The sequence below is a fragment of the Brachyhypopomus gauderio genome, chromosome 3 (assembly GCF_052324685.1).
Source record: "Brachyhypopomus gauderio isolate BG-103 chromosome 3, BGAUD_0.2, whole genome shotgun sequence".
Classification (NCBI taxonomy): domain Eukaryota; kingdom Metazoa; phylum Chordata; class Actinopteri; order Gymnotiformes; family Hypopomidae; genus Brachyhypopomus; species Brachyhypopomus gauderio.
The window spans coordinates 9341288-9413376 of NC_135213.1; the positions used below are offsets into that span (position 1 = coordinate 9341288).

Genomic DNA, 72089 nt, shown 5'->3' on the forward strand with positions numbered 1-72089 from the left:
TTACTGGTTCTCCAGCATTTAGAAGTTTATCTGGGTTCAAGTCCCTAACCCATCATTGTGTAGTTGTTGTTGTAAACACGTGAACCACGTGGGTCTCTTTAAAGGTCCAACACCATATCAAGTCCAAAACATATCTATACACAACTAGGTTGTTCAAGTTTCCAGTTCGGTTCTCCTTTCAGTACAGTGATCATGAGGCCGTTGGGATGTAGCAGGTTCATTTCATACACCAAAAGCACTCATGAAACTGACCTACAGATGTACCAACTGTATCACTACGAGGAGCTGAGGAAGAAGCTACTTAACGTTCATACGTACTATCCCTCCCTGGGACTCAGGACAGGAAGCCGACCACATTTGATGCCTTAACTTTTGACGCTATATCTCAAGTCCCTTTATGAACTGGACAATTGGACACAACGTTTTGAGGTAAAATTAGAACCCTTAGGCAAACAGTGCATAGGGGCCACCTCTGGGAATGTACCTGCACACAAGGGTGAATATCAAAAGCTCTCTCGCTCTCTCTCTCTGTCACTGTCTCTCTGGCTCTCTCTCTCTCTCTCTCTGTCACTGTCTCTCTGGCTCTCTCTCTCTCTCTCTCTATATATATATACGTTACAGTTGTCTTCTAACCAAAAGAGGGCGCTGATGGACATTTGTAGAGAATATTCCCAGTTAAACAGAGCCCACATAAGTGGCTATTTTACATTTTTTATGCATTCCTTTTTCATTCGAATCTTTGCCTATACACTCCCATAATTATGTTTTAGAGTTTGTATGCTTTCTCCAGGAAGCCATGGGTCTATTTCTATGACACTCCCGTTCTATTTTCTAAATCATCATTTAAGCCATTTAATTGTTATGCATATTCTGTGCCCATTACCTCATGTGGTTGGTGGAATGGTGGTTGGTGGCTATTACTTTATGACTCATAATTGGATCAGACAAAACATTCCATTCATTAAGAGTGTTATTCCTGATCCCTGCTATATTACTGTAGAGATCTACTGTTCCTTGTGATGTTTGTGTAGAGTTTTAGTATTTTAACAACTGGTGTTTTGTTGAAAGAAAAAATACTTGGACAATGAGCAGTAAATCTGACACACCTGTTTACTCTTGGGTAAGGTTACCCACACATCAGAATGTTATACCTTATAATCTGCACTGTTTAGATTAGAAACCTACTTGAGAGATTACAAGGCCAAGTACAAACCTGTATAAACAAGTTGCCAATGTTTTGCATGTATGACCTAAACACACATTCTTGGAAAATAGTCCTTGGTGCCGTGTTAGGAGAGTGCTCAGATGACAGAGCACTGTAAAGGTTTGTAGTGTTCATGAAAAGGAAGAGTTTTAGTTCTATGAGTAGTTTTCACAATGATCTTTGATGATTTAATAAATTTGTAATGCTGATCATCTGGATAGCAAGCCATTGGTTGCTTTGATTTTCATTAGATGGTTGTATCTGTCTAAAGAAAAAACTATTTACCAGTCCATGGCTATGGCAACAGAGATCATTGGGTGGGTGACAAGCTGTGCTGCCAATTACATTTCCCTATGAACTCAGAACAATATTACCCACAATTCCAACCTACACTTTGTTTTTGGTAAAAAAATCCCTCCATGTTTTGTTTTTTAGTTTTTAATGGTTCTCACTTTGTATTTTCATTTTTATTTTTATTCTTGGGGGGATATTTTTTATTCTTGTGAAATATTTGCACACAATGGTTCAGTGTAATTCCTAGGTCTACGATATCTAGACAGATAACATATTTTACTAGATCTTACATTTTGCAGAAGCAAATGTTAAGTAAAGTAAAGGTTAAGTAAAGTAAATGATAAGCAAAGTAAAGGTTAGCGCGAAGTAGAGAAGATGGTTTAGGAATTGTAGCAGATGCTCAAGAGCTGGAAATGGGGAATGAAGTAAAATGCGCACAAGGCACAGTCAAAAAGATTATATATATATAATGTTGACTCCATAGAACACCCAAAGAACATATCTTATTACTTACATATCCTAAAACTTAAACAGGAATATTTTGTAGGTTCATCATGCTTCCATGGACAAATGGTCCATCAGTCATCTGTGCCTGTCCGTGTGTGCACTGCTGTCATTGAGAAGACCCATGCCACACCCCTGACCTGTGCTAACCTTGACCTGTGTGAGGAAGGGAAACGCAGGCTTCCTTCCTGAGAATGTTCACGGATGCTGAGACGCAGGGCCTGACGGACACAACTGTGTTTATAGAAAAACAGGGCTGTGTCACTGCATCTCCACCCATACTTCATCAAAACAATCGAAGATAAACGACGGAAGAGGAGAACATGGCATGTTTTGTGTGGTTTCTTCATGCTCACAGCACTTTTCCCACAATCCCCACACTGTTACCTTAGGACATTTTTTTCACTGTAACTCAGGAAACATGCAACAACTCTCTCAGTGTACATAAAATACAGCTTTGACTTCATCAAGAGAGACACAGAAGTGAACAAATTTGTGGTTTGTTTGAGCAACATCAGTTGAGTCCAAGAGGAGACAGGAAAGCAGCAGGACTTATTATGCTAGCAAATCAGTACATGCAGACACAGTATGATGGGTCGGTTGGTTGTTGTGTAACTAAAGCTTAGAAAGCGATCACTCAAACACGCCAGTCATCTGTCATAAATATCATGATCTGGGACAACATTCCACTCTGATGCTGTCACTTTGGCAATGTTAGTACAGGAACAGCACATCTACAATCCACTTTTATCAAATGTCAGTACTTTTTTTTCATAAAGACTATATACCTAACTTTTAGATGTGTTGTGCAAAGCTTTGTTGTCCAAGAAAAGACACAGCAGCAAAGCCGTACCTGCATAATCACAGATGTGCACATGCATGAGTTATTGTGGGTTTGTTTCCAGTATGTGAATGAAGATCAGATCACATTTTTGAAGTCATCCAGAAATCCAGATAACTGTCCTGCCTCCATGTGTTCGCAGCTCTTTGTGTTATGTGGTATCAGTAATTCACGGTGGAAATCTTACTGGAAACCAGAATGTTTTTGCTTTCACAGTATTATTCTCTGATAGGACTAGCTCCAAAACAGACAGGAGAGTAACACTCAGAAATTGGCCACAGAGCCAAGAACTACAGAACTGATCCGTAAACCACTGGACAAGTGGAGTCGTTTCCTCAGGGCAGTGTGTATTACTCATGGCAGTATATATTTGGCATGGGACACTTTCTCCTCACAGCTTCCTGAAGGGATGTACCAGTTTGGGATTGTTGGGGATTATTCTTGTAGCTAACATGATCACAGACACTGCCACTTTAAATCAAAACATCCAAACAGGAAACTCAGGAATGTAATAAGATATTTAAGGAAAATACAATAATAAAGTAATTTAGCATCTGTGATACAAATTTCATATTCCATTTGTTATGACCTATAGGAAAATAGGTCTCTGGCCCGGATAGAGAATTCTCGGCATTCAAAAAGCCAAACGGCACATTTTCAGTAATTGCTAATTATAATGTTGATGGTAGTTTGTCTCAGCATGCAGTGGGCATCCTGCCAACCAGAGTAACCTAACTCATTGATCTGGCCACGTGTAATCCTGTGATATCGGATGGTGGTGTTGAGAATGAAGCTCATGCTCGTCAGATGATCTATCATGGGTTTGTTTTCTCTTTATCCATAAATAAAGACATGGACACACACACGCACACATGCACACACACACACACACACACACACACACACACACACACACACACACACACACACACACACACACACACACACACACAGCGGTGAGGGCACTCAGTGAATTCTGGGCCCACCAGGCTGTGTCTGGTGGGTGTATTTATAATGGAAGCTGCCTAGCCTTGCATGCCAGGGATGGTTTGCGTATTAGCAGACGAGCTAGCAAAGGCCAGCTGAATTCCTGAAGCCCTCAACGTCTCACACACAAAGCTGCATGTTGTCCTGATGCTCCCTGTGTTCTTCAGTTCCTCCTGTTGTTGCACACAGGCGCACACACGCCCAGACAGTCACTCACTAAATCATAAAACATAACACGTTTCAGTTTGTGTCTAGTAACAGAAACCTATCTGAACAAAACCATCATCCCTTGTCATTATTCGCCCTTTTGGTTTTCAGTGTGAAGCATCAGTCAGCTATAGACAGGAACTTTCTGGAATACCCAAATGCTCGTTAGAAACAGCAAGTGGAAAGGATCCATATGAATCACAAGCTCAGAGCCAAAGACGGCATGTGCAGCCAAGACTTCCTTCTGCAGTATCATTTCACCAGGACAATAAAGCCACAGGCCTGGGCTCCGGTTTCTGCTCACTTCCCCTCCACTTACAGTACTGCTCAGCACTCTGAGCTGGATCTGCCCACGCCAGCATCTGCCCCCGCCAGCACAGTCTCACTGCTCTGCACCTTGGGCTGGATCTGCCCCCGCCAGCATCTGCCCCGCCAGCACAGTCTCACTGCTCTGCACCTTGGGCTGGATCTGCCCCCGCCAGTATCTGCCCCCGCCAGCACAGTCTCACTGCTCTGCACCTTGGGCTGGATCTGCCCCCACCAGTATCTGCCCCCGCCAGCACAGTCTCACTGCTCTGCACCTTGGGCTGGATCTGCCCACGCCAGCATCTGCCCCGCCAGCACAGTCTCACTGCTCTGCACCTTGGGCTGGATCTGCCCCCACCAGTATCTGCCCCCACCAGCAACTGCCCCAAAAAGTATCTGCCCCCACCAGCACAGTCTCACCGCTCTGCACTCAGGTCTCTGCTTCACACAGCGTCTGATCTTAACAAGGGAGCAGCAGCAGGTCCCTGTGACAGCCCAGCACCCAGAAGAAGAGCAGCAGAAGAAGAAACTAATGTATTTAGCTGCTTATGCTTTTAAACACAGAGACAAATTGAACATGCAGAACGCACATTTGTTTCATTAAATGATCAATTCCAAAGTTCAGGTTTAATTAATAATTTTTCTTTAGAATTATTTTATTTCACTTTCCATTATTATTGCTGGTGTTCAAAATTCATTATGCTACATTTGTGTTTGTATCTCCACAGATGTTGCAGGCTCACATTAATACAATACACTTTAACAAAATTGTTTTAAGGAAAAAAATTACTGATTGCAATGGATATTGTAATATGATCTTAATACTGGAGAAACGTAATGTTATAGCAACGGGAAGTAATTATTACAATAAAAAATAATTGTAAAAATTATTTTAATTACTTTTTAATGTCATTGCATGAAAAAACAAAGAAATCAGGCATTGTTAAAGCTAAAGAAGCAATTTATGATTCAACAAGCCGAATATCAAGTTTGTGTGTGTGTGTGTGTGTGTGTGTGTGTGTGTGTGTGTGTGTGTGTGTGTGTGTGGGTATTTGTGTGTGAGGAAGTGTCTGATTATCTCAACTGATATTGTGTGTGCACACATTTGTCTATATGTTTGTCTGAAGTGCCATTTGCTCTTGCTAGCATGACCCTGAACATTTTGCCATCCACTCTAGAATGTTCAGAATCCGGAATCACCAGGGAAACACATGCATGTGTGACATGTGTGACAATTGGTTCCATTCTGCACCAGGACATTAGGCACAGTCCAATAAGGGTGTGTATACACAGACAGACAGAACTTACATCTCTGGCCACCATCGTGAGTTCTAATTGGCTGTGTTCTGCTGAGGGGTGGGGCACAGTCCTGCCCGTGGTTTCCTATGAGAAGGGGACCACTTACACTATTTCTTTCCTTCCTATTCTTACTGACTTTCTCCAGTCAGAGGTCCATCTAGCCCTCTGCTGGGTCACAGGGCTGACCACAGGGTCACAGGGTCACAGGGTGACGGCATCTGGCAGACATTTGCTCAGGTTGCTGTTTGACCAAAGAAGGAAGCACTGTATCAAAGTCACATATGTCAGAGAGCCAAATCTAATGCCACAGGAAATGTTTGCTTGGCTTTATCTGGAGTTCACATTTCAGATTGTTTCTTGGCCTCTTACTGACTCACTGACTCTCTCACTCTCTCACTCTCTTTCTCACTCACTCTCTCTCTCACTTTGTATATTTTGGTCTAACTCACTCATTCTCTTTCTCTCTCTCTCTCTCTGTCTCTTTCCCTCTCTCTTTCTCACTCTGTATCTTTTGCTCTGATTCCCTCCTATTCTCCCTTGCTCTCTCTCTCTCTATCTCTCTTTCTCCCATGTCCCCCTCTCTAAGCTCCTTATCTCTCTAACACATTCTCTCTCACTCATTTTCATACAAAACCGCACTCAGTCCTGATGTAGGATGATGGTATTCCTGTAGGACGAGGAGCAGTTTGCCGGACAATGTCGTGACTCTTCGCAGTACAGCCCTGCAGGGAAGGGTGACGCTCTGCCCTCTTTGTGCTGCAGACAGTAGGCAGACACCATTAAAACACTCTAAACAGGGAACAGAGACCCACGCCATGACGAGCCTGGTGGATGGATTTCTTAGTAAATATGAACTGGCTAGTTCTATATCTATTCTGAAAACATAACTGGAATTCCCTGATTCATAAACATGGAGTATTCCATGTGTCTACCATCCACTACATACAAACAGCTTTTAGTCAACTCAGCAGACTGCTATATCCTGTTTACAGTTTTTATTTTATTGAAATTTTCATTCAATTTACCAAAAATGAATCTAAAAAAAAAAACAAAACATGGTAACTACTCATAATGGGACTTTACCTTCAAACACACACACATCATCAATCAAATGCACAGTGACTATGGCCCTTCAGCTAGATTTGAGAACAATCAGTTTTGAATCAGTTTCATGCAAGATGGTATTGAACTGTCCATGATTGCAGTATGCTGTCACTGAACTACTCATGGAAGTGAATATTGCAATGAACACTGATGTTCTTAAATATATAAGCAGTTAGGTTTAGGGTTGGCTTTTATTTAAACTGTAGTAGCATCACAGATATGTCCATCATATTCACTCACAGACATGTCCATCATACTCATCGCTCACAGACATGTTCATTGCATTCACTCACAGACATGTCCATCATACTCACTTACAGACATGTCCATTGTACTCAGTCAAGACATGTCCATCATACTCACTCACAGACAGGTCCATTGTACTCCTCATTCACAGACATGCAGGCCTACATTGTCCACAACAAAATGTGTAATAGCTGCAACACAGTGAGTAATAGCTGCAACATAGTGAGAAATAACTGCAATACATTGAGTAATAACCACAATACAGTGAGTAATAACCACAACACAGCGAGCATTAACTGCAACATAGTGAGTAATAATCATAGCACAGTGAGTAATTGCTGCAACACATTGAGTAATAATCACAACATAGTAATAACTGCAACACTGAGTAATAACCACAACACATTGAGTATTAGCTGCAACACAGTGAGTAATACCTGCAACACAGTGAGTAATAACCACAAAATAGTTAGTAATAACCACAAAACAGTGAATAATAACCACAACATAGTGAGTAATAGCTGCAACACAGTGGGTAATAGCTGCAAAACTGTAATAACTGCAACACAGTGCAGCTGTCAGTTCCAGGTCTCTGTGGTTCACTGTGGATATGAGAGAACACTTTACAGCACCACAGAGGGGCTCACCGAGTTGGGGGGGGGACCGGCCCATCTGCCCCAGGGGCAGTCTCCTCTCTGTTGGGAGACGTGAAGCACCGGCTGCTCTTGGGTGGGGGCATATGATATTACAGAGGTGCTAGCGAAACCATCATCACGGGTTCAGGGTAGCACAGTACTGTCATACTCTGGATAAGAGTGTCTGCTAAATGTGGTTGATGTAAATGTAATGTAAATGTAATGTGGTTCACCCTGGCATGATATTACAGCACATGGTACAGCAGCGTGTACTTTAACCGGCAGACATAAAACTACTCACTTCACACGTGACGCTCATATTACAGTTACACTCCCTCTCTTTCACTCTCTCACTCTCTCTCTCTCTATCTCTCTCTCCAGAAAGGAGTGCCTTTGTGGGAGGCCTGTTTTGGCTCTGCAACTTGGAAAAACACAAGAGTCTTGACAGCTAGAGTTTCACTGCATAAGCTGTACAGAGAAAATCAACTAAGAGAGAAAGAGAGAGAGAGAGAAAGAGAGAGAGAGAGAGAGAGAGAGAGAGAGAGATAGATAGACAGAGAGAGAGAAATACCCATAGATATATAGCTACATCCAGCTACAGAGAAAGAGAGAGAGAGAGAAAGAGAGAGAGAGAGAGAGAGAGAGAGAGAGAGAGAGAGAGAAATACCCATAGAGATATAGCTACAGTACATCCAGCTACAGAGAAAGAGAGAGAAAGACAGTAGTCTACAGAGAGAGAGAGAGAGACATAGAGAGAGGAAGACAGTAGTCTTTCTGCAAGAAAGCATGCATGCAAAAAATTTGAAGCCATGTATCTGTGGTCACACAGGACACCAGTGGGGTCCAAGCCTGGGTCAGCCTGCAGTGAGCAGTGTGGTATGACACCTCATGCACCACAGCATAATAAATCCCACTCTACCTTCACACACTGATTCCACCGAGCTGATTCCACCGAGCTGATTCCACCGAGCTGATTCCACCGAGCCATGATTGCTGGTGTAGAATTGACATTGCAAGACGTTTAGATTTCAACTCAGCATGGGCGTTTTTTCAGAATGTTCTGAGATGCAGAAACTGAATGCCTATATTTGTTCTAACACAGAATGTGTGCATGTCATCAGTGTCATCAAGGGTGAACTATTATTAGGGGTCCAAGCACCACAGGTGCTGAAACCTGCGTAAGTATTAGGGCATTTCTTCTTCTTCTTCTGATTCTCCCCTTAAGACTAATCACGCATAACAAAATGTAATGCACAGACGAAGTTGTATGCTCAACATTCTTCTTCCATATTAATCATTGGCTTTGCTTGAATTATAGTAAGATAAATACATTTTGATGTTTTTTTTTTTTTGCTCATTTGCATAGTGCACAAAACCTTTTTTAGTTCTAGTGTTTCACACAACCAGCATGAGACAGACAAGAGTCTGAACTTCAGTAAATGTGACCTGTGAAACAACACTTCAATGGCAGGGATGCATTTAATGCATTTACTTAAAGAGCATCAATCTTCAAGAAATTTAAGAAAATATTAGGGAATGTGATTTTGAGATAATAAATGAAAGCTGGCCTGTGAGGACCAATAGAGGCCGCTATCGCAAAAACTGCTTCTCACCAACCATTAGTATGATTAAGTCAAAACTTTGCTTGTTACACCTGTGGGCAGGCTTCTATCAAGACACTTGATGATGGTGATGAAAACTACTAAAACTTGACCGCTATTTGCCATAAAAATATCATTCAACTTTTGACAGGCTGAGCATTGGTCATTCAACATGAAGCTTGAATGGTGTGTACAGAGGGAGACTTTTACAAGCCTCCAAAATATTACAACATTTGGGCAAATGGAGTGCTATTGCTGGGCTTACTTAGAAATACAAGCATATACCTTTTAAATGATTACCTTACTGTGTTCAAATCACACACTCCACAGTGATTTTGCAGTTACAAGTAACTTTTCTGCAGTAGCCAATTGTTTACACAACACACTTTCCAAACTAGTCCAAGGATGTTCATGCAATACCATCAAAAGTGGTATTGAAATACTTCAGAGAATCTGAAACTAAATAATTATTAAAAATTGTTGACCTTTTGACCCTACGCAGTTACAACACATTGATCAGTACTAGTATGACTTTTCTGTTTGATTTAGCTGAAATTAGATCAGAACATGTCCAATATTAACCACATTTTGCAGATCTTAAAAATATGCAGAGGTCAAAGGTCAGGTTTGGATTTTTAAAAGTACAACCTTTCAGGCATTTGGATTCAGTTTGAATCATTGTTCAGAAGGTAGGAACTGGGTCCTCATCCTTATCAGTCAGTCAGTTCCTGTCTTTAGTTTCCTATAAAACAAGCATACTTTCCTCAAATTTATAAAGGGAATTTGTTATTTTAAAAGTTGAAGGAACAGCAGTTCCTTTGCAATGTGGCCCTATGTGATGCATAAAAATGTATGTTGTTGTTTTTATTATTATTTATTTATTTTTCAGACAAAATAAATACAAATCAAAGGTTGTCAGAGCAACACTCATAGCATTTGCAGTCATGTGGGAGAGCGTGTGAGTGGTATAGCATTCCTGTATTCTAAAAGAAGTGATCTACAGCATGGCCTCACCACACAAGAGCTGCTGTCCTCTCCTTAACTGTATATACACATAGCGTAGCTCGCATTCCCAGCTGTTGGTCCCCTGTCTGTCTGCTCTGAACTGAAGTGCTAAAGACCTCTGTGGTCAGTCGAATGCTCTAATCAGGCCCAACACCTGACAACATGGTCAATGTATGTCTATGTAATGAATGCCAATGTAACAGTGCTGTCAGATGGAAATATGTGTGTAGGATCCTGGACTCTCTTTTCAAGAATGAATTATTAAATGTTTGCAGAAACTTGGGTTATTGAAATGGGATCAAAGGTGAAGTTATTATTTCACCACCATTAGTACAAAATATCAGCTTAAATTGACTGGGTTACACCCATATCATTTCAGCCTGTGTATAGGGATGTTAATTATTTATTTCAGTCCACTCATTTGAAAAACTGGCCTGGGACCTGGGATAAAGAAGAGGCACACTGTTGTCTCTGTTTCCCTCAACGTCCCTCTTTGTCTTCTGGGAAGTGAAAAAAAAGAATGAAAGAGAACAGGATGGGTGTTGTGACAGACAGCGGTCTCCAGGACTCAGCCCTCACTCCTGCCCTCTGTCCTCTGTCTCAGAAAATGAGCAGCTCTGTTCTTCTGTCGAGAAATGTCATTTTGAAACAGCCGAGGAAGAACCATCTGGAAGCTTATCAGGAGAGTCTCGTCTGGGCCCGGCGAGCATTTCAGGACGGGAGGCTGAGGAGGAACAGGGTGTGAAGAACAGCAGGCATCATAAATGTCAGAGCTGGACACAGAGCACTTGTGACTGAGCTCTGGGTGAGGATGGTTCCAGATCTTCTGTCTTTTGGCCCTGGGTTCAACCAGAACTGAGGAATGTGGGGAAAAAGGGGGGGGGGTGGTTTAATACCAACATGCTTCACACAAAAGTGACTTTTCACTGACAATCAGCCCTAGTGTTCATGCTGAGTGGAAGCAGAACGGTTCCTGAGATCAGACTGTCGGCACGTTCACACAGCGGAGGCACAGGCTGTGCTCCACACCACAACGACTATTTATATGCCAGTGGACGGCAAGTGGCCAGGCGTTGTAAAGCATATTAATCCAGATTTATTTATGGAGTACCATAAACTAGTTTTATTTCAGTTGCCGTGAATAATGTCCAGTTGCATTCTGTAAAAATTCTGTTTTTCAAAAGCACATTTACAGCTGTTGCAATTGCAAAGTCAATTGAGGGAAAGCCATATTGTAATCTCTGAAGACTCTATGACCAGTTCTGTTGCACCCACAGCCTGGAGCAGGTCAGAACAGTCACTGGAGGTTCCAGTTTTTTTATGGACCATAATGTAAGCATGTAAGTGAGTCTTGGACCGTAAATGAATATAACGTGAACACCAGGCCACATGTCCTGCTCTCACCCAGTTCTCACTCCTGAGGGGCAGAGACAGAGTGCTGTAAGAGGGTGTGCCTGTAACTCGAGAGTGTGCTCATAAAATCATCTGACACCATAAGCACTGATTCCCTTGACCATTCAGAATACATGCTGAACCCTTTTGCACCTGTTCCTGGTTAGAGTGCGCTCATGTGAATGTATGATAGGTGGGTGCATGTAGATTTGTGAGTTTGTATTTAGCCTGTGTATGTGTGTACATGTGTATGTATACACCAGTGTATAACCTTATATAACCTACATATAACCTTCACATTCAAAAAGGACTGAATGTAGCAAACAGAGTTTGCATGCTAATTGGACACAAGAGGACACCCTGTGTGTGTTTGCTTTGGTCTAGGTCAGTACTGCATGTTGACATGGGAGCACACACAGTGCACCAACCTCTGATTCATCATGCAAGACTTCTCACCACGGCAACGGGTGACCACATGCTGGCACAGACTGACCAGGGCAGACCTCACAGCCCAGGAGTGGGTGGAGAAAACGCCTCCACCCTCAGCTCTGTAGCAAGGAGTTATGTGAGGGAGTTATGTGCTTTGGATCATCATTCACGCTCTTCATATGACCAGTACTCTCTCTCTCTGTCTCTCTCTTTCTCAATCCATACATCCATCCATCCATCCATCCATCCATCCATCCATCCATCCATCTTTATGGAGTAGAGATGAACATGAAATCCAAAGTAAAGTGAGTGGTAGAGAGCAGGAGAAACATTGGGTAAGACAGAGTAAGAGGAGAAGACAGAGTAAGACAGGGCACGTTGTTATGTGTCGCACTTTCCACACAGTGGCCATTCACTGGACATGTGTGTTCTTTACACAGACATTAGAGAAACATAAAGGTACCAAACACCTTTCCTTTCTTACTTATTTTATTAGTCATCATTTTTATTTATTAGAAACACCATGTTTATGTTCCTTTCCTCTTGACTTACACTGAAGCTATTTCACTGAGTCACACACCCACCAACACACACACACACACACACACACACACACACACACACACACACACACACACACACACACACACACACACTGTCCCTCTGCCAGAACCTCAGCCTGACTAAGGGTACAGCCATATGGGCTGTGCCCCCTCGGGTCATGCCCCCACAGGCCACGCCCCCACAGAACATGGATAACTGCTTTAGAATCATTAAATAAACCTTCTAAATTTGATTCCAAAAATCTACTATTTTAAATGTAAAAAAAATATTGAATTAATACAACAGGTATCATTAATATTCAATTAAACTGATACATATGACACAGTTAGAAAAGCATTATCAGTAAAACAAAAAAGAGAAACAAGCCTGTATTGTGGCGATTGTGTGTATCTAGCACTAGCCACTTACACAACATAGCACATCAGAAGCCTCATTTCATGGCGCTGATGTAATACTTGCTTCTGTTTTTAGACTTAAGTGTGTAACCTAATAGTAACATTTGTTTTGCTACATGTGAAACATGATATAATTTTACAGTGTCCTACAGCTTTGAACTCTATTCTGAGCATCTGTGCTTGAACATTCTCAATGTGTGTGTGTGTGTGTGTGTGTGTGAGAGAGAGAGAGAGAGAGAGAGAGAGAGAGAGAGAGAGAGAGAGAGAGAGAGAGAGAGAGAGAGAGAGAGAGAGAGAGAGAGAGAGAGAGAGAGAGAGACTCTGTTGGATGAGTCATTGTTTCCATAGCTTTTAATGGTGCTGAAGGAGATGAAAATGTTAAGTTACTCAACACAGTGCACTGCTGACTGAGAACAGCTTTCTGCAGTAACACTTAACTACCTACAGGGGATACTGCCATGAATTCCACTGCATATTTAAGTGAGTGAGCCAAAGGAAACCGTGAGTTTCCAACTTTGTATAATTTGCCCTTTGGTTAAAACATAAGATTTATGGATTTTAAAGATTTTAAAGCATTACATTTACTTCACATTTAATTCATATTTTTATTATAATTGTAAAATTATTGTTTAATAATAATTTTATTTGTTTATTATATTGTTTATTTTTATTTTAGTTTATATGGAATAACTACAAGAAAAGTTATGAGGAAACTTCTCATATTAACCTATCGGCCAATCATCAACCCTTTCATACTTCTAGCTGGGTATGTCAGGTCAGGGAAGCACTTAGCAGGGGCGTGTTGCCTCCCTGCAGGAGCGGAGCAGACTGCCATTAGCACCTGCCTGATTTCCAGAGGAGAATTGAGCCGGAGACGCGATGCTGCACTCATGGGGGAATCGTTGGAAATAAAGTCTCTGTCCACGTGAATGCTAGAACACATGCTCTCTGCTCTGGATCAGAGCTTTCGCAAGAACTGCGCCCTTTTCATAGCTGCACAGAAACTCTGGAAGCAGAGGAGAGATATGGCACAGGATATCCTGCATGTGTGGTAGGAAATACACCCAGCTCTGCTCAACCAGAAGGTTCAGAGGTCAAAGACAAATAGAAAGTGTATGATTGACCTATCTTACAAAATGTCAGTGCTCCTCCCAACAAAGGTCCAGTTATGCTTTTATCCTTTATTTCATATCCACTTCTCATGCTAATAGGAAAGACCCCATGCATGCCTACGTCTCAGTGTGGCAGCAGAGAATACTGAACCCACAATGCAGTGTGAAGGCCTGGACCCTTCTAATCCAGACGTCTGCTGACTGGGCTTGCTGGAGCGCTGCCTGGTTGTGGAGTGGTCAGCCGTACGGGGAGCGTGACCGGCCTGGCGACTAATGACCTGCCTCCCCCCACTCTGCCTTGGCTGGAATGTGATGACAGGCAGAGCAAACAGAGCCCTGTATTCAGACTGAAAGAGCCCGGGGCATTGGCTCACTCTCCCCTCCCAGACCCAACGCTGCCAGACAGGTGCTCTCCAGCGTCTCAGCACGGCCTCCTGTGCTCCTCTGTTAAGAAGAGCCAGAATCAGACTGTAGGTCTGGAAAATACTATGGACAGACACAGACAGGACCAATGACACACTGGACTGGCCTTTCCATACACCTCACCTGTAATACCTAACAAACCTAATACATGGTTAAGATATTTTCCATCTGTCTGGTGTGCAAGTACTTTGAACATGGTCTGTTACAACAAATGGCACATTAAATAAAACAAGTGAAAATTTTTGATAATATATGTTAGCTAAGAAATTGCTATTTGTTTTGAAAAATTAATCTTTCAGGCTGGATGATGGAATTATGTCACCCAATATGAGGTCACTCATTTTTTGTTCACATTTGCCATCAAAATTCCTTTATAATGATACACTAGTCACTATGATTATATATCACATTAGTGGGAATATAAGAAAGTGGAGAAAATGATTGTAAGTGATATTGCACTGTTCCATCATCCATTACTAATCACCTTACCTTTGCTGGGCCTTTCTTGCAAATGAAACATTGGCCTTCTGGAACAGGATGTGAGTTAGTAACCGCTAGTGCATCCTGTAGATGCCATTATAACTCACTTAACTGGCTGTTAGAGTCAAACAGCTGTTCTGGTCAGATCAGCAGTCAGTACAGTGATGCATATGAGCCAGACCTGTGTGTCTGGAAGAGCACACTCCCGTGATATCACTACTGCTGATTCCTGCTCTAAGACACATGAAACAGCTCACATGTGGATGGCCATCTCATGCACTCATACTCAGGTCCACCATGAGGTGACAGTGTCACTGTAACTGGGCTGTTTCTAAAAGCTCCTGTGCTAACACAACGCTCCAGGAATTCAGCTGTACACCCACTAAAAACCTGGGTGACCAACCCATCAGCACTATGGTTTCTACATACTGTAGTGTCTACACTATAATCTATACACACTGTAATCTCTACACTGTAATCTCCACACACTGTAATACCAACAACCGAGGTTCTGATGAAGGCTGCAGTAATTGAAATGTAGTAAATCAAAGTGTCCAGAGTTGCAATATAATCTTGAAAACATTTCACCACTTGCCCAAGGCCCGTTACCAGCTCAGCCGTGTGGGGATGCAGGCATTTCCAGACCTCACTCGGCTCAGGTGTGCTAGATCATAATAGGGTGTGATACGTGGTTCAGTCTGTTTTAAACTGAAAGTGGTAGAAGTTTGACATAGACACAGTTTTCCTAGAAACCTACATGACGTAAATAGGCATTGCTTGTTTTTTTAACCTTCTGTTCTTTATTATAATTCTTTTAAAGGGGGATAATAGGATTTTGTATTGTACATTTTGGTCAGATTTAATTGTACTCACTTCTGCATAAACCTAAATCACAGAATGTCATTATCAAGGACACTGCTGAAATGGTCTTGTACTTGTACCACAAGCTTCCTTTAGTTGCTATAGATATTGTCAAGGCGTCAAAAGTATTTTGCCAGGACCATGTCAAGTTTCTTCTGTTGTTTTGGATTCTTGCCAGTGGATTGATCTGGATGATGACCTATTGTCTTTTGTGCTTAAGATTGCAGACATATACACTGACATTGTGCAGTATAGATTCCTCCTACAGCTTCACTGCAAAACGTCTTTCATTTCCAAATGATCGGAGGGACGTTGTCCAGATCTAGCAGGTATAATGACATCCTGGCAACAAGCTCTATATGCAGTGAGTATATCAACAGAGGAGCCCAAGTCTCCATAGACTGCTTTATCTAGGAGGGACTCCTGATTCCTGCTCACATGTAGAGTGCTGTATTTCCACAGTTTGTGCACGTGTGACCTGGCTCACAGTGGGGGTACAGCTGCACATATTAATTATATAAATGTGGACATTAAGGCCAGAGGAGTGAATGTGTGGGCACCTACAGTACTCTGGAACACTGGATAATTATGCTCATTAAGAGAGTTATATTTAGATGCACATTTTTCTCACTTACAACTATATTAAGATCTTAGCAACACAAAGGTCATGTGGTGGAATGGCAGAGAGAACACATCCTGTCGTAACCATGCATCAGTCAGCCTGGATAAGGTCATCTGTCAAACTCCATATCTGTAATGGTAAAGAACATTTGGGCATTTTAAAGTGACACTGATATGCAGAATTTTACTACCCAGCCTACATATAAAGGTCTTGTACTGATTCTGCAGAGACAATCACCAAAATGTTCTTCAATTAGTTTTTTTCTATTTGTGATCAAAGTTGCTTAAAAATTGTAACATTCATAATGAAAATGCTATCTTATGCCCTGTTGAAAAGACCACACATTGAGGAATATATTTAGGTTTGTTAAAGTTTGGAATGTAACAGGCATGTGTTTGAATGACGCACGACGTGGCTGCATAACTGAGACATTCCTGGCCTGAATATGAGCTCCACTCTCACTGCTGGATCTGCAGGATGGCAGCAATCAGGCTGTAGCACATACACCTTACGCTTCCACTCACTAGATTATACACTCACCTCCAGTGATGTCAGTAACGCGTTACTTAGTAACGCGTTACTCTAATCTTACCACATTTTTCGGTAACGAGTAATATAACGCGCTACTATTTCCAGTCCAGTAATCAGATTAAAGTTACTTATCCAAATAACTGTGCGTTACTATTTATATTTTCCCTAGATAAAATATATAGTTTTGCTTTCTTCTTGGCTCAATTCTACTTTTGCGTCTGACCGTAGCGCTCGACTCTGCACGCTGCCCGCGACCCTGTGAGAGCGCGAGCACGTTTTACAAGTCATTCTTTGCTGTGTCCTCCCGTAACGATATGTGGTAGTATAAAGAAACACACCTCAAAAACAGGGGAAGGAACATTTACCTGATGAATTTTAATGTTGCTTTGTGTTCCACGTTTGAAAAGTGCTGGAATTTTGACTAACGTCGCCTACTTTAAAATGCTTGAAATTGTAATGGTATTTCGTTTCACAAGCTGTCTGACTGAACTGGGGTGGGTTTCCCGAAACGTTCGTAGCTTCATACGAGGTTACGAAGTACTTGGCGTTACGAACGTTTCGGGAAACCCACCCCAGTTCGCTTGTATTACGTTTACAAATAAATTTACAAATAATACCGCGCAGCTACACAAACGTAATGTCAGGAGATACTGTAGCGACTCCTACTCCTCACGGCGAGTCTTGCCCTTTAAGTGACACTGGGGGGCGGAGCCTGCGCGCGCCAGGGTTGCGTTATCAATAAAGTTTCCCTCCTCGGGATTTTTGGATTAAGCAGTTTCTGCCTCGGTTACCGAACCTGCTTCAATACATTGTTACTGTTAAAAATGCACTTCCAATAAAGTGAGTATTGGAAAAATTTATTTTGCTGCTGAATGTAACTACTAAAGTAACTTGTAATCTAACGTAGTTACTTTTAAAATCAAGTAATATGTAACGTAACTAAGTTACTTTTAAAAGGAGTAATCAGTAATCGGATTACTTTCTCAAGGTAACTTAGCCATCACTGCTCACCTCACCAAGAAACACATTTTGTTCTTAGTACATCTTAAAGTGAGGATTTGCCGATGTACAGAGCTGCATACCTAAACTGTGTTACAGAATCTCCATAGCAGGCTTTGATTTTTTTTTGCGATGGGTTTAACGGTCTTCCATAGCAGGGGGTGAGAGTATGGCCCAGCGATTTAACAGTTCAGTTACTCCTCTGGTCAAGTGTGTTGACAGCCTTTACCAGAAATGAATGAGCACAGAAACATAAAGAATTAATGAATACAGATTCCATTACAGACAGCCGGTGTTGGTGGGTGGAGCAGGTATCCATCACTCTATTCTCTAGTCTGTACGTTTGAGCCAAACACCACCATTCAGTTTATTTGGACCTTAATACCTCCACATAAATCATCAAAAGAGTTAGAATAAAAGAGGAATATTTAATGGATAATTAATATTAATAACAGTAATACTTTATTGTTTATTTTGTGTCCTCGGTGGTTTGATACAGCCTGTGTAGGGAAGCCTGGCTATATGCTGGCCGGCAGCTGGAGGGTGTTGTGTTCTCTGTGGAGATGAAGAGTGAGTTAAGGGGAAAGGTAAACATGACACCCTTCCTCATCCTCTCCACATCTCCTTCCAATCTGCTTCCCCTGAGCTGAAACAATGTTTGGATAGTAAACAGTGTATGTCCTCTGTCTGCATAAATTTACCCTTAGCTGTACACCCTTAGCTACAGGCCGCATCGATTAGAGCTCACTCTAACACACGCCAGCACACGGTACACTCGGGGTCCAATGAAACGAAGGGTTAAACAATCAGTATGCTGTTCTAAACAAAGGCCATGCTCCTAAGCCTTCTCTTCTGTGCTGGATTATTGGCTAAACTCTGCAGACGGTGCCATGGCCCAACATCTCAAAGATCTTTGGGGATTTCAGATGGCTTTCTTTTTCCCTAACAGGCTGAACAGATTCAGCTCTGCAGGCAAGAGTGCTATAGATACTGCATTACTGGGAGGCTGGGGTCTGGCCCCTCACAAACGTGTGGTATGTTGTGAAACGCCCCAACCAGCTGAGGGCCGTAAGGCTGCTACAGATATAGACAGCACTAAGGTTTCACTCACAGTCTGGGCTGAAGTCTGTAGCAATGTTGCTGGCCTCTGCCTCCAGCGGGACACTAGATAGTAGATGGATAGTCAAGACTTTAAGTAGGACAATTATGAAAGTCAAATAAAGTGTGTGTGTGTGTGTGTGTGTGTGTGTGTGTGTGTGTGTGTGTGTGTGTGTGTGTGTGTGCGTGTGTGTATCAGGACACATTTTAAGACACTGATTGTGACGTGGCTTCAATTTGAGCTTGCCTTATTGGAAGCCAGTGGTAGGATTGTTACATCACCTGCTATGATTGGCCAGTTTAGCCTCTCCAAAGCATTGATCCAACCTGTAAGATCAGCTCTCTCTGCTCATTTGCATGACAGCCATTCAGCACAGTTTAGTAAATGGGCAGGAAATGAAAGTCCAGATGTCTGACAGAGACACACCTCTCGTCCAAAACACCACCTGTCCCACCTGTGACAGCAGCACTTGTTCCCCTCTCCTGGGAGGTTAGTTTGTTAATTAATGCCACACAGCAGCAGAAGGGTTATTACACCTGAATGTCGTGACATCTCCTCAGCCCTGAGGTGAACAGAACCCAGTTGGGTCTTTTTCTCCGTTCCTAATCAGCGTGAACAATACCAGTCTGCACTGCTTGTAAGAAGACCTGTGACTGAGATGTGTTATAGTTCCCGTGGTAGTTCTCTTCCTGTGGGATAAATGATTGATAAGGACTCGGTTACCCAGCTGTAGCCCTATCGTCCAGGGGGAAAGATCACCCACCTGACTTACTGATTCATGGCTCAGATTTCTCTCCACTAGGGACATGATTATCTAACACCAGCAACAGTCACCACAGCAACTAATATTGTGTCATGGCATGTTGTCTGAATGCTATTTTAATAGAGTGGAGATGAACTGATTTGTCCACATATGGTTCAATAAGTCATCTGGTCCTGCCAACATAATCTCACTGTTACACACTTACACGACCCCATTCATAAAAAAATCTGAATGGATAATATTGCTAATATTGGGTATCATGTTTTGTAATGTTATGTGTTGTCAACAATATCTCATTCACTTGTATTAAGTAGTATGAGTTTTGCGTGAACTCACACTGGTTTTAGCTTGGTCTACACATGGTCTACACGTTCTTGGAGCTCACTAAGAGGTTTTACTTGAATTAACAAAATATAAGACCCTTGAGAGAGTCTACAGCCCACTTCCTGTTCCAGGCCATGTTATGGTGAAGTTATGTTCCTTTGACTCCATGCAAGTCGGTCTCTGGTAGGGAAAGGCACAAGCTGGAGCCAGTATGCTAGATCAGACCATAACAAAGACCATTGTTTTAGCGGGGACTTTAACGACATCTTGGACTTATCGGAAACAGTTGCTCAAGAACAAGCGCTAACAGAGGCATGACTGTCTGTGTTCCTGCACTCAGTTAAAGACGGATATATACCGTAATATGTGATGAAAATAACTGTTTATACTTTTATGAGACATCAGAATATGAATCTACCCAGCAGTATGCAGACAGACGGAGACGATATTCAGTATATGTAGGAAACAGGGTGTTTGCTCCTATATAACTGCTTCCTTAGCACATTCCTGAACACTGGCACAGTGTTCTGAACAGTCTGAGTGCTACCAGATAAAACTGTTTGAGAGAAATACATATATGCAGAAGTGAGACCCTTAACTGCACACTAGAAAACAAAGCACACACACACACACACACACACACACACACACACACACACACACACACACACACACACACACACACACACACACACACACACACACACGCACACATTCTTTAAACTCCTTTGTCCAGCAAAGCTTCCTGTTCACACCCCTATAACACACATCTGAAATATGTGTGTTATCAATCACGAGGAGAAACATCCTTCCACTTTCACAGAGTCTGGACTTTCTCAGAGTCTGGATTGAAGTAGCATCGTTAAAAGTGGATCTGATATATTCTTGTACTTAGAGACAGATTGTAAACATTCAAGTGCATTGGAAATATCTTGCTATTATAGCAAGACATCATGAAGCCAAAAGAATAATCAAGGCTGTCTAACAACAACAGGGGTGTCCACTGTGATAACAGTGTGTGATGTCTGTTATAAAGCTGTGATAAAAGTGTGTGATGTCTGTTATAAAGCTGTGATAACAGTGTGTGATGTCTGTTATAAAGCTGTGATAAAAGTGTGTGATGTCTGTTATAAAGCTGTGATAACAGTGTGTGATGTCTGTTATAAAGCTGTGATAAAAGTGTGTGATGTCTGTTATAAAGCTGTGATAACAGTGTGCGATGTCTGTTATAAAGCTGTGATAAAAGTGTGTGATGTCGGTTATAAAGCTGTGATAACTGTGTGCCGCTTCAATTCACTTGCGTGCCTCAGTTGCCTGTAGCCTCAGCTCTCTTTTGTTGTCATGGGCGATTAATTTGGCATGGCTGGATTGAGTGACAGTTAGCTGAATGGCTGTAGGTGAGTGGAAGTCAAAAGAGATTCATACAGCCACACACCAGGGGGTCCAGGGGCCCACACATGATGCTCTCCTGTGTCAGCACATCAAATACCTTGGAGATCGAACCTACAAACTAAATATGAATCACCAGTAAGAGCACACATGGGGAGAAATACTAAATAGTATTAAACAAACAGTTACTAGATGTTCTGTTTTTAACTGTTGTACTAAAATGAACTTCTTTGTGTTTAGAGAGATCTCCTATTCACTGAAACAGCTCCCCCCCCACCCCCTGCACTACTGCTGGTCTCCCATGGCGACTGCCGTAAGGAAACACTTGGGTAATTTGGGTTAACTCTTTCTTCAGCCTTTGACTGACAACACAAAGTGTCTAGGACTCTCCTGGTTGAGGTAAGCCCTTTAATAATGCACAAAGGCTCTTACTTCAGGCTGACAGAGATGTGTCTGTACACAACAACCTCAGGTGCTCATGGACACAAGACTCAGACTGGTAAGGCTCTCTCTCCCACTGCTGTGCCTTTTGGTCACTATGCTAACTAACTAACTATGCTGGCCTTTTGGTTTCTGTGATGATTTTTATTGCTGTAAGTAAAGACACACAACAGTAAAAATATGTGTTTTTTATTTTAATATTGCCTATTGCTTTGGGTTTAAATTTTTCCAAAACACTACACTTAAACACATGTAAGACACTGCCCTTAGGGGGAAAAGAACACTGGAAAACCTTAAATATTCTATAATATTTAGCAACTAGAATATTACAAATTACAGTTCAAAGCAATGCTGTAAGAAAACCTGACCTACATCTACTTTGTTACTTTGTTGAAATCAATTTTACACTTTGGTATCAATTCATTCTAGAATTTTTGATTTCTTACCATTTTGACAGTTACTGTAGACATTGCTTTATGGTGCATTTCACAGGAATGCTGTAAAGTACCTTTGACATATGGAACTGATCGGATCCACACAGACGGCCACGTACATACGGCCCAAGCCCAGTAACTTCCTCCCAGCTATCTCCACAACGGCGTCTAGTTACAGAAACTTCCAGCCTGCCCTGATCACCACTCAGAATGCCAACATGCCCTGGAGGACAAACACCTATTACAGGAGTGGAAGTGTTATACCCTCAATCATTTCCACCTCACAAAGGGACAACCTGGAACTGATTCGAGCCAAAACTATGTTCTACCCGTCCAACAGAACAGCTCTCAGCACCCGCTACATGCCAGAGGATTGGCACAAGTCCAACCAGAACAATTTCCGTGAGTCCGAGTCATCCTGGAACAGTGCGGAGAGGTTGCGCAGAGACACGATCCGGTTGATCCAGGACCGGGAGCAGCTGACTCGCAGGACGCAGGAGAACACCAGCAAGAACCTGGGAGAGAGGCTCAATGACATCAGCTTCTGGAGGTCGGAGCTGCACCATGAGATTGACAACATGGTCACGGAGATCGCAGCACTGACTGAGGTGAAGAGGAGGCTGGAGAGAGCCCTGGCCGAGACCGAGGGGCCCCTTCAGGTGAGGAGCGTGTGCACTCGGGCCCTGGGAAGTATGAGGAACATTCAAGGGTAATGATTTCCCCTCCTGGAGATGTATGCATCACCCTACATGTAATAGATTTTCCACTGTAGTTTTTGTGTACAATATTTAGGGCTCTGTACAGTTCCACACAAGAGAATCCCTTAGCAGATACAGAACACACTCAAATGTGTCAGTTAGGTCTTTCTTGTTTTTAATGTATCACTAGGTAACCATGAAAGTAGCTAGGACAGGACAGGCTGAAGTGGTGATTCATCAATGTCACCATGTCACAGTGATCTGCCTAAAGCTTCAGTAACCAAACTGTGTTAATGAAGAGGCATCATATGGCACCCTGCCTTCTTAGGGACCTCCAGGTAACACACCTGAGAGTAAGATGTCCTTAATGTAGATAAGGCCAGCAAGCAGGTCTATCTCAGAGAAGGAGAGCTGTGAGCACGTTCTCTTCCCGAGCATATCTGACTCAGGTAACGGCAACAGCTTGTTGGTTAGCTGGTGAGTTGAACAAACTCAAAGTAAGACCAAGACAGGATTACACTGACCCTTCAGTATACTGATGGTGTTGGGTCTACATTGGTGTGGGTTTCACACTGGTGTTGTGGAGTCTGGTGTTAGGTTCACATTGTGATTGTGGAGACTTATGTTGGGTTGACATTGGTGTTGGTTTGACATTGTTATTATGAGTCAAGGATTTAAAGCTTGTAAAGCAATGAGTAGCACTCAGTAGTGCTTTATTTGCAGGTGTCTCAAGAATGTTTGTTTCATCGAGAGAAGAGGATGGGTATTGATCTGGTACATGATGGTGTAGAGAAAGACCTGATTAAGGTAGGACTTTCTTCAGTCAAGCGAATACTCAGGCAATTTAGTAAGTTCAGAATAAATCAAATCACTACAGTGCTCGTAGTTCATGGTGAGGTTCACTGAGATAAAACTAAACCACTGCTTTACCTCAGCAGTCATTATGATGTTCATCTCCACCTTTAGGAGGTGGAGGTGATAAAGTCATGTCAGGAGAGAATGAGGAGGAACCTGGACAGAGCCATCACGCAGCTGGCGTGAGTTATGGAGACCTAACCCTGGTTGGCCATGGTCTTTACCTTAAATCACAAAGACAAATGAAGATAGAGCAATGATGTAGGTGTGTGTGTGTGTGTGTGTGTGTGTGTGTGTGTGTGTGTGTGTGTGTGTGTGTGTGTGTGCATGTGCATGTGCATGTGCATTTTCTTAGGTCAAATCGAGCAGCACAGCATGAGCTGGAAAGAGATTTGAGTGACAAGGTGACAGCACAGCGCATTGATGACAAATGTCATCAGATACGAAACACAACAGATGGCATTGGCTACTACCGAGGCATAGAACGCCTGGAGCCCTCGTAAGTGCACACTCCCCCTTCACCGTGCACGCTCCCCCTCCACCGTGCACACTCCCCCTCCACCATGCACGCTCCCCCTCCACCGTGCACACTCCCCCTCCACCGTGCACACTCCCCCTCCACCATGCACGCTCCCCCCTTCCACTGTGCACACTCCCCCTCCACCGTGCACGCTCCCCCCTCCACTGTGCACACTCCCCCTCCACCGTGCATGCTCCTCTGTCCACTGTGCATGCTCTCCCATCCCCCTTTCTTTGCCATGGCATTGTGCAGTTTATAGTGATTTTTACTAGCTGCTATTTTATGGACTATGTATTTTGTACTGTGTACAGCGGACTGTACACTATAAGCAATGCAGTGTACAATACCCAATACAGTGACAGATACTCACATTGCACTTTAATTAATTTCTGTTTTTATGAGAGCAGCCTGAGTTTGCCTGATTCTTGGTCAAAGTTCACCGACAACAACATCCTGCACTCTCAGAGCGAGCGCATGGCATCACACAAGCTCCGTGATGAGATCGAGGTGTTGCTCAACTCCACCTCCAACGAGATGTGGAACCAGTTCAACACCGTCAACGTCGCCTTCACCCACCGCGTTTCTGAAACATCTGAGGCTAAAAACGGCCTGCAGACTCACTTGGCTAAGGTGAATGGCAGACGTCTAGGGTCTGTGCTTACCTTTCTGTTTGGCCTTATGTAAACAAGAAAACCATGATAAAAGACCCTCTAAGCCACCATGTGGTTGCCAGTCTGCAACCAGAGCTTTCAGTGGGAAATGTGGTTTATTCAAAAATCAACCACGTTACCGTCTGTTAGTGTAGAGTGTTTTTGAGAATGCTTTGTGGTTTCATGCAGCATAATCTGTGAAATGCCTGCGTCTGTGTTGTTTGCACTGCTGCTTAGCAGAACTTTAATCAAAGCATATCAATCTGAGATCTGTTAATGCAAACCAGCTGCTACAAACGTTTGGCCTTTCTGGTATCTGGTACAGCATACCTTTATGGTTAACATTACTGTGTTGAATAAAGAATACATCTTATCTAAAGTTAATGCTAAGAGAGAGACAAGCCCTTTGAATGCGTGCATTTATTGAGCTTTCTCCTTTCTCAAGATTCTCCAACCTGAAGATTCCTCACTTCCATTCGTGCCTGGATCAGTGTGTTAAACTCAGATACCATAACCGTACTGTAGGCACAGGGTTTCATAAAGGGCCGATGGAATTTCTGCTAACTGCATGTGCAGAAACATCCGTCAGTGGACAGACCGATTGTGCCATGCGTCTGTGATAAGTCCTCTGACTGGAGGACAGTACACGCCAGGCACTATGGTACAGAAGGTTAACTGAAGGCTATACTGGACCTCTATCTGGAACTGCACAGGGTTACGCTATTGATCAATCAAATCCAAGGCACAATGTACCAATAAAGTATTATTCCTCTGCTCTGAGCAATGGTGATAGGACAGAATGTGATTACATCAAATGCACAAAAGGAAGCAAACATAAGCTATATTAAGCAAATACAGCAGGTAAAATTAATGTCTCTTTAGGAGACATTTTTATCTACTATAAATCCCATAACAAATGGGTTTCATAAAACACATTTAAATGCCTTGAAATAAACCATAGATTTTAGTGCAGAAGTATTCAAATCACAGTCCTCGAGGTCTGTGTGCATGATACTAGACAGTTCTCCTCTTCCTTTCTCTCAGGACTCCTGGTGGTCAACCACTTCCATGTTTATGAAATCTAGAACTTGGATTTGATATCAAAATTGGAATGCCCTTGTTTTTACATACTTACATCTCAAAATGAGCAACATCTCCAGAACATATTTTCTGTCTCTTGCAGACCCTTCAAGAGATCTTCCAGACTGAGATGCTGATTGAAGCCCTGAAGAAGGCACTTAGAGATAAGGAGAACCCTCTTAAAGTGGCCCAAACGCGTCTGGAGGAGAGAACTCGCCGACCCAACGTAGAACTGTGCAGAGATAATCCCCATCACAGGTGAAGCCCTGGAGACCCTGAGACCGCTGCAACATTACGCAAAATGCTAATTTTTTCACCAACATTTAAATTCACTACTACTGAGCAATGGACATGTCCTTGTGATTGTATCTTTTCTAACCTTACCCCATCATCCATCTCATTGTCTTTCTTTCTTTTACTGTCAGGTTGGTGATTGAGGTGAGAGAGATCGAAGATACAATTCACAAGTTGAGAGAGAGGCTCATGGAGGCGGAGAATACCCTGCAGAACTTGGTGAAGACCAAAGTTGCTCTGGAGCACGATATCTCGGTCAAGGCCAACTCCTTGTTTCTGGATCAAGAGCGGTGCATGAGCATGAGGAAGAGTTTTCCCAGCAGCCCACGTCTGGTGGGGTACACCTAGAGCCAGGGTCTCCTCACACACTAATCCCCACCACCATCTTAACCTAAAAAACCTAAATGTCACTAATGTTAATGTTGTTAATGAAAACTGAAAACGAGTACGGGTTGTTAGAATGATTAGGAATCGGGTGAAGTATTTCTTTATGGGAAATTAAATCAATTCTAATATTTGGCTTCAGCTTTAACCAGTGTGAATAAAACCAAATGTAACTGGCAGTTGTAAAATTTTCCAATGACAGCTGGATGTTAGCTTTGTTAATCTATTATAAAACTCCTGACTGGTGCTAGTCCTGAGTGTTTGTCCTAAGTGTATGTCCTGAGTCTTTGTCCTGAGGCTTTGCACTGGTGTGACATTAGGAGTCAGACTATGTGTGTAATAAAAGTTATTTAACTTAAGATAGAATTAAACAAGAAAGCTTCATACTGTGCTGTTGGGAGAGTGATGGGAACATGTGTGACTGAGAGATGTCCTCTCTCTTCTTACTGCAATCACATCTGGGTCTCTAAACGTTTGCACAATATCCACTGTAAGCTTTCTACTGGTTCATTATGCTGTAGTAGAGACAATACTTACATTAACTGGTTGCAGCTCTTTGGAGACTGGACATACAGAGATTGATGAAGATATAGATATTGATTCTGATCATAAAGGTTTGGGATTTGACCATAAAGGTTTGGGAGTAACTTATGAGAGATTAAGTGGTTGCTTCCCTTGGTCACATCAAAGAGTTAAATTTCCAAACACATTTTTATTGTTCTCTGCTTATCTGTCAGTAACATCACAATGACTTACAAAAGAGTTGTAAAAATAGCTTCAGGTTACCCATAAACCCCCACACCTCCGACTTCTAAAATCATACTCCTCTTTTTCCACCAGTGAAGGAAACAGATCGAAACTCTCTGACTGACTTCACTTTATTGCCACTTTCCATCAAAGGCAATTCGATGTTATGATCACAAATGGAGAAGAGACAGAACACTGAAAGCACCAGGGGAGGAGGGGCTAGGCCACAGGGGAGGAGGGGCTAGGCCACAGAGAAGGAGGGGCTAGCTCATAGGAGCCAGTCAGACAGAGCTGTGGTTTCCACTGGTCTGGTTTTGATGTCTGCTCACTGATCTGCTCTGAGGACTGGGAGTACTGACTCTGTCTCTCATATTGTCTGTCTTTCTATCATACAGTCTCTGTCTGTCTAGCATCCTTTCTGTCTCTATCTCATGCTGTCTGTCTCTCATACTGTCTCTGTCTATGTTATATACTGTCTTTCTCTACAAACGATCTTTCTAAACATCACAATGTGTGTGATGCTGACCTGTTAGAGACACTGCAGCTGGGTATTCTCTGGGTGTTTCAGTGAATCACACTGTTCACATGATCCAGCAAGTGTAAATCATTTGGTTAAACAAAATGCACAGCAGTTTTTAATTGTATTTTAAATATACCAGCAAGCATGTCTGCTCCACCCACCTCCCTCCACCCGCCGCCTCACTCTGCTCAGCGTTACTTGTGGTAAGTCTCTCATCACCTCATGATTACGCATGTTAAGTGGAACAGGCTAAGACCCCGCCCACCCAGTGTCAACATGGCTGGTCAAGGCCCCGCCCACCCAGTGTCAACATGGCTGGTCAAGGCCCCGCCCACCCAGTGTCAACATGGCTGGTCAAGGCCCTGTGCTTCACACTCTGGTGTCGACCTCCCCAGTGCAACACACGATGCCGTGGACGTGAATAGCTGACCTTCGTCCTCTTCTCTCGACCCCCGTGCCCTGAGAAGCCGTTCTGGAATCCCGGACCGAGGTCCATGCATATCCGCGAGTTATTTATAACAGTCACGGCCGCCTGCCTTCATTCTGACACGAGCTAAATCGCACGAGTCTGTCAGTCAGCTTTGAACAGGGGCAGAGGGGAAGACTGCAGAAGTGCCACAAAATAACACAAAATAAAAATAATCCCCAATAAACACTGATGAGATGTATTTTTATTCCCAGAGTCTAAAATATATTCATATCTACTGATATCTGGAGAGACCGTGGACCGTGGAACAGTCACCTATCCTTTTAGTTTTTAAACACCAAAACAGCATACAGTGTGATCTGGAACCCACTTATTGTGAGTTTAAATACTAGCCTACACAGCAAATCCCAGGGTTGTGCATATATGTGGAGATCACTCCTAAGGCCTTTATTACCTCTGTGAGATCTGTGTGATATGGCAACAGCAACTGAGTGTTCAGCACAGGATCAGCAGCACTGGATAGGGAGAGAAAGAGAGAGAGGGAGTGAGGGAGAAAAGGAGAGAGAGGGAGAGAGGGAGTGAGGGAGAGGGAGAGAGAGGGAGTGAGGGAGAGGGAGTGGGGGAGAAAAGGAGAGAGAGGGAGAGAGAGGGAGTGAAGAGAGGGAGTGAGGGAGAAAAGGAGAGAGAGGGAGAGGGAGAGAGAGGGAGAGAGGGAGTGAGAGGGAGTGGAGAGAGGGAGAGAGGGAGAAAAGGAGAGAGAGGGAGTGGGGAGAGGGAGAGGGAGAGAAAGAGAGAGAGGAGAGGGAGAGGGAGAGTGGGGAGAGAGGGAGAAAAGGAGAGAGAGGGAGTGGGGAGAGGGAGAGTGGGGAGAGAGGGAGAAAAGGAGAGAGAGGGAGTGGGGAGAGGGAGAGGGAGAGAGGGAGTGAGAGGGAGTGGAGAGAGGGAGAGAAGGAGAGAGAGGGAGGGGGAGAGGGAGAGGGGGAGAGAGTAGGAGATGGGAAATGATGGAGAGAGAGAGGGAGAGGGAGGGAGAAAGAGGGAGGGGAGAGAGAGGGAGTGAGAGTGAGAGGGGAAGTGACAGAGAGAGGGAAGGAGTGAAGAAGTGGATAATCACAGCAGCTACATTACCATGGTAATGCCAGGCTAACCCTCAGAGGTCAACAAATTTTAAGCGTGTCCATTAAAGACTGACCCCTGACTGCAGGACAGAAACAAGTGAGCCACACCACTCCATTTCTGACACTCAACTGTTCAGGTTTGACCCTGTAAACAGCAACAGGGAGGCTCTTGAAAATCCAATGATATCTGAGGCAACCTCAGCAATACCTAATAGAACAGCTGGGCATAACAACACACCATTTAGCTAATCAAATGCATTCGCACATGCACACAGCCACACACATTTGATCTTATGACTTTTTACCATGTGTAGTTTTCCTAATGCATCTACAGATAACTGAATATTTCATTGATTGAACCATTGATTCTTTGAACAGCTCTGGATTGAGTGTTTTGGAACAGGAACAGTCAGATGCTGGAGCTAATATGGAAGCTCTTCTCTAGAGCGCAGCAGCAGGTAAGAGCTTGGGTTACCTGTTCTGATCTGATTCCTCATCCAGAGCTGAGGAACCAGAGGAACCTTTCCTTGTGCCAGATAGAAAACCAACTGAACTACCAAAGCATGGCAGTGTCTCTCAACACACCAAGGTGTCTTCTCAAGACGAGAACAAAGAACGCAACTAAACAGTGAGATCAGAGGGTCAGAGGATGGCCACTACTACAGTGAACAAACATGTCGACAAACGTCTAGACAAGCGTGTACACAAGTGCATGTCACAACAGCAGACTGGGACAGGATCTTCACTCTTGTACAAAATCCAACATAATCAGATAAACCCCTTCAGGGTTCTTCTAGATCCTTGAGCGCCCAGTTTCCCCACAGTTGGGATTAACAGAAGAAAAGAAAGCGTGGTTTGGTGTGTCAGAGGAGCAGCACAGAATATAATGGTCTAAGATTTTTATGTGTCTGAGTCAGCTACTGTTGTCATAAAATTATTTTCATGCCCAGAGTCAGACTAATAGAAACATGAAATCCAGAGTGCAGTTCATTTGAGGATAAGCTCTTATACCTCTGTCACTCCCCTCTCTCTCCTTCTCTCTCTCCCTCTCTCTTTCTCTCTCCTTCTCTCTCTCCCTCTCTCCTTCTCTCCCTCTCTCCCTCTCTATCTCTCTCCATCTCTTGCCCCCTCCTCTCCCTGTCTGTTTCTCTCTCTCTCTCTCTCTCTCTCTCTCTCTCTCTCTCTCTCTCTCTCTCTCTCTCTCTCTTTCACACTGAATCATGTTGTCGGATGATTCAGGGATTTTTCTCTACTTCTGTGTTTATTTTGGTTGTGTCTCCAGGGAAACCACAGGAAGTATGATGTACTTCTCCAGAAGAAGAACTAGGTACAGCCCAGTATGGCAAAATGCTACTATAGTAGGAATGTTTTAAATTAAGGTTGACACCAATCTAACTCCCTCCCTGATGCTAAAGAGGCCTGGTGTTGTGGCAAGGGTTGTTCTGGTGTGCTGCCTATGACTGTGTGTACTCTCAGCATAATGGAACTGTGCTGACAGGTGTCAGGACACACAGAGATGCAGCAGGATAAAGCAGCGGGACAAACACAAGCCCATGCAGGTACGCCACCTTTAAACAGCTCTGTGGGGACCCGTGTTGACTCCCAAACCTCAGAAAGAACACAGCCCAACTCTGGGTGCTTGTATGAGTTTTATCCTTGATAACCTTTGAAAATAGTGCTTCTGTCTGACATAATGCATTGTAGGTTATACAGTTGATCAGTGCGCATCGTTTGGGAAAAAAAAAAACATGTGACCTTTTGACTGTGCAAACATAAGACTATGATCAGGCTAAACTGATATCCACAGGAATCAGCAGGAGGAATCCCCAGCCCAGGAGTGAACCACACCTATGTGGATACAGGTGATTCATTAACAGACTTGTAATTGGACCACAAGTAATTTTTTTATATCACAGTGGTCGACCACCTTTCGTGACACATTAAGACATTTTTGAAGGTCATAGAAGGATATGAAATCCATTTGAACTTTGTGGAAGCCAAGTGAGAAGCACACAGCACACCCTTTTCTTACTTTTCCACAAGACCTACAACATGGCAGATATTGTCATTTTAGAAGAAGCTTCCCCAGGCCAGTGTCAGGGTTCATCGGTGAGCTGCTTCTGCACAGCCCCAATCAATCTCCAAAGATGATGTGAATTCTGAATCGTCCACCACCAGACTTTTTTGTATGGATGAAACTGATAAACTCTTTAACTTCCTGTGATGACCAGCAACCATTCAATGTCACCAGATGATAACCAAACTGGTTAAACAGTTCTCTCCCTCTCCCTAGTTTAGATAACATATGCATATGTCACTGAAAGGAAACTGTGGTTTACTGGTTTTCATGATGAAGAAAAAGCATTCTATTGAGCTTGTCACTGCCCAATTGAATTTGTCCTGAATATGTCTAATAGGTGCAGAACTTGATGCCCCATTCTGAGGGAGTAGAACCTGCCGAGGCTGTAGAACCAGCTCCATGGCCACCCACAACGGCTGCTTGAGAACCAGGAACCAGCATGCTAGATGCTCAGAGGGTTAAGTGGGGCTTTGGATTGCATGCAGTAATATGGAAAACGCCTAACGTGTTCTGGTTCAGGAGGACACGCTGCTTCTGAATGAGATTCGGGTGGTGCTCCTGATGTCTTCCTGAACGCCAGGGCTTTGTCACGGTCACTTCAGCATGGTGACCTGTCCGTTCTTAGCCAACAGGTTGGGGTGTTAAGCAGTTCTGCTGAGGGTGTGTAGTTTCAATCTGAACATGCTATTGTGATTTACAGGACTGAAGGGGGTGCAAGAGAAGGTAGACCATTGTCATTTTCCGTTCTTTTCGTGGATACCAAAACAAACCAGACTTGATACACTAATGTGAGTGAGTATAACACACACACACACACACACACACACACACACACACACACACACACACAAACAAGAGCTCTCAGACTGCTAGATTGCCCACTGGCCTCTCCTCTAACACAGGCATATATGGCGTTGCTATGGCAGCAGTAGTCCTGCTCTACCCCCTGTCCTAAACCAAATAGCTGTGCTTGCTGTGACTGGACACACGCCACATGTCTTCGCTGGGTTAACAGCTTTATTAGTGAGCATGATTATCTCAAATGCGTTTTAGTGCAAACTGTTTTGTAGTTGCATGATTTGATCATTTACTGATATAATTTAATTTTAGGCTCATGGTCCAGGAATGTGGGGAACGCTAAGACTCTTCCACATGTGTGTGAAGATCCACAGGGCCACGACCCGGCCCGGCCCGAATAGGGCCAGCCCAGTGCATGGTCTCGTTTGCTCTAGCTCATGGGATCTTGCTCACAAAGAGCTTAATAATTTGCTGATGACATAAAGAGTGTGACTGAAACACTAAAAACACTGTGATGTGAATGTGTGGATGTGCACTGGAAGGGGACCCTGACCTGACCCTGACCCTGACCTTGACCCTGACCTGACCCTGGAGACTCCTCAATGCAGTGTGCTCTTCAGGAAACATGGACAGCATCTGGTTTGCTGTTTTTATTGTTGTAAATGTGCTTCAGGCAACAGTTACTACTCTCAGCCTACCCCCCATACACACAGAGAGACCTAACTGTCAATGGACACACACACACACACACACACACACACACACACACACACACACACACACACACACACACGCACACAGACAGAGACCTGCTGTTCCCTGTGGGCGCACACACACACACACACACACACACACACACACACACACACACACACACACACACACACTTGCTGCTCAATGCACACACAGACCTGACCCTCCATGCACAGCACAGGACACAGTCCATGTTAATAATATTTATTGCAAGCATATGTCCAATTGTCTATTAGTAAATATCACCTTGGTTTGGAAATGAGTTCTTCACAATATGCACTGCTTTTTCATCTTGCTTTATGATAATGTGAGTCTGTGCCTGTAAAATTAATATTTTAGCACTGAGTACTCTTAGGCATTTCAAGGTAGCCTGTACTCTTACTGACTGTGATTTATGGTAATGTCCAAGACCTTCCACATAAACACTGTGCCATTACGAAGACATGCAGAGATGCCAGTGGTCAGTAAGTGATGGTCCAGTGTGCACTGAGCATGCTTTACTTTGCAAAAATATCTTACTTAAGAATTTGTGGATTTATAATTTAGAATGTGCAGAGTTCTGCAGCTGCTAGAGCGTAACGTATATGGGAACAAACGTGTTTGAATTTGTGTAGAATTGAGAATCATTATTATGTGAACCAATGACATGTGCAGCATCTTCCAGCTCTGTGTCATTCCCACGTCCTGTTTGCAACTAACCAATGGGCTCCAATCACCTACACTACAGAGTAAACAGTGACTCTTGCATCATGAGTCTGGGAGGTGTGGCCATCCACCTGATTGTGTCCTGGGCTCATTAGAATATTTGTTTTGTTTTGAAAAGCCTACTGTATAGTACAAAATGACTCTATAAATCACAGATCATTCAGGACTCGCTTACTTGTACAAGGTATGTGAATAACAGCCATAGTGTATCTTGAGTCAAATCAGTAAAGCTTGACTATGTTCTTCAGGAAAAAAACTGTTGATAGATGTTTGCAATAGACCAAAGGTCCTGGCACTCCTATCTGCTGTAGAAATGTCTTTTCTGGATCTTACATGCTCTCTCTCTCTCTCTCTCTCTCTCTCTCTCTTTCTCCCTCTCCCTCTCTCTCCATTATTGTATATATCTCTTCTTATTGACTTCCTTATTCCTTAAACAAAGACATCAAGGCTCAGTCTTCCTAGCAGAGGAGTTCTGCACATTCCAGAAGAATCTCTCAGTCAGAATCATGGACACACACACCACTATACCACACACACGAATGCACACATCATGAGTCACTGGTATTTGAGGGATGCCCTCCCATCAAATCATATTTGTATGTCTCATTCCCTAGACAACCACGGCATTAAAAGCTTTGTTAAGAGACCCGAGGTCTGGATCAAGGAACGAACCTCTATTTACCACTGTGTAATATGTGAATATGTTATTATTATGGTTATGACGTTTTCTACACGTGTCATATTCGTTCGTGATCACGAACAAAAAGTTTTTTTTCCATGGTAGACTCAAAACAGGCCTAACAATTCCATTATCTTCATATAAAATGTATTCCAAATTAAATAAAGGGGAACAGATAAAATTCCTCATCTGTAATTGTTTCCGTTTTGGTAACCATGAGAACCAGCTCCGTTCCATGACAGAGTGCGCAAACACGAAGGCTCGTGACTAATACCCAGCGGTTTTCCTGCGCTATTACGCACCGCGCGTCTCGTGGATATATCGGGAACCTCGCCGTGAGTGCGGGGCGCGCCCTGACGTAGCGGCGCTAAAAGGGCGTTGTCCCTCCATAACGGAACTCTTTAAAACTGCAGCGCTACATTTTAAACCATTCTAGTCTCTGCCTGTCGGACTTGGGAGTACGCTGTAACCTGTTGTGGGTGCTGCTGCCGCTGCGTTTGCAAGGTTTCATCAGTTTTTCGGGAATTACTTTAACTTCGCCTCCAGTAAGTTGAACTTTTATTGCGATTTGATGCTTCAAATATATCTGGATTTGAACAGAACTCAAATCCCACTGAAGACAGTTATTCGCAGGGAATGTGTGTCGCGTGTTTACGCATCCACACCACGCCTTTCTGATAGTAAAATGAAATGTAATTCCTGGTTTTAGTAAGGTTTAATAGACTAATGACATTAGAGGCTTGTACGGTACAGACATGCGGTCGAGATTCGTACGCACACTGCAACACGTCTCTGATAAAAACAAGGAGTGGAAGTTTACTTTTCCCTTATCTATCAATAAAGATATACATATCATATTCGTAATAGACACGGGGTTTGTTTAGCTTCAGAACAAAAGTGAAAACAAAACACACATATCATTTTGTAAATATGTAAATATATATATATTTTGTATATATATATAACGTGGGTATTTCAGCCAGTGGTAAAGACAAGAGGGGCGTTGTGTGTGGAGCAGGTACGACACACCCAGCCCGCCTCTGTCAACCCAGTGCGTGAACGCAGCAGGCCAAACGAAGTTGTTAGTAAATACTCTGTGGTTATACTTTTACAGACCCTCGAGAAAACATGCTGATTCTTCTTTGTGGAATCGTTTTTCTGCATGTCGCGGTCCTAGCACTACTCTTCGTGTCAACTATTGTCAGTGTGAGTATTTTTTTAACTATATGATTAAATGTTTTAGATATGTTTTTAGTATTGGGACACGTTTCTAATGATGGTGTTTTAAATTGAAAAGACATAAGTGCGCAGCGATCCACAGCGTGTTGTAAAACACTATAATGTATTTTCGTGTTTGCACAGGCTTGGACCGTTAGCCCCACGAGTAGCTCGGACCTTTGGTATAACTGCTCCACAACCAATGGGGCGTACAGCTGCCAGCCCGGTAGCACCGGAGGTAAGACACTTCTTACTGACGTCTCTATCATCGTGGTACTGCTGCGTTGCATCTTGAAAATTATTATGCACGGATGTTTTATTCACGACATTTCACAAAACCGATTGGCATGGGTTGCATGGCCTTACAGAAACCTCAATGGTTATAAGGTACGGTTGGTTTAGAGCTTGAGCCGGTGTAATTCCGACAAAGCCTGTCTGTTACCACGTCCTGTGGTAGGCGTGCCCCGTGCGCGCCCATGTTTCTATACTGCCATCTAGGGGTGCGAATGCAGCGGTGCGATTTGAGTGGAAGGCGATCCCAACGTCGGCGACTCGTCTCTCCAGTATAAATAGTCGCCGATCCATGGCCGAGCTCAGAACCCTTGTTTGGGAGTGGAAGTCGCAGGCTCGAACGATGGCACTGGGGTGCAGGGTGGGGCATGACACAAATATTTAAAGCAGCTCAAATATAGTCAGCCGTGTGTGCGTGTGCGTGCGTTTATGTGCGTGTGTGTGGTGTAAGAGATCCTAATTCTACACCGTAGTGAACATAGCTGAGCATCACACCCACAGATCATATTTAGATAGCATCATTGGTAAGATGATTTACAACAACAACAACAAAAAAAGACGACACATGGGTAGTCACTAGTACACACACACACACACACACACACACACACACACACACACACACACACACACACACACACACACACACACACACACACACACACACAAGTGATATACAAGAAAGTGATATTAATGACGGTGGTTACAAGTGCAGAATTATCATTCTTAATGTAGTCATTTAGGCTCTTAATTTATCTCATTAAAATCATGTCATAGAACATATTTCCAAATGCAGTCACCAGTAAAATCAGGTCATATTAGAAGATCTAAACCTCCAAAAGCATGTGACTCTGCACACAAGCAGTGCTAGTGTCTGCTAATGTCGTTCTGCTTGAGGATTTGTGCACATTGTAGGGAAGTGGACACACTTTCCTGGCTGTCTTGGCATGATTTAATTGCTTCAGTATGAGCAAGGTTTTTCACTATGTGTGTGTGTGTGTGTGTTGATGTTATTGGTAATGAGGCAGAATCAGAATTTTTATAGTTGTGTGTGTGTGTGTGTGTTTGGTAATGAGGTAGAACCACCTTACACTGTGCTGTGTTTTGTGTGTGTGTGAGGGGGGGGCAGTATTGTTTGGTCATGACACCAAGCCAGAACTTTCCTGGCTCACTGGTCCCATGGGCAGGAGAAAACTGGTCCTCACAGGTCACATGACCAGATCACATGACCAGGTCACGTGGAGCCTTTTAAAGGCATAAGCACATAAATCCTCTAAGTGCATTAACTTCCTTCATTAGGAATTCCGGTATCAACATTGTTAATTCAGTGATAAGTGGGCCTCTGATAGGATTTCCACTGCCATGTTTCATGGAGTGCCCTTGTATCACTGCAGCACTTTAAATGGTGCATTTAATAGTTTTATTTACTTGGCGTGGTTTGTGAATGATGACCAGCAGCTGGTAGCCAAGCTCAAACTCAATCTCAAGTGTTTAAGGAATCTACCACAGGCACACACTGCTATGTAAGGGTTAGGGTTAGGGTTAGGGGTATAGTTAGGGTTAGGTAACCACTATTTGCCCTCTGGGATCTCTCTCTCTCTCTAATATAATATACTATATATTAGTATGCCTAGAGTATATATATATATATATTCATTATATGACTGTATGATGAATATTGTAGTTACATTTTAACAGTGGTGGTATAATATAAAATGTCACCAAAATGTTTCCAATAAACTTCTATTATTAACCCAGTAAAAATAGTGAAAGATTAAGCCAAATGATTATAATTAATCAGATTTTCCCCCCATCTTTTAAATTTTTAGTTCCTACAAAATTCTGAGAGTTTCGGCTGTGTATTTTATACAAAGGTTTGAGATTAGTGTCATAAATATTTAAATAAATGTTGTTATTGTGCTACATTACTCTAGTGCTCCTCTGACTCCAATGGGCGCAGCAGGGGGCTCTCACTCAGCAGGGGGCTTTGTTGCTTGTGCACTGTGTCCCAGTATCTAACTAGAAAGTAAACCATTTGGCATTAGCACAGGTGATGGAGACTTGGTGTCCAAAAAGAAAGTACACAACATTTCAAGGAGAGAGAGAGAGAGAGAGAGAGAGAGAGAGAGAGAGAGAGAGAGAGAGAGAGAGAGAGAGAGAGAGAGAGAGAGAGAGAGAGAGAGATGAAACCTGAGGCTACATGAATTACCCTTAGACAATAAATAGACATGCTGGAAGGACTTAAAACACTCACACCACCACAGAATTGGACGGATTCGTACTATGTTTCCTTGGGTGGAGAGCAAACACATTGACACTTTGGTTCTCATCAAGAAACCTGGGAGGACATTTTGGAAGTGCCTTATCTAAAAAATAAACATTTTATCCATCATGTGCATGATCTACCTTAATGGGTGTTCTTACACATGTTTTCCTTAATCCTAAAATTAAGCACTATGGAATTTTATAGTTCTGAATTTAACCCAGGCTGAAACTGCTGATGTGAGCAGAACGTTTGTAATAGTTTACATGTTTGAGGCTAACATGAAACAGCCTCAAATATTACTGTTACTAATTAATGTGAAAGTTGTGAACGGCAGCTATCTTAGCTCTGTTGAGGCCCAAAACAGACTCGATAAGACTGTTGGGAGTGTACCGTAAATGTCTGTCTAAGGTCAGTATGCTAACTTTCCCAGCCACTGCCATAGAACCTTGTATTGAGGTCAGATTGTTTAGCTATTGTCTCCGTTCTCTCGTCTCATCTAGTCTCGTCTCATCTTGGCTCGTCTTCATCCGGTGACTCAGTCATAAGGTGTAATGTCAAAACAAAAATGCATTTCAGGAATCCAGGAAACGCTAATGAAAATCTGTTTCCACACCCAGGCCAAGCACTTGGTGTAAACTGCACTGTGCGTCTAAGGCAGGATACTTTACAACAAGAACTGGCTAAACACACAGCTCTTAAAACCATCAAGCACAGGTAGCAGGAAGAGGCCTTGTTTACATTCCTCTGGCTGAAGGACGAGCAGAGAATCGATACTTGAAGAAGCGCTCCGCTCTGCTGCTAAGTGTCGGGAGTGTTTTAGAACAGGATGCTCCCCCCCACCAGAGTGCCCTAATGGGTCTGGGCAGACTCGCTGGCTTCGGACTCCTTCATGTGTAGTAAACATGTCTCTAGCATGTCCATTGAATTTTTTAACAGATGCTTTTTCTGGATTTATTATTTTAATCTCAAGGTCACCTTATTGGATACATGTCACATTCTTTAAATATAATTTTTAAACAGTAACAGTAACATACTCAAACATAGTAGGCTACTGTGGCATGTAGTATAATGTTAGTCTCTGTATTCTTAATCTCTTTCATGCCACAAACATCTCTAAAGCTGTACAACACTCAGGCTCCATTTTGCGGGGGTTTGCTGCTATGACTGAATGCCCTAACAGTTCACATCTCTCTGTCTGCAGTGTGGATTCAAGCGGTCCAGGCGGTTATGATCCTGTCAATCATCTTCAGCTTCCTGTCCCTCATCCTGTTTTTCTGCCAGCTCTTCACCCTGCAGAAAGGAGGCCGTTTCTTCCTCACCGGAGCCTTCCAGATCTTTGCCAGTGAGTGCTGTGTGTGTGTGTATGTGTGTGTGTGTGTGTGTGTGTGTGTGTGTGTGTGTGTGTGTGTGTGTGTGTGTGTGTGTGTGTGTGTGTGTGTGTGTGTGTGTGTGTGGGCTTGTTTGATGGCTGGGCTGTTGGCAGCTAGTCTAGTGTTGTTGCCCTGCCTGCAGTCAGCAGTTCTGGAGAGGCAGACGAGGGAGCAGACACTGCCACCTCTGACTAGCAGGGCGTCACGACTGAGGCCTGTATCACATCATGGCACAGTGCAGTGAGGAGGCGGGGTTTTCTCTGACAGTAGCATCACTGCACTGTGAAGAGGGGAGGCAGGGTGTAATCCGACTGTAACATGTGCTATTCAGCCTTTGTAACCTTTGTCAATTATGAAACAAAATCATTGTCTTTGTGTCAGATGTGACGTGGTAAGTCATCGTGAAGATGAGTCATGTCTGCTTCCTACTCAGGCCTCTTAGTTCTCATTTCTCTGCATCTATGGAAACACTGTGCCGCTTTTGCCCAATCAGAGGTCAGACCCTGTACCCACTTGTTCATCTGCACCTTACGGCTTCAAAACTTCTATAACATTCAGCTGAATTACAGACAAAGCTCCTGAAGCAATGTCTTCAGATTAAAGAAAACTATGTATAGATGTATAACTAGTCAAGGTGATCAGTTGCCAATGCTGTACTTACTTCAGCTATAACAGCAAGTGTCTGGAGATTAAGATCATATGAATCAGAACAGGAAGAATATGTAGTTGTTTTTTGGACATAAAAAACACAGCGTGAAAAAAAAAACACACAGCGTCACTGTTTGGGAGCGTTACGTGTTCTGGGAACAATACGGTGTGTGCTTGGCCTTGGGGAAGGCGTGCTGGAGGCCCTCATGATGGCGGTCATTAACAGGCTCTGAATGCCTGTCGGAGGTGGCCGGGCGCCGGGGAGCCTCTGGCATTGCCAGGTGCCCACCAGCTTGGCACCGGAAACAGAGCCCCTGACACAAGCTGAAATGTCACGGCAGGCCGGTGGGGGGGCGGCTCATGTGCCGCCCGACAGAGAACAATGTCCAAAAGTGCCTCGTCACGCCAGGACCTGCGGGTCAGCGACACATGCTGTTGGAACAGGTCGCTAGGATCACGGCTCTCTGGGATCAGATGGGGATGTTTTGGAAAGTTCAGTGTCAGCAGGTGGATGCTGGGACAGGATGAGGTGGGGGGGGGGGGTGCGGGTGAATTTATTCCTTCACGACTAACAGGAATTCTGTACCAATATATTCCAGTTCAGCCTTTAAAGTGAAACTTACAGGGATAACTGCAAACTAGATTGTCATATAATTACAGACACCAACATCTGTGTTGTGTTATTTGAAAGAGATTGTTTGGGTTAAATGTAGAGCTTTAAGGTATGTGTTTCACATACGATCAGCCTGTCCAGTTGACACGACGGATGTGCAAGCCTGAATGGGAAATTAGCAAATTGCTTCTGTTTGATTTTGTTTGTACACAGAAAGGCTGCATCTTTTTCCAAAGACAAAAAAGACAAGGAAAAGACTAAGAAGAAGAATCTGGCACTGATTTCCCCACTAAACTGATATTAGATATGGCGTCTGGTAAAAACTGATAGGAGTGCAGTATTGCCTAGTGGTGAGAAATGAAGGCCGGTGTTACGGATCAGACAGTTGAATTAGATCAGTGTTACGGATTAGACTGATGAATCATACCAATGTTACAGATCCGACAGATGAATCTTTGGCTTTCCCCTCATCTTTGCAGGTCTGTTCGTGATGAGTGGTGCCATCATCTATACGGTGATGAGTCCTGAGTGGGTTCACCCGAGCGAGTCTTTCGGTTTCACCTACATCCTGGCTTGGGTGGCGTTTCCTGTGGCGCTCATCAGCGGGCTAATCTATGTGATCTTGAGGAAACGGGAATGAAGTGGCGCCCCCTACCTGCTACCGTCAGAAGTCTAAGCTCTGAAGCTAAAATCCCACAGTGCAGCCACAGACAAGTTTAAACCGCCGATATCTTCCCTGCAGGGTGTTTTACAAAATCACAACCCTGAAAAGACATATAACAACGAATACTGTCATAATCTGAAGATGTATATAGTATCTATGGTTTAAAACCTATTTATAACACTTTTTACATATATGTACATAGTATTGTTCTGTTTGTTGACAAAGAACCTCTTAAGAGCTTTTTGTTTTGAGCTAATTAAGTGCCTAATAAGTGGGTTTGTCAGAGGTGAGTACATCATAGACCATATTGTGTGTACATGTTACTTTCCTTATACTGCCAAAAAGTAGCTATAAAGAGTTTAAAAGTATTTTAACCACAAAGCATGTATTAAGAATAGTAATAAGAAGAATGAGTGTCCTGAATAGAGATGCTTTAGTAGCGTAGAGAAGAGATTATGGGCTCTTACAGACTTATGCTTAGGTAAACAGAGTGGTTGGCTGTTTTCTGCTTCTAAGTGGATATTAATTTCATTTCTTTGTTTTTTCTTTTTATAATTATTTTTATTCATCAAAATGGTGCTATGTATTTACCATTCCTTTAGCCATTTAGCCTCGAAATGACTGTCCAGGAGGGACAGTTCTGTGCATCTGTCGATTAGCTTCTGTACATACAATACTTACCAAAAAGAGTCTCATTTTATAATAAAGATGTGTTTTAAATAAGAGATGACTTGGTTATTAGCTTAACAATCGGTTTTGAAGGACATTAAATAGGCGAGAGTTAGGCGATGTTTTATTGGGGGTTCTGAGGCTAATTTATTCACAATAGGATTTCTAGCTCATAATGCATTTGGTCAGTTTACTCTCTGATGGTTGTGTGGTCAATAAAGGAGCTGTGTGGGAGATGAGCGACCTCTACTGGCTCAGGTACTGTATCAGTCAGGCAGGCTTTAGTTTCCCAGCTGGCAGCAGGGTGGCATCACCTGGCCTATATGCTCACATGGATACCCCTGGCATTGTGTGTACTACATTAACCTGGGAGGAGTGTTTGAAAGTGCTGTCTTAAGCAGCTTAACCAACAGCACATACTGCAGTTCATAACAATCTCTGTGAAGTCTGTTGACTTACTAGAATGGTAGTGGCGGTGTGAATAGGCGAACAAACGCTGATTATATGTTCGTGGAAGTACAAACAAAAATCCACAAGTTTTGCATTTGTTGCAAAGTTCTGTTGATACTTGAAATGTGACGTGCTAACAATGTCTTGTGTCCTGAAATGCATCGTATCCACCTTGGAAGATTACAGCAGTGTTGTATAGGATATCATGTGGGTGTTTACCGCTACACTAGGTGTGATCAGGTGTGAATACAAAGGTCATTATCAGTGTAGACTATTGGCAAGGAGAACCAGACTGCAACAATACACACTAAAGAACTACAGTAAGTGATTATTAACAGAATGTGCTGCCTGACATCATGGTTAATATGTAACTAAAATGTTTGTGCATGTCTTAAACAATATTCTAATCAACATTAAGTGAGGATTGCAAATACATGATTGAAGACCAGGTATTTGTCCATTAAGAATCTTTAGGAATATTGATTGATTTAATCAGATTGTTTAGTAAAGATTTAATCTGTGTGTAAAGCACTTTGTAAGTCACTCTGGATAAGAGTGTCTGCTAAATGGCCTAAATGTAAATGTAAATCTGATTGTTTAGGAAAGATGAACAGCATATTCAAGCATCAAATACCTGGTCTACGTTTGTGCACATTTGGTCAGTGTTATTTCAATTTGCTTATATGTACTGATTTAAATTTTTAAAATAAATTTGACCTCCACACTTGCCAGACTTTCTGAATCAATGCATTTAAATATTATAGGTAGCCTAAGCAAAAAGAAAAACTTGAGTATTGTAAGCTTGTGCTGTAAGTGATAATTACTTCGTGGTGTTCCTTCCCAGATAGCCCACAGGAAGGAACTGTTCAGATGGTCAGAGGAGGAACCAAGCCCTCTTATGATGGCCAGTTTAGAAAATGTCTCTCTGTGTAACTCTGTTCATATGAATGCCACTGCTTGTGTATTTATTAAAATCTATTAAAGATTCTCTGGTTGTCAGAATCTTGTCTGTCTCAGCCTCTGCGTCGGAGCCAAGGTGGGGCAGATGGAAAATGAACAATGAGGTTTATGTTACTGTCTGAAGCTAGAAAACACCAGACTTAAAACACAAGTGTTGGTATCTTGAATCTAGATTAGGATGGTGCAGGAACACGTGTGGTGAATAATGGAATGGCACCATCTCGTGGTCAAATCCCAGTAGTACAATCTTCTGAAAAGGTTTTACAGTGTGTGAAACATGGCCCCTTGTGGTGAACATTTTCACATACTGACATGCAGTTAAGCGGAGACGTTCACGTTTAACATTTCTGTTTTAAAATCAAACAAAATAAATGAACAAACAAGAACATCAGGGAGAGAGGAATTAATGAATAATATACGGAACAAATTCAAATAAAAGACAAAGTGAAATTTTGCCCTTGTTTAGTCAGTAATATAATGTATCGATGAGCTTCTTATTTCAATAAACAGACACATTTACATTTAGATCAAACAAAAGAGAAAGAACAAATAAAAGTGCATAAGCCAATAAGGACAGGGAGGGTGAAAGCATTTATCTTATTAGTCTATTTCACAAAAGCCAGAGAAAAGAGCTTGTTTTAATATCACACTCCATTTCATCCTATTTAAGTGTTTATCACATCATTAGCTATAGACACATTAGTCTTAATCGAAGAGCACTGTTTGTGCCCAGTGAGGTCTTCCACAGCAGTTTGTGTATGTGTGTGTGTGTGTTGAGAGAGAGAGAGAGAGAGAGAGAGAGAGAGAGAGAGAGAGAGAGAGAGAGAGAGAGAGAGAGAGAAAGAGAGAGAAAGAGAGAGAGAGAATTTGTGCGTTCTTTGCCAAATATTTGCAATTCAAACATTATCTGAAAACAAGATCTGAGCTTCAGGTTTAACCATGTCTGGGTGACACACACACACACACACACACACACACAGACACACACACACACACACACACACATACACACACATACACACTCATGCAAATGTTTGAGTTAAACATATTAGTGGTGAATATTTCAGGATATCTGGGTGGAGGTGAACCCAATGGGGAGTATCTCTGTGAACCAGACAAACGACTCGTATTCACGCCCCTTATCTGATAATAGGGGTAATTAATGAATGTGACCTTTCTGATCCTCAAAACTGGAGTCTGTCTAGGGAGTTTGATGTGACCCTCCCCTCCCCAAACTTGATCTGTTAATAGCCTCCAAAAGCCTCTGAATATGTACATGAATGAACACACACACACACACACACACACGCACACACACACACACACACACACTCGTGCGCGCACACACACACACAAGCACGCACGCACGCACGCACGCACGCACGCACGCACACACGCACGCACACACGCACGCACGCACACACACACACACATTGAAGCATGTGTACCCAACACAAACTAGACTAGTTAGCTAGAGGAACTAAACTAAAACTGACATGACTTATGGAATTGCAGATCATGAATCACCATTAAATTTTTAAAAATAAAGATTAATGATTTTTAATTGAGGGTCAAATACTTCTGTCCCCTCTTTGTGGGTGATTACAAACCACAGCTAACCTTTCCTGTTAAAGAGAACCTATAAAGCCAAGAGTTTGCTGATGAGAGAGCTGAGGGGCCTCCTTCCCCAGAGAGAGATCACCTCATCTAGGCTCATGTGGAATCACCCTTCATCAACTGGATCACCGTAAACGTCAGCCAATCAGAGGGTCAGAAAAAAACGCAGATTTCATCACGGCTATACGTTTGTCCATACAAGATGTCAAATATGAGCTGGTGACAGGGAATGTGTTCACTCACCCAGCACCACACAGCCTGGTCCGAATTGTTCTCATCTTCAGGGTCAAGGACAAGACTAGAGAATAATTACATTATTACCTCCCCCCCAAACACACACTTTACTTCTCGCCCCTTTAATTTGATCCCATGCAATGTCATTATCAACACCCCCCTCCCTATTCTCATGAGTCTTTGGGGAGACAATATTCTTTAATTTCTGCAACACAATGGGTGAAGACACAGGCAGAAGGTTCATGTTAATCTATCAGTCCCCTTCAGAAGGTCCACGTTAATCTATCAGTCCCCCTTCAGAAGGTCCACTTTAATCTATCAGTCCCCCTTCAGCGGGTGTGAGCTGCTGTCTGACGGGCCTTGCGGTGCTCCAGGACTCAGACACAACACACAATTTAGCCTCATGAAATGCAAATAGACTTTTTTAAGTGGGGGGTGGGGGGGGGGGGTCTTTTTATAGAGACCAACCACCATCTGCTTGCTATCACCCACACTGGGCTTCCTTGGGTTGGAGAAATTTGTAGCTTTAATAATTTTGCTCTTAATTAAAAAAGGAACACGAGGGACAGCACGAAAGAAGAAGGGGCTCAATGTGCATCTGGCATAGATTAAAGAGAGCATTCAATAATCTGATCCCCTATACACACACACACAGGCACGCACACACACACATACGCATGCACCTACACACACACATGCAAAATGTAAACATTTATGAGACATAAAAAATGTATGTTTACAAGGGCACAAATAACCCAGTGTACAAATGACTTTAGAAGTACACCATACACATGGATATGTATTTATAAACATGAGCCTCCACACATATGCTGGAATATGCTAGGAATGAAGCAGATTTATCATCAGGTTCACATATCACAGGAAGTGATTCGAGCTCCCTGTTACCCCCTGGGCTTGCTGCTCACATAAATCCCAGTGAAAGGGTGTGCTTGTTTCAGTGCTGATCTAGGGCTCACACGCCCACTGAACCCCAGAAACAGGCCTACTCTCGGGGTCGCCCCAGGGGTGCTGTGTCCAGGGTCACAGCTGACCTGCTGGTTTTACTCCCCGCTCCCGTTCGATGGCGGGTACAGCCGCCCCATTCTTCACAGGGACAAAACGTCCATTGGCCGTGCAGGACCGGGTCCAGCGGAGCAGCAGGACGGCAAGGTCAAGGTCAAGGTCATGGCGAGCATGAGATCTGGGCACTCTGGGACCTGCCCTTCTGCTCAGCAGCACGTCCATCATGCTGTCCACCCAGAGGAAACACTACGGCCAGACACCCTCGCACACTGAATTAAACTCCTTCATTTAGTCATCACATGCAACCATCTTAATGCATGTGAAAGGGCCTTTTGGTCCACCAGTACAAAGATGTGGGAGATGAGGAGAGCAGGCACGGAGGCTTGTTTTTGTTTTGGTCTATTTTGTGCTATTTTGCTTTGTTTTGTTCCATTTTGTGTTATGTTTTGTTCTATTTTGATCCTACAGTGAATTCCAATGAAGAAAGGTTTGGTTCTTATTTTAGTCTACCATAGTGCTTAGATTCTGCCATCATAGATCATAGTCCAGAAAGACAGAAAAAAGCTTTGTAGATTTGTTTAAAATGGGTGTCAAAGACAACACTTTGTTCTGTGACTATGTTTCAAATATCATATATTCTCTCTGTGTAGCCCAAAGATCTGAACTTCACCCTCTCTTCTTTTTGAATACACTACCATGGAGCCTCAACTTCTGTAGCTGTGCAGATGATAAACATTTGTACATTTCCAAATAATACCAATGCTCTTGATTGGCTAATCAACAATACATTTTAGCATGCACATAAATTGGATGTATGATTAAATTTAAATTAATTAATTAGTAAACAAATAAAAGTGAATGCTAAAACAGATTAAGTATTAAATGGCCTGTCTCCTTAGGTTACGTCTGATTTTAGGAGCCTGATCTAAGTTTTACATCATATCCTGCCATTAAGGTAGCTTTGTGCCATATGCTCTATGATGGTATGAAGTTTCTTCTGTTTTCTCTTGCCTGGCCAATTTCAGTGAACCATCCATCCCAACAAACATGTAAGCACATCTCAGACTGATCATGCTACTGAAATTCTCAATAGTTTGATTACGGAGTATAGGATTTCTTGAATTCTTGTCTATCAAAAAAATCGTACTTGGGTACCCAGTGCATATTATGATTATTAAAGGTCACAGATTAAGAAAGATTAAAGCATCTGAGCAATATGGAGGAGAAAAATGACACACATACACACACACGCACGCACACACGCACACACACAATGTGGTTTTGACATGGAAGAATGGGAGAACTGCACATAAAAGTAAAGCAACATAACCCCTCTTCATGTGCGTCGGGCTGTCGATGGCGTTGGCCATCCTGTGGCCCCTCCTGTGGCCCGTCCTGTGGCCCGTCCTATGGCCCGTCCTGTGGCCCCTCCTGTGGCCCGTCCTGTGGCCCGTCCTGTGGCCATACAACATGTCTCTCTGAGGTGTAAAGGATGCCTGGCTGCTCTGATACAACACTGGGCACATGTCGTACATGCTGGTTAATGTACACCACCACTGGCCCCTATGGAGTTACAGCACAGCCAGCTTTAAGAAGGGCGGGAGAGCCCCGTCACCCTGCTATATGGAATGACCCGCAGTGCAGTATCAGGGATAACCGAGTAACCCACAGAAGGGTTAAACATACTTAGGTTTGACTTTTTTAATGACTTGAAAACCGATTCCAAAGATATCTGAGTAAACAAAAACCGACTGAATGAAAACTACAGTAAACATTACTCTAAACATTACTAAAACTACAGTAAACATTACTCCTGCACAACTGCTGGCCACACGCCCATGCCAGTGATCCACCACCATTCCTTTGTGTGTGCATTTGGACTTTGGGCCAGATTTGAGTAGTTTCAAAATATTGGATCTGTTAATCATGTAATGCAACCAATTATAGTAATTCACTCATCATTTTCAAATAGACATCCATCTCCTAGTAAGATCTGAAAGCTCTGACTGAATATATCTGAAACACTAGTGTTGACACAATACTAAACAAGACAAAACATTACTAAAACGTATATTCTCAAACAATTCAACACCAAAATGATACAATACCAAAAATTACCAAATAATACATTACTAAATAATACAGAACCAAATGATGCGATACTAAACAAAAACAGTACATTACCAAATGATATATTATCAAACAATACAGTACCAAACAGCACAATGCCACGCAATACAAAATCAAACAATACAATACCAAACAAAACAATCTAATACAAAACTAAACAATACAATAACAAACTAAACAATACAACACTAAATAATACAACACTAAATAATACAATAACAAACTAAACAATGCAACACTAAATATAAATAATACAACACTAAACAATACAATAACTATCTAAAGTTTCAAGGCCAAGTGTCCTTGCCACACACAGTATGGCTGGTTGATTTATTCACAGCGTTAAAGCCATTTGTGCACATAATTATATGATCATTTTCATTTGAACAACGCAGCTAAGTATTGTGCAAAGAAAAATGACCACAGTGAATTCGGCTGGAGCAAGAAACAGAGAGGCAGAGGAGAGAGGGAAGTGGAATCTGGAGGTTAATGAAAATATGATTAGTAAACCTAATTATCTGGGCTTTGCTTCAGCTCTTGGATGCCCCTGGAAAAAGCCAATCACCATCAATCTCCACGCCACGAGGCATGCGCACAGCTACAGAGACAAATGCTTCAATCTGGCCACAAAGTCGTCACTGGCCCATTCTCACCATGCTGGTGCAAATCAGACTGCTGCCTCCACAGTGCAATGGATTATGTGTGGAAAGAAACCAGTTTGCACTGGTAAAAACACACACATTTTTTATTTGTGATTTTTTATATACACATACATGCACCACACTGTATATCATTCATAGACAAAGAAGAAAGAATCAGAAAACACAGCACTTTGCACTGTACACACACTTACGTTTAAGGTAGAAAGCACTGAATTCAGATTAATTGAACACATGCACACGCACACGCACACACACACACACACACACACACACACACACACACACACACTCTCTCTCTCTCTCTCTCTCTCTCTCTCTCTCTCTCTCTCTCTCTCTCTCTCTCTCCCCAACCTCTTCACCCCAGCGTCTGGATAGTGTTCACACCGTAGGCCCCTGCACCATCTCCTGCTCCGTATCGGGGGCTTTTAAGAGTTACTACTTCTTTTTGCCCTTTAAAACCACCTTCTTCTTCTTTACCTCCTCTAACAGCCCGCAGCCATATGGTAAACATATTCCTGTGCCTCGTTGCCTTTTATGGCTCTTGCTGAAAGAATAGAAGGGGTTGTGTCAGGTTCAGGAGGGTAAACGATACAGTTGGCCATTAAAGAGCCTTTATTTCTATTAGAGTGGTCCGCACAGTGCCCAGGGACCCCTCAAACACTGCCGTCTAATTATAAAACACTAACAGGAGCCACCACAGGCACGTCCCCGAATCCACACCGAGGCACCTGGGAATGGCCTGGGCACGTGGAATGCCCACAGAACGACGTTTACACTAACCCAACGCCAGCCTTCGTGTTTACCAGGAGGGCCGCAATGTTGAGCTGATTGTTTTAATATTTGAAAACGTTTTGAAGTGTCTGTGCATATGTCATGCAGGAATGCCTGCATCTTCTCAGTGTAAACACTGAAAACGGTGGATATGGAAAGGGATGTGAATTGGATACAGATGTAAAATGCAGTGTGAACGGACTTCAGATGCAGTACCTGCATAGTACTTACTTCTTTTTTAGTACTCACGTTTTGCTTCAGTACAAAATTGGAGAAACCTTTCAGAGCTGCACAGCAGGGAGTGGGTGTGACATTAAAATATCATTAGATCATCAGCACACAGGACTCAGGCTCAGACTTTTCATTAGAATCATTATTTGTGGTCTGTTCATTCATCTCTTCATCTCCTGTTATTAAATGACCAGGCTATCAGTTGTCTTCTTCTCTTGCCATAAACAGCATGTGTTTGCTCCTCTGTTTGTGCCATTAATTTGTTCATGATGAAAGAGGGAGGTGGAGTTGAGACCAGAGAGGGAGGTGGGGAGGGAGGTGGAGTTGAGACCAGAGAGGGAGGTGGGGAGGGAGGTGGAGTTGAGACCAGAGAGGGAGGTGGGGAGGGAGGTGGAGTTGAGACCAGAGAGGGAGGTGGGGAGGGAGGTGGAGTTGAGACCAGAGAGGGAGGTGGGGAGGGAGGTGGAGTTGAGACCAGAGAGGGAGGTGGGGAGGGAGGTGGGGTTGAGACCAGAGAGGGAGGTGGGGAGGGAGGTGGGGTTGAGACCAGAGAGGGAGGTGGGGAGGGAGGTGGAGTTGAGACCAGAGAGGGAGGTGGGGAGGGAGGTGGGGTTGAGACCAGAGAGGGAGGTGGGGAGGGAGGTGGGGTTGAGACCAGAGAGGGAGGTGGGGAGGGAGGTGGGTTCAGCCACAGCCTCTTCAACATGGAATCCATCCTCTGCCTCTACTTCTCTCTCCTGCTTTATGGTGGGCTGTAAGTCACAGGACCAGAGCCTCCCACACCACACTGCTGACCCGCATCTGGACGACAGCTGGGGTCATGACAGGTCGCCCCTACGGGTCCCACAGCTGCTCCCCCTGCCCCGGAAAAACCCACACGGGACACGGGAGACACACGCGGGATAAAAGACAGGAGACACGCGGGATAAAAGAGGAACATGTGGAGGAAGAACATGAGAGGAGATCAAGGGCCAATAAACACGTTCAGAAATGGAAAGTAGAACGTAGCAAATTGAGCATTTTAAACAGTGAAATTCTAGTAAGCTATTTGAGTAAAAAAAAAATGGTACCATGAATGTAACCATTGCTTGGCTTCAGGTAATAAGGTCTGGAAGTGTTGGGTGTAACTTCACACCCTCCTTTAGAAACTAGAGGTAACTGATGCATATCTTAAGACATCTGCAGCTGATCTGTAGTTTAACGTTTTTAATATCTCCTTTGAGAGAATCTGAGATGAGACATCACACCACTTCAACCAAGGCACAGATCACAGGACGAAACACCCAAGTAACATGTCATGAGACAGTGAGAGAGACGTGGACGCCAGGTGTCCTTTCAGACATGGCCACTTTGTGAAATCTCCACTCCCAGAGCCCCAAGGCCCCTTGAATCTGTGCACAGGAAAGAGCTGATCACCAAAGGAAGTAAACAACAGCATGGCACCACAGGGAAGTGATTAGATGCAGAGGAGACAGGGGAATGGTAGGAGAGGACGTAATCAGGAGACTGCCATGTTTGACCAGGATCCATGACTGAGGGCCAGGGGGGCGGGGATGACTTGGAGATGAAGGAGAAGTAATTGATAACAGATCCCAGAAGTCTCAGGTGCAGTTGGGATGCAGTAGGATGCTCCATGCCCAGATAATTGCATTGCACAGAGGGAGACACAGGGGCTTGGCACTCACAGCCAGAGGCATGGGCTCCAGGAGGGCTTGTAATTAGACTGGTAAATCTGCCTTAATGACAAGAGGGTACAAAGACCACTTCAAATAATAAAATGAAGCAATATGTCAAAATCATTGGGAATAAATACGCCAAAGTAGATTTCTGATTTTGTGAGTACAGTATTTATGAAGGTGGAAGCAACTGATCATTACATTACGCCTGTATTAAGAAGTAAGCATGTGTTCATGCACACACACACACACACACACACATTAATTACTTTACCACAATTATTTACCACAATTGCAACCATTTTTTGCATGACCAAGACATTTGCTATCTGTACAGTGTCTGTTGCTGCAGAGTTAGAACAACTTTTAAAAGTTGGTTGGCAAGGTTCTGAGACTAAGATAATGTTTGAATTAATTGGATTGATACATTTAAACCATGATACCAACACAGCGATGGTGAGGCTACAGCTTCACTGCTGGACTCTGACAGCGGAAGACTCTTCAGTGACCCGATCATTCCAGGAAGAATCAATCCCATCTGGTGAATGTGTAACTGAACATATTGAACCGCACTCAGAACACTGAATAAGACTGAGGGGCTGACCCATTGTCTGAAATGGCTCTACAATGAGGCTAATTACCATTCAAACAATCAAGTAAGACAATTGTAAGATCTATTGATTGGTCATTGATCAGATGTTTGGTGTGAAACCGACTATGCACAGCCTCAGAACTATGTTAATATGGAAACACATTACCATAAGTGCTTGGGTGGTATTAATGATGGTTATCTGTTTGGTATGTTTCTGATTTAATGCTTGTCCTTTAAGGTGTAAATATGGCTTTTGAAGTGAATGACTCTCCAGAGTCCAGTAAGCAAGCATTTAAGAAAACAATACAAAAGGAACTAAACAGGAATTGATAAAACTACATTAAGGAAAAGCATGAGTCTCTGTGATATCAACAAGAAAATCACACACACACACACACACACACACACACACACACACACACACACACACACACACACACACACACACACACACACACACACACACACACACACACACATACACACACACACTCCAGCTGGCTTGCAGGTAGTCATGGTGACTGACTGATGGCCAATACCGCGTCCTCTTTCACTGGTCTCTGGGACTGTGACGGCCCTGCTCAGCCATTAAAAGGGCTCGAGGGCCAAGCAGACAAGCCCTCGCGATCCCCACTCCTCCCTCCACATACCTCTTTATATGCTAATGCGCTTGCTTATGAAGTTTCCTCTCTGACTGATTTGTAACAGCTTGCTGGATGGATGGGAGGGGGGGGCTTTGTTCTGGACTTGTGTCCCTGTAGGATCCCTGCAGGGTCCCTGTGCTGAGCTGGAGGCGGCTCGCATCAGGCAGGTGGACTGTAGGCTCGTTTGAGCTCTTACAGTCTTTCACTGTGTGCTACAGGCCAGCTGCTTCCTCATCCTGCAGAAGTGTCATGACCCCAAGATAACGACCATCAAGAAATTAGCCCTCCCTCTAATTACAGTCACTTTCTCTGCATGTCTTGTCTGAGGAGGACGGTGAGACCTGCTAGGTGCACGTCCTTCTGCCAAAGTGTTGGTCGTTAATGCCAAATGGTCTTGCTTCATTGCTGAAGGGATTCTATAATTTTTGTGTTTAGTTGGTAGTGTTGCAGGCACTTGGATACATTCTTGAAAGTAACAACAGATTTATGAGTGGGAGGGAGCATCTGTCCCACTCAGGACTTCTTTGTGATAGGAATTCACAGAATGCCAAAAAAGGTCTGCTTCAATTTGCATCTTTAGACAGACTCTGCTGAGTCAGTTTCTAGCCAACCTTCATTTGAACCATATGACAAAGTCTCAGAATGAAGAAAACCTTTCAGGCTGTAGACGGCTGGCTGTGAGAGCTGCAGACATTTCTGGTATCATCTCGTGCTTCTTGAACAGAGAAACGAATCCTTTAGCACCAAGTGTCCTCACACAAGTGCGTGCCATTTTTAGCAGCAATTCAACAATGAGCCCAAATCCTCTTCTAAAGTTCCATCAAGTCATTCATTAACTCAGTAGACACTTGTAAGAGAACTTTGTCTTGGAGGCTATGAGAAGGAGCAGCGGGCCTAGAGAAAAGAGGGGTGGCCTATTCATCTCAAAAGAAGGCTTCAGAAGGGCAGAATTGCCTTCATATGTTGAGTAAATCCTCCTTCCATTGACAGTCCATTCTTTGGGCTTTGGACCTAGTGTGAAGGCAATGTGGGCTTTCAGTGAAGTGGCCACAGTGGGGTGTAGGGAACCCAGAGACAATGAAGCTAGGTATCAGCAGGGGCAGAGACAGGCCGAGCCCTGCACTGGGAAAATTACAAGCACAGACAATGTAATGAGGGGTTGATTGGGGCTAATGGGCCTATTCTTTAGGAAATATGGTTTACACAGTTTTTTTTTACCACTTTCCATTCTGAGTCTGCTCACCACCATTATCTTACGTCCAGTGAGGAGAGCACTTTCACATGCTACAAATCAACCATCATAGAGAACATGGCCTCTCTCAGCCCCAGTGACCTGCTTGGCTTGGATTTCCATACTGCAGTAGTATAGACGGCCTGTGTTCATCTCCATCCTGCCATTCACTGGAGACTTCTAAATGGCAATGCTATACCAGGACCTGTTGAGAAGTAACAGATGTTCTGTGATACTGTGGCACTTAGTAAACCATCACACTGATGTATTTTGAGCTGCTAGTGATCATTGCCACAGGCTACAAATTGCAAGAGCTGGGTAGAATTTTTGGGGGAAGATTCCAAGGTATTTAAGGCACAGTCCCTTCTCTGGACAGCTTGTTTGAGAATTTAGAATGGCTTACAAGAACATCTGGTTGTGTACCAGTTTGAGACTACGAACAAGGATGAAGTAAGAACTGCGATGCAGAATGACAGGGCAATTTGTGCAGAAAACACCAAGCTGAGCAGTGATGGTCTAAAAAGAAAGATCTAAAGGCATAAAAATCATTATGTTTTCTAAGGCAGACTGCATAATCTGACATAGGAAGTCTCTTTGTCTCTTTATATTAATTAACAATAGATTCTAATTAGTTTTACTGGTTATGGCTAGAAAAAAATCAGGTGCAGTCAGAATTGATGATTATCCTTCTTTGATGAAGCTTCTTTTTGGTTTACTTGAATAAAATAAAACGGACCACTTAATTAGAAAAGGAGAAGGTGTCATGAAGGAAATGAGAAGCAGTTGTCTCCAAAAGAAACAGCGACACTGAGCTGGTGAGAAACAGGGCAACACAATGAGATCTTCTGTGAAAGGCGATCACTTTTAGCAACAGACTGAACATTAGAAACAGAAGGTCCCCCCACCGCCCATGTGCTTATCCGTTCATCCTGGGGATTCAGTGATCCTGGTAGTGACACACACTCGAGTGCACATGAAAACAGAGAGCTTCCTGTGTTTGCTGCTGCCCATGAAGCCTAACCTGGCCATAAAGGCCCTGCCCACCTATACAGCTGCCACGGAGGAAGGGACGGACTGGCGTTCATGCTGCGCTGAGCGCACGGCTGGCTCTTTGAGTCGCAGAAGAATGGTAAGGTTTCACTTCACTCCTGGGTTCTGCCCACCTCCGCCTTCCCCTCTTCCACACACCCATCCTGAGACTAGTCCCTATTGTCCTTGGGCAGAACAGAGGCAAGGGGAGGGGCCAAAGACTGATCCTAGGCTTGATTGGCAAGTGGGCTTCTCTACCTGTCAAAAGGACCAATGAATAACAAGGGACTGTGGAGAAAGAAAGTAAGCAGGCTTCACTGCAGATAAATAATAATGCTACTAAAGGAGAGTGATCTTGAAAAAGAGCTATTGTTCTTTCTTCCTTCTCTTTTCTGAGATGGTTTAACCTGATCTTTGTTGACTGATGGAAAGATGTTTAAAAAGAATGAAAGAAAGGGGGGAAAGGAAGAAGAGTGAGATCATGCTGAATCAGGGGCTGCAGGCAGCTAATCGTGATTTTCAGGCTCTCTTTTGAAAGAATCAGGGCATTGTGTAAATGCTGATGTGAACCAGCTGATCGCCAGGCTTCCTGGCCATTAAAGGAGTGGACGGAGACCAGGTGGTGACGGCATGAGGCGTAGGATGGAAAGAAGGCCAAAGCCATGGAGGGTTGTGAAAATGTCCACAGAGGAAGTGCCTGAAACCCTTCTGCCAAGGAGAACGGACTGTCCACTAAAAATAGCCCAGAGTACAAATTCTGTGCCATCTTGTGAAACAACCAAGAAGGAAGAAATTTAATCAGAAATGACAAAGGGAAGAAGAAATCTCTGTTTAATGATTTAGACTTAAGATTCAGTTTAGTTCACACAGAATTCATGAATCAGATCAGGTGTTTAGTTCTAATTATTGACACTTTATGGTACTCATCATACTTGCTATATGCATCAAAATGTTAAAAAGCTGTTCATATGGGGACCTAGTTACTGTCTCTGGTGAGACATCAGAAATCTGAAAACTGCACTTTGAAACAGTTTGAAAATGTAACTAATACTTTTTCATTATTCTACCAAATATATATTTCTGTACTCCACTAATGCACGTTTGGTTTAATAAAAAAAAAACCAAAAAAAAAAACCACAGAGTTTAAAATGGATTAAAGATTTGCTCTGCCTTTGGGGCAAGTTTCATGACAGTTGCTAATATGCCTGCTATTTGATGCCAGTGCTTATGATTATCCTATTACAGTAATGACATAGCCTTATTGTGCAGGTTGAGGACAGCCATGCATTTCTGCTACAGAACATGAATATAATGCATTAAGTATCTAAGCTACAGCTGAACACCACCACAACCTTCCCACTGTTATCACTCACCACAACATTTAGCATTGACTGTACTGAATGGAAGCTGGGTAATGATTGGGTGGTGTGTTTTGTGGATGAGGGTGTATGTTTGTTGGCTGGGTGCCAACCAGAGCATGACATAATTGAAAACCAACTTAACAAATGTTTGTTCAGTCTCTGCTTTAAACGAGGAATAAAAAAACAGGTTGGAACAACTTTTGTAAGTAAAGTACTGTATAAAGTCAAGTAACTGTTACTTAAAGTCAAACGTGTTATAAAAAAGAATGCGTCTTCATTTTAAGTCTTTCCATTTTCAAACAGGAAATAAAGATGAGATAGTATCAACTGATCTTGCAGGCTTCAATAATGAGTGTCAGCCTGTCTATAAAGTGGAATGTGTTAAATGAGACATAAAAATGGGAAGATGTTTAGAGTTTGCAATAAACAGGTCTTTTGAGGGACTCATTTCTAACACCCCTACTGGGAAAGAAATTAAACACATTTAGCATTCCCTCTACAACACCCTTTAAATGATAGCACACATTTAAATAAAGACGCACTTCGTCGAGAATCACATGATTTATGCCACCAGTCTCCAAATGCCTATTTGTGGCAGTGAACCTCAGGGTGCCAAGGCCTTCATTTAGGGGCCATTTTCATCTTCAGGGCCGTTTCATCACGCTGTGATGATAATGGTGGCGATGGCATCGTCCTTCTCCTTCAGTTGTGCGTTATGAATACATAAACAATTTAATCAGCTTTTCACTGCATGTTTTGAAGGGGAGAAAGATCCAGAGGCCTATCTGTTTGTATTTTAGTCATACAGATGAATTTGGGCCATTTTTTGTAGTTGTTTGTGGTGCACAGAGCTCCTTTTGGTGGGTGTAAGATGGCAGCTCTCGAGGGGTATTGGCGTCTCATATTCTATACTGAGATAATGGCCACCCCATCGTCTAACGAGGAAATGTGGCAATCTGCAAGAGAGACTTAGGTGGCTGATGATTTGGTCTGAGCTAGAGCATCAATCGTGTCATTTCCCCCTGGGATCAAAAAACAAGTTCTGATTCTATAAATAATACAACAGAAAAGAGGAGTTGGGGCAGCTGTAGCAGGTGGACTGTCAGCTGATCCAGTCCAGCTGCAGGTTGCACAGGTGAGAACACAGCATCCACATTCACGTCAAGGGTGTGAGAAGCTGGTGATGGTGACAGCATTAGTGGCAACAAACCCTCACAGTCAACTGGACAGTCGCAACCTGTAAGACGATTGTGCATGCGAACACACCCTGGTCCTGTAGAACTGTAAACAGTGTACCAGAACAGGAGTCTCTGCTGTACTCAAGAGTCAGTCACCAATAAGATGGCATCACACTCTCAGCTTGGCTTTGGCCTGCAGTTATGTCACACCACTCGATAAACACTTCTGAGCAATGAAGACATCACCCTGGAGAAACCAGGGACCTGGCTCAGTTCATATCGCAGTGAAGTCGTCTTTGTATCATTCATTCCCAGCAACACCTTGGCCTTTACGAAAGGGCTTAGGGTGGGGTTAAAAGGTCAGCCATGCCATAGCTGACACACAGGAGCGAGAGAGATGTGATGCATAATGAGTGTTTTTCTGCCCCATGCATCTCCCTCGCTCACCAGCCAACTTTCTTCAGCCCTGGTGTTCTGCTCACTCCACGTCTCATGTGTGCCTGCATGGTCTGGGCCTGTTTGAAGGGATTTCAGAAGCCAGATTGTTAATCCGAATACTAAGCATGAGGTGCGGCTTCCTGTTGGGGGGAAGGGGGGGGGGGGGGGGTGTCGGCCTCCAGGTCCTCAGGCTCTTTCTTATGGAAATAGAGTTGTGGCGTAGGGAGCTCTGATGGAAATGCCACTAGGGTTATCACAGTGGGACAGCCTCAGCTGAGGGAGAGGGACTGACGGGAAGATGCAAGACGCAAAGGGAGGATGTGGACGCCATCTTTATGATGATTAAGATTCTCTGCTTGTGTGTGTGTGTGTGTGTGTGTGTGTGTGTGTGTGTGTGTGTGTGTGTGTGTGTGTGTGAGAGTGTGAGTGAGTGAGTGAGTGAGTGAGTGAGTGAGTGAGTGAGAGAGAGAGAGAGAGAGAGAGAGAGAGAGAGAGAGAGAGAGAGAGAGAGAGAGAGAGAGAGAGAGAGAGAGAGAGAGAGAGAGAATGGCTAAGAAGCAGAGGAAAAGTGCCCGTTATGACTGCATTGTCAGCCATAAGGAAAACACTGTACAGATTGAACAGCTGGGCTTCATATAGAATGGGCATCTTTAAATGTTTATGCGTTGGTATCTTTCTCATCCACTTAAGCAAAGCCATCAAAACAGGGAATGTGTTTACCCTCCTTCATCCAGCTCTGCTTCCCACAGCCACGGCATTGACTGCCTGCCGTTCGCCCTGTGGGTGCCCTGCTCCGGGCATCTGCTCATAGCTGGGGCCATCTGCTGAACTTTGCAACTGTATTGCATGACTTCACTGACTATGAAGAGCCAGCCATTGGCACTTTTGACGAAACACATTTAAACAAAATAATTGAATTAGTGTTATGTCCACTTTAATAATAATACAAAGGCTTTTAAGAGTGAGCTACTCAGTGTGTCCTAATTGACAGCAGCTATCCTAAAAGCCTCGTTAACCACTTTATTTAGATTCTTGTTAATGAGTGTTCTGTTTAATTTGTGCAAGGTGGTATTTTCTTGCTGTTTAGCAGCTAATTAGTTTAGCCTGTTGGTCTCGGGTGTGTTTAAAAAAGTGCAGGTTGGCTTTTTCTGTGCCATTGCAAGCAGTCTGGAGACAACAGCATCCATCCAATCAGTGAGGAACTACTGGGACTACCGATAAGTGCACAGAATTCTGTAACTGCACCATGTTATCATAGACTTACCAAAAACACTGATTGTGGAGGAACCAGGGTCACTAGACACTTGGAATCAGTGTCCACTGTGGAGTCAGTCCATGTGGTTATGACCACACAAATCAATGTGCTGCATATACTGAGAGGCATGTGTGTGTGTGCGTGTGTGTGTGTGTGGTGGGCCGAGTTTGGAAGGCATCGTGACTTTTAGTGGATATCATGGATGATATGAGTGTGTGTGTGTGTGTGTGTGTGTATAATGTCTGAGGCTAACCGGGCAGACCCAGAGTTCTGAGCGTGACACACTGCAAACACAGCTACCCTCACGCACACCTGCAGTGGAGCCTGTTCCTGAGGTTCAGGTCAAGCCCACAGTCCCGACCTCCAGTGCACTCATCGAGCTGCTGACATGGAATGTGTGTGCTGAAATAGATTCTGAGCTGAACTGCATGTCTGCAGGTGCTCGCTTAGACCCCACATGCATCAGGAGATCATTTATTTGGTAGTTCAGACAGAGAGAGCGAGAGAGAGAGTGAGAGAGAGAGAGAGAGAGAGAGAGAGAGAAAGAGAAACGGCACCAGTACCCACCCGTAGCCTGTCTAACCAGGGCCTTACACAAAGAGATTACATTGAGGTGCAACAACAGGTTTGGTATTGGAGGCAGTGAGGGACATTTTGAGACCAAGAATTTGCAAGCACACACACACACACACACCCAGAGTATAGTCAACTAAACCTGTGAGAGTGTGCGGTACGCTTGTGAGAACGTGAGTGTGTGGTGTGTCTGTAGTGTGTGTGTGAGCACACTCCTGGGTAGGAGAACCATCATCGTCATCATTTCTCCCTAATGTGCTGGTTCTCAATTCATTCAGCCCACTCTTCACCACCACTGGCTCCACTCTTAATGATAGGCCATTATCTAGCAGAGAGGGGAGGAGAGAAGATAAGATCCCAGCAGTCTCTGCCTCTAAGAATAACCAGATAACAGGAACGAGGGAGAGAGCGAAGGAAGGGGGGGAGGGAGGGAGAGAGGAAGAAAGGGAGGGAGGGAGGGAGAGAGGAGGGGAGGGAGGTAAAGAAGAAGGAAAAGCGGGCAGAGAGGCTCTGTGAGCGATTATGCTCCCTAGAAGTGTCGCCACCCGTCACCCATGTGGAATGGCATTTGTGTGCCAACGTTGCTGCAGCCCAATGCCGTCATGTGTAAGGGCGTGCGAGAGAGGATAAAGAGCAGTTTATTTATAAGTCTAGGGCTTTACATAAAGACCTTAACCCCGGCGAGCCTCTCTAACTCTGCACTGGGGTATGAGAGCAGGGCTGACGGAATAAGCTCATGGTCATGTGGGTTAATCTTACACAATTGGCTCTGCACTCTCTTGGGGCAGTATCACCTGTTCTGAACCTAAATGACTGATTTGTTGTACTGTAGCTAACATAGCCCCATTACATACTCTCAAAGCCATTTGGTTTGTGGAGTAACAGTGGTTATGTTGACAGAATTACTGCTTTGGGACTAGATGTCTGGTCTTCTCCACTAAGCTAGCACCTATCTGAACTAGCATTCATTCCAGATGCTATGCTGTTCCACGGCTGAGAGAGTTCTCCCGAACCCTCTTTTCAAAGTTAAAATCAGTTCCCTGGCTGAGACAATTCTCCTGAATCCTCTTTGGGAAGTTTAATCCTCCGGCCAAGAAGAGAAAATTCACACATAATTTGTTCCATTTGCCTTGTGCCTTGAGGAAAATTAGCATACAGAAGGATTTTGCTAATGATGTGAATAATTTAAAAGGTAAAACCACATATACCAATATAGGAAACAAAGGGGTGAAGAAAAACAGGAGAGAGACTCATGGGCTCTTGGTTTACAGAAGACAAAGGGAAGACTCTCTTACCAAAATAATGGAACAGGTTACAAGCAGCTAGCTAAGGTCCTGTGAAAATGGGCTGGGAAAAGGGGTGTGTCCATTTTCTCTGTGCTTCCTTGGCCCCTCCCACTGCCTTCCTTCTGTCTTTTGGTTTGACATATTTAGAGCTAAATAAGTCTCTTAGTCTTGTAGTTAAGGGCTAAGCACTCTTCTCCTTGCATGGAGAGACAGGTTTGGACTGTAGAACCCGAAAAGACCACAGAACCACAGCTCTCAGAGTGCTTGGCCCATATTTGTGTGGACAGGAAGATACAGATTAGTTAATTATGTGGGGGAAATTCTCACAAAACCTTATATAAAAGAAAATATATATTCTTCTCAGTAAGACAGGGTTGCCAACTTTTCAAGATCACTTGGAGTGAGATTAGAACAAGGCAGCAAGCGTAAACCTGGGGGGGGATCGGATGTGTGGTGTCAAATGCGTGTGTCTCACGCTCATTGCATGAGAGTTGGTTGGCAACCCTGGTAAGAAACCCAGGCCATATCAAAACTGCCTGAATTCAATGTCTGAAGTGATGCAAGTTCGAAAGTTGTTTTCACTATCTCACCAGTATAATGCCATGATTCTCCTCAGTCCAGTTCTACTACCCTGACACTAATGTTTGTGTCATGATGAACTGACATGAGATATGTCCGTGGATCAATATCCTGATTTGGTATGGGTAGAGCACCCATACTTCAATTGCCTACTGATACAGCTATGGCATGTGTTATACTAAAATTTCCAATGAAAAAACACCTCCAGTATTGCATACACCAGTGAGGACATCCCTAATAATAAAACCCTGTGTGAGCCCTGCTGAACATTAGGCCACTGATGTTTCCTCCAGTACGGCGCCTCTGTAAGCTCATCCTATGTGACTGTTCTGGCTTTCATGCTGCTGAGAAGAGAACCGGGGAACTTCTGCACGGTGTCAGAACTGTGCACATGTGAACACCAGAACCTGAATGTGTGAGAATGTGAGCGAGTGAGACTGGAACAATCCTGATTAGAATCTTAGAGAGTTGTTTACTTTCACAACATTATTACACTTATACCCAAGCATAAACATTACTACAAGGGGACATTTGCGCAATGGTGATATTTATTAGCACATTTATGTATGTAATGACTGAATTTGTTGAGTTGGAAAACTAGTCACAAGTTACTGAGTGGAGTGGTGTTGACAGTGATTAATGAAGGACTATTAGATGAATGACCCCACAACTGCGTCTTGTTGCCCTGCGCCGACACACACCGCCTTCCTCTCCCCCTCTTTCTGCCGCTTTTCCTCTCTCTCATCACTCTCTTTGCCTCCTTCATTTGTTTTCACACCTGCTTGCTCGTTCAGCCTACTCCTTCATCCTTCTCTCTCCCCCTCTCTCCCCATCTGCAGCATGGCTAAAGGAGGTGGTACCATAGAGAATCATCTCTAAAGGAACAGGAAGGAGGGATGGCCAGGGCAGCAGGGCAGCCATGTTTATGTTGTGTGTGTGGAGAGGATGGACACGGGTGGACCGATGATTGATTACACAGGGCGAGATGCGAGGACCCGTCAGCATGACTGAAGCCTGTGCTGGTTTAGGGAGCCTGGCACCACGCTCACCTTCCGGAGCAGGTACTCGGGAGTTTGAAGACACTAGCAACGGTCTCTCTGGAGGTTTCACAGTGTCACCCGCATGGCAGACCACCATGGCTGGCTCATTAGAGGGGGGGGAGAGAGGGCAGTAGAACGTTGTAGAAAGCTGTGCGATGGGTGGTGTAGTGCAGGGTGGCAGATGCTGGTGGTGTGTAGGCCAATTTGGGCGGTCCTGACCGAGCCTTGCCAACATGCCCCGTGAGAGAGGTGGTGGTCACGGTCTGTGCCAACGCATGTAGGTGGGACTGTGACACACTAAGTGAGATAAGTGCGCATAAGAGTGAGGTGGCACCTCCACTGCTATGTGTGTGTGATCACTGTGTGTGTGTGTGTGTGTGTGTGTGTGTGTGTGTGTGTGTGTGTGTGTGTGTGTGTGTGTGTGTGTGCGATTACTGTGGGTGTGGGTGCTACAGCTCACATACAGGCACAAGAGCCATAGCACATGAGCGATACCTCCTAGTACCCCCCCCCCCCCCCCCCCCCCCACACACACACACACACACACACACACACCCGTCTTCTGCAGCGATATAAGTGATGTGCTGTGTCTGACAGACTGCGTAAGAGAATGAGCAGTGGCTGGTCTGAACACTACACTAAATTTTAGCTTAAAAAAAAAAAACAGATCGATCCCACAGACCACTGAGTGAGCAGCTGTGGGTCTTTTGCAGGTTTTCAAGGTCGGATGGGTTTGTGCGCCATTTAAGTTTCATTTCTTTCTCCTCAGAAAACCTATTGCATTAACTCAATTTTAGCTTATTCAGTGTGCCGAAGCTGTTGAAATAGTTTCAGATAAAACCTGCCAGCAATATATTGTGATGGTATTACAATACAACCAAGATGTGACCATTTCCCTTACACTGTTTATAACCCAGTGAACAGAATAAAACAGAATACACTATAATTTATTCCAATACGAGTATAGCAGGTCTGATTTCATTTTCTTTAATAGAGAGCCCTTGATTCCATCACAATAAAAACACCAAAGTAAAAAACAATGTTCAGCATATGTAAATGGAAGCCAATCACAAGTCACTTTGCAAACCCTTTGGTCTATCTGTTTTATTTTTTTTAGGTATTTTATGTTTCTTTCATACTCTGAGTGGACATCTTTATTTAAGCCACATGTGCTATGATCAGACTCTGGGGACCTGGTGGGACCTGATCTGGTCCCTGGGGAAGCCCTGATAAAGCACTTCCTGGGGCTACCACTGACCCATACCAGAGGGGCTGGTGACCCAGACAGCACCGTGGCCAGCAGCAACCAGCCTCAGCTCCTGGCAGACAGACGCGAGATCAGTCCCACATGTCCCCCATGGCATCTTTGATCCCCATCTTGGCCTCTGGGCTCTATTCCCCTGTACTCTCATTCAGTAGGGGTAGTTAACGGGGCAGTTGGAAGAGATGAACCCCTCGCTTCCTCTGAAGATTAATAGGAGATCTCTCTAATGGAGCATAAATTAAAATTAAAAGCTATGCTGCATTAATACTGTAGGTAATGGGGTGAAGCTGTAATTCTGAATGGTGCTATAATGAAGGCTCACATACTCAGTCAGGGGTTACACTGTGTTGAGGCCAGCAGAAAGTAGTCCTAGACTTTCCTGGAGTAGTTTGGTTACCCTGTACATCTTGTTCACTTACTACAACAACACACTGGATTTGTTTTGATCAAGCACCTCATGATTTCACAAGTCTCTTCTGCCTGATAACTTGTATTTATAAGTGATGATGTTGATGACGCTGACAGAATAGGTTGAGGCAAAAAGAAAGAAATGCTTTAACGCATGAACTTGCCATTACTTCAGGAAACACTAGGGGGCCCACATGATCTGTTTCTTACTGAGATCTAAAGATAAACAGTCTTTTCCTAACAGAACAAAAATCATGGCAACATAACCACAATAACACACTTAACTGGGATTATCGTTTCATCATTCATCATTTGCAGAAAATATATTTGACATCATCTTCAAGTGGCTGTGTATAAAGTAGAGAAACATTAACCTCTGAATCTCCAAGGAATGATGGGGAATTCCAGATTCATTCCTTGTTCTTTTAACAATGTAGATTTCAATATATATATATATAGCAAACAGTTTTCAGAACACTGGAAATTCTGACAAAATTTTTTTTGGGAGTTTTGCTCAGGATATTGGAATAAGAAGAACTGAAGTAAATCAGAAGATGTTTTTTTTTTCTTTAATTTCCCAGGCCTCTGCCACAGGCATCTCCATAGTGCCTAGAAGTGGTCTCCTGCATGCTCAAAGCAAATGACTGGCTCTTCCATTCATCATCTATAATATGAGCTGTCACACCAATATCATTCTTGTTGCTAACAGAGGTCCAAAAATCCTTGAGCAAAATCCTGGTGAGGACTTTTACTTTCTGAACCTGGATTATACACCTCTGCTTCTTGTAAAGCCTGGATTATACTTTCGCGAGTGACCGTAGCGCGCGACTCCGTCCACCTCGCGCGAACCTCCGTGAACGGCGGAGGCGTTTAAACTCGCTGCGTCTTACGATCTTCGACCACAGTGAGCGGTCTACATTCCACAGCAATCCATCTCGCCAGTGAATTGGTCAATTTGTCTGACGTGGACTTTGACATTTTGTTTCTTATTAATTTGAACCCCGACATGTGGTCGAGTGTTGACTGGCGACACTGTTTGCTTGTACTAGGAATACATTTAGAAGTTAAGTTATTATTACTGACCTGCGCGTTAGTCCAAACATGTTTTGCATTGAGGTGGTAACGAAGGGTGGAAGTGCTCCTGTGATAAGCAAACTCCTTCCTACATAAAGTGCAAATAACACTATTTGTGTTTGTACTTCTATTTGGAAGTTTCTTATATTTAAATTTCCCATCCACCAGCGTGGCCTCGTCAGTCATCTCCATCATGATCTTATTGTGCGTCCATATAATCTGTATGTCTGGAACTCGTGCACTGAGAAACATTCCATGGTGCAAAAGTGTCTCATGCGTTAAATGCGTTAAAATGCGTTAATTTTTTTAGTTCGTTAATTTCCCTGTAATTAATTAATCGAAATTAACGCGTTAAAGTCCCACCACTAATATATATATATATATATATATATATATATATATATATATATATATATATATATATATATATATATATATATATAATTATTATGATAATAATTACAGGATTATACACAAAAAGCTGTATAGACGAAAAAGTTAAGTCAAAGTTGAAGTGTTTATTTACAGTGGATGCTTTTCTGAGCTTTAAGTCAGAACATCAAAGTCCATTCAAAAGGCTTGCTGTCAATATAATGTGTACCTCAAATCAGGAGTATACATCAAATCGTGTATACTCCAGGATAAAATCAGACCTTTGGAGACTGTTCAACCACTGTTGTGTTTTTCAAACTGACCAGAAATCAGAGCATGAAACGGGAAAAAGGATGGAATGATGGAGAGCGGGTGAGTGAGAGGAGGAGAAAGAGAGAGGGAGTTAAGCAGAGAAGGAGAGAGAGAGGGGGTGGGGTGGGGTGAAAACTTTAACCTATCACAATTTTACAATCTTTAACCACAAAAAAACAGAATAGCAAAAAAAAACCCTTATAAAATCTCCATATATCTATCACACTGCCATTTCTTACAGCACACAAAGCACTGTTGAAATCCCAAATGTTTTCAAAGGTTGTAAAATCTTTCATAGCAGAATAGAAGTTCAAATACAAATCTATATGACTCTTTGGCAGCTTTTAAAACACGACAGTGTTGATGTCAGTCTGGCCCTCGACCAATCACCTCCTACTAGTCCACACTGCCATCTTAGATTGTCCCAAAATAAAATTTAGGAGCTGATGCTGTGTGTATTTATCTCCAGAAATAGAGAATGCAACTGTAAGGCACTACCAAACTAGTTGTAAATAATTGTTAAAAGACTAAACATCACCATGGGGCATCCATGAAGCAATGACTAACGTTTCCCTTCTGACACAATACGGACACTCAGGACTTGCAGTCTGGTTTAAAACAGATACAGGCTTAACTGGTACTATGCCATGTAAAATGGTGGTTTGTAGAGTGCTCTCCAGGCAGGATTAAACACTTACCTCATAGGTATTTTTTTTTTGCAGCAGGGGGTATCGACCCTGCCATTTCATTTTCCTTCATTTAATGCCTTAATGCAGGCTCAATTGAGAGTCTTACCAGACACCGTTTCCAAAGCCATGTTCGACACCCAATAGCTATAAAAAAGTACTCACAATCCCCAAGGTCAGGTAAAAACGACAACATAGGGAATTTGTTGTTGCCCAAACCAAAACTACTAGTGTGTTCAGAGTTAGATTTAAGCAAAACATGCTCTTCTTTTGTAAAGGCAAGTCTCCATTTGCTTAGAAGCTGTGACACAAACTGAAGAGACATTACATTCAGGTAGGTGGCTACTCTGTCCCCATAACTAACTCGGGGCCTGCGAGGGTTACTAAATGCCTCAGAGTCTGAAGTCCAGTGCTGCACATCATTGCTTATGTCCAGCAGCTCAAGGCTGTACTCCTCCTTTGCTGAACTTTGAATAGAGTGAGAACTTTAAAACATCCACATCCTGCATAGAAGAGTGGCAGATCCTGTAAAGGCAACCTTTAATGTCCATAAGGAACAATGACAGGTCTAAGTCCCAATCCACAAGTCTCTGAAGCTCCACAAAGGCAAATGGTCTCCAAACCAGGACAAACATCATCATCATCGGCAGATAGTAACTTTGATTAAATTAGACCAGAAATAACCCTCCTTAACCTGTGTAGGAGAGGTTCTATACCCACGGCATAGAACATTTTAGATAAGGCAAATCCCTGCGATATCCCCCTCTGAACCCTAAAAGGAGCACTCAAACCACCGTTAACTTTCAGCTTCACAGTACAGGGTCCTGATTTTATCTATAAAACTAGGGCTGAGCCCAAAGGCTACTATAGCCTTCCAAAGATATTCAACCCTATCAAAAGCCATTTCCTGGTCCAAAGAAATCAAACCAGTATCCAATGCCATTAGCCTTGAGGTTTTTATCAGGTCTCAAATTAAAGTTGTTATCAAAAATGGACCTGGCTGGCATGCAGTAAGACTGGTCAGAATGAATCACCTAACCCACTATCCTCTTAAACCCAAAAGTCGAAGCTTTTGAAAGGAACTTATAGTCACAACAGAGCAACGAAACAGGTCTCCAGTTTCTCAATTCTTGTAGATCTCCTTTCTTTGGAAGAAAAGTCAGAACTGGCCTGTGGAAACTTGATGGCTTTCAAAATGTCCAATACATCTTCTCCAACCACTGACTAGAAGGATTTATAAAACTCCACTGGCAGCCCATAGATTGTGCCCTGACGGGCATCCTGCAGCTCCACCAGCAGCCCCTCAAGACCCAGGATGTCTTCCATTGCAACCTATGGGGGACCATCTAGAAAGGGGTTTTCCGACTCTTGCAGTTCTCTATATTCACTGGTATACAGTCTAGTATTAAACCGAGTGGCTTTTGAATCTCCACTGGATCTGAGAGAACTGCACCAGACTTTAAATTCAGGGTATGTATCCATCTCCAATGACCATTTTTATGCTCAAGACTACAAGAACTTGGATGGAGCATCCATCTGCGTCACATTTCTGAAAACAAGACTGGACCAGAGCCCCCTGTGTCTTTACCCTGATCAGCTAATGCAGCTGTCTTAGTTTTAAGAGCCTCAGTGTGTTCTACATTGCCTGCAGACTCTATTAAAAACTGAAGGTTTCCTGTCTCAAGGCTTTTAATAGATCGGGTCATGTCCTTCGTGAGGCTGTAACTGTTGACAACCATTTTATTTGAGTTTTATCAAAGTCCCACCACTGTTGCAAAGTTTCTAAGACTGATTTTGCCCTTAACTCACCCAAGAAAAAAGCAAACACTTTTCACAAGGTGTATGACATCAAACAAAGTTCTATTAAGATGACGATATGAACTTCCAGGTTTGATGTAGCTCATCCCTATTCCACAATGGACAAAGCTTTAACAGAAATCATATCACACAGTCTGTTTCTCTTACAAGAGGCAACATGCAGTTCTACATTGTTTCTATCTAAATTTGTTTCTGTACAGTTAATCACCATCTAAAACTAGAGAATCACTCGCAGTCACACTAAACTGCAGTCATGCATGCTGAAGGGAAAGACTATGAATAGCCAGAAAACAGAAGCTTGAACCAAAGACTAAACTCTTTCTGCCTTCATCCTTCATTAAGCTGTTGGTTTAGCGTAGCCACTTCTTAAGCGAAAAACAGTAAAGCCTTCCTCTCGTAACCAAATTCTCAGGAACTGAAGGACTGTATAGAGACCATCCGATCTAAGATATACTCTTCCACACGAACCCCTTTCGTATGTTATCGAAACTTCATTAAACTCTTCTCCTGTTCCTGTAATACTGACTAATGTGGACTCCTTCTTAGCAGTTAGAAGTTCCTTCGTCAAGTCCAGCCAAGTCCCTCGGAGCCCAACTCAGCTAATCCTACTGCTCCCTTACCGTCAACTCTAGCCTGCCCATCAACAATTTTCCTTTACAATCAGTGTTGCCAGGTGAGAAATGTAGGATTATTGTACAAGAGATATACAATTATCGTATTTTGAGGGAAATTGTCGTATACCCGTCATAACCAAAATCCAGCCAATCATGGCTGTTGTCGTAGCTCACATTTAGAAAAGCACGATTGGCTTCCAGAAAGTTCCAGAAGGTTGCCGGAAACAGATGCCTTCAGGGTTTACAAAAAACCTCCCGACAGACGGTTGCGACAGGCTGATTACAACCACACATTCACAGAATGGTCAAATTATCGTATATTTGGCCTTATTGATCGTATACCTGGCAACACTGTTTACGAATCTATTTCACTTTTACCATCCCTTAACTAACCGGAGTCTTCATCACTACACCCATCGTCGCTCTCCTTACCTTCATCATTGCGTATGTCCCCCGCGATACTCGAAACCAAACGGTCAACAGCCGCGTGCACCATTCTACCGTCCCGCTCGTCTCCTCCACGTTTGATCCACCGATGCTCTTACAAAGGTAGTGTGTCGACGTTGTCCGGACACGACTGAGTAAGATGGCCTTCCCCTGCGCTTCCAAAGTACTTCATTGTAGCAAAAACCCAAACCGTAACCCTAGTGTATTCAAAATTTTCTAATTTAAAGTTGCATTGAGATAATTCGCGTTATCCTTCAAAATAATGAAAACGCTCCTCCTCATAGACATGACAAGTTTCAGCAGTGGTGACTTAAAACCGATTGGGATTTTTCTTTTATCGTGAGTTTTTATTGACCAAATCAAGATCATTCGTGAGACAACAACGTTGTCTTATATGAACGGCGGTACATTGGACAGTGTGGTTCGCTTAGCAGAGGTAACGAGGGGAAGAACACTAATAAATATAAATAAATTAATAGATGAAAAAATATAGGAGTAGACAGGGAGATAAATAGGAAAAGAGATGGAGGGGAGATGGAAGGAGGGATTGAAAGAAAGAAGACCTGTGGGGAGTTTGGGTATGCTTCTAGAGAACTGGTATTACATTTCTATCTGAACAATGCATACTTTAAGCTCACAGTCCTTTTGGGTTAAGATGTGTTCCTTAATGCAAGCCAGTATAACACAAGAGGTGGAGCTATGTGTCATGTTTTGCATAGCAGGGCGAGACCCAGTGAAGGGGGTGCTGGAAAGGAAGGAGAGAGGAAGAGACAGAATGGATGAGGAGCAAACACCAGAGCAGTGTAGACTTGCCTTTGTTAAGGAATGCTGGGTAAAACCATACTAGGGTCGAAAAGAGAGAAGAGCAAGTCTGTCCTTCCAGCCACTGTGGCCAGATGACTTAACCAGGGAGCTGAGCTGGAAACTCAAGAATTCTTGTCAGGAGGTACCAAGAGACATGTGCTGCCTTATATAGCTGAAACTGGGAGTTGGCCAAGCCACGTGAAGCCATGTGCTTAAAAAGATGAACAGTGGTTTCAGGAACACATCTGACTCTAACCTGAACCCAATCAGACTTGGTCTAGTTCCAAACTAGAGCTAATCAGACTTGGCCCAGTCCCGAACTGAACCCAGTCTGATTTGGCCTGTAGTCTCATACTGAACCAAATCAGATTTGGCCAAGTCCCAAACTGAACATAATAATAATCAGTGAGGGATCTCTACTGGCGGAACAGTTGTTAACCCATATCCACAACCTAGATCTGAGAAACCGTATGTGCTGCGTAGCAGGCCACCTGTCCTGGTCTCTCTTACGTCTCTGACCTGTGTGATAAAGTATCATCCTACTCATCGGTGTCCCCTCAGTAGAGCTGTTTTTCTGTGCCTATATGGTGTCATTGCAAAGCTGAAATTTATTTCACTTTCACTTTCTCTGTTCTTATGAAAGGAATCCCCCTGATGAGGGACCCACTCTTCCACTCTTACAACAGTGGTACATGCTGAGGTAAAAGGCTGTCTGTCCTACACAAGGGGTGTTGCAGTAGCTCAAGCGCACACCACTGACTGCCTTGTAGGGACACCACCCTGAATTATTCT

The 72089-nt window shown here is 43.3% G+C and overlaps 3 protein-coding genes across 5 annotated transcripts in view; 2 read left to right on the forward strand and 1 right to left on the reverse strand.

Moving 5' to 3' along the window:
• LOC143510226 (ras-related protein Rab-37) overlaps positions 1-8679 on the reverse strand; it is a 48046-nt gene extending 39367 nt beyond the window's left edge. The window contains exon 1 of the mRNA XM_076999354.1: positions 8547-8679. Coding sequence (XP_076855469.1) covers positions 8547-8615 — 69 coding nt within the window. The 5' untranslated portion in view covers positions 8616-8679. The remainder of the gene's footprint in view (positions 1-8546) is intronic.
• Positions 8680-18602: 9923 nt separating this feature from the next.
• Positions 18603-27222, forward strand: tekt3 (tektin 3). Of its 3 annotated transcripts, XM_076999356.1 has the most exons (9): positions 18603-18628; positions 21857-22115; positions 22550-23150; positions 23913-23996; positions 24156-24226; positions 24400-24543; positions 24972-25194; positions 26398-26552; positions 26720-27222. In XM_076999356.1, the coding sequence occupies exons 3-9, from the start codon at positions 22575-22577 to the stop codon at positions 26934-26936; spliced, it is 1470 nt and encodes a 489-aa protein (XP_076855471.1). In that variant the 5' UTR covers positions 18603-18628; positions 21857-22115; positions 22550-22574; the 3' UTR covers positions 26937-27222. The 3 variants fall into 3 exon arrangements, with proteins under 3 accessions (XP_076855471.1, XP_076855472.1, XP_076855470.1); XM_076999357.1 differs by lacking the exon at positions 18603-18628 and having other exon boundaries at positions 20873-22015; XM_076999355.1 differs by lacking the exon at positions 18603-18628 and having other exon boundaries at positions 20874-22115.
• A 7909-nt stretch (positions 27223-35131) lies between these two features.
• On the forward strand, positions 35132-43991 carry pmp22b (peripheral myelin protein 22b). Its single transcript, XM_076999358.1, has 5 exons — positions 35132-35344; positions 35914-36005; positions 36162-36255; positions 39776-39916; positions 41685-43991. Exons 2-5 carry the CDS (start codon positions 35928-35930, stop codon positions 41843-41845), a joined length of 474 nt encoding a protein of 157 aa, XP_076855473.1. The 5' UTR covers positions 35132-35344; positions 35914-35927; the 3' UTR covers positions 41846-43991.
• Positions 43992-72089: the final 28098 nt, after the last annotated feature.

Excerpts from the sequence above, each read along its gene's own strand:
- tekt3 (XM_076999356.1), top strand. The coding sequence starts at position 22,575 with ATGGAACTGATCGGATCCACACAGACGGCCACGTACATACGGCCCAAG. Across the intron at positions 24,227-24,399 it reads AGAGCCATCACGCAGCTGGC|GTCAAATCGAGCAGCACAGC; the intron begins GTGAGTTATGGA and ends GCATTTTCTTAG. Across the intron at positions 25,195-26,397 it reads TGCAGACTCACTTGGCTAAG|ACCCTTCAAGAGATCTTCCA; the intron begins GTGAATGGCAGA and ends TGTCTCTTGCAG.
- pmp22b (XM_076999358.1), top strand. The coding sequence starts at position 35,928 with ATGCTGATTCTTCTTTGTGGAATCGTTTTTCTGCATGTCGCGGTCCTA. Across the intron at positions 36,006-36,161 it reads TCGTGTCAACTATTGTCAGT|GCTTGGACCGTTAGCCCCAC; the intron begins GTGAGTATTTTT and ends GTGTTTGCACAG. Across the intron at positions 39,917-41,684 it reads AGCCTTCCAGATCTTTGCCA|GTCTGTTCGTGATGAGTGGT; the intron begins GTGAGTGCTGTG and ends TCATCTTTGCAG.